Raw genomic sequence first — 72,089 nt, forward strand, 5'->3', positions numbered from 1 at the left:
TTATGTTCCGTACAGCATTTCCATCTACATTTGCTACCTGAGGTATAAGCCAGCACTAGTATTCAGCCAAAGACAAAAGTGCATAGTAGATTAAAAAAAAATTTGACAAGACATTTTAATGAAGTAAATGAAATCAGACCATCTTTTCTATTTCAGTGACTCCATCTGACAAGAGAACAAAGGTGAGCAGCAGAAAGCAGGTGAGTTGATGCAGTCAGGGGGAAGGATCAAATGAAGTGTGGTGATTACACACCCAGTATGGGAAAAGCAGGCAGGACAGAGGAATGTCTCTGAAATTAAGAAAGAAGTTTAGCCTCTCTCTATTAAGATTGACTGTAGGGTTGTCTAACGGGTTTTCAGACAAATTTATTTTATTTTGTTTTACAAACATTACTTAGGTCCATATTAATTAGCCAAGTCTCTGCTGCCATCAAAATTGAGGAAAATAACACTTTTTTAGCACTGCTTAAAAACAGAGGAGATAAAACTGAACTGTGAAGTCCCAATGAGCAAAGGAATTATGCCCTATCCACCTTCAATAAGTCACAAAGACCAAAATCTCCTTAGAGCATGTCATTTACTTTCAGCCTTGTACAGTGAGCCCTCCGCTCATCGTGGATCAAAAGATGCCTCACTAAATTACAAGAAAAATGGCTGCATTCTGTTTAGTTGCAATCCTGTTAGTCATAACAAATCTTGTGTGCCTCAGCTGAGCTCCAGGAAAATCACATGCAGCAGCAACATCCTCTTCAGAGGCTGTTCCTCTACCTTATCTAATAATTGCTCTGTGACTGCAGAAGACTTGTCCCCCCTCACACCTCTAGAAACAAACCAACTAATCTTCCAAATCCTCATTAAAATCCAGATCCCTCTGCCTCTTAAAACTCCTGCTTAACACCGTAGGGCTGTCTGCAGGACAAAGGTCCAGTCTTCCAGGCTGCTTTTCCTCCACAGAAACCCCTTACACGTATTAGACTGGTGCTCCTGAACAGCAAAACTTGTCAGGAGTGCCATTATACTTACAATTAGGGGAAAAATTCCTTCTGCTGTGTTAGGTTTGAAGCAGTTCAACCCATGGGAATTATTTTTTATTCATTCTCATGGAACATCCCTTCCCTTCAGAGCTCCAGTGTTACTGCGCAAAGCATTTCATGGAGAAATGGAGAAATTTCAGACAGAAATGATTGCTGTCCCAAAATAAGAGTCTGTGAGTAACTCCCAGTGTCCTTCATATCTTGAGAAAATTAAGGAGCAGTCGCTGTCGGGCTGTAAGGTACAAATTCAGTTCAGATGCAAATTTTTCATGGGTGATCTCCCTCCTCTAAGGAATAAGGGATGTTTAAAAGCAAATCTCTAAACTAAGCCTGGGATGCTCACCCAGCAGTTAAACACAGGGAGGCAGGCACTCTCCACTACCTATTTCATGTTAAGAAATTTCTAAACTGTGCCAAATTAAGAAATTAAACAGAGAGCAATATGACCATATTTTTATTAATTTAAAGGTACATAAGAACACAAAATATTTTCCATGAAGCTAGAGGATTTTTTTCTCCCTTATTTAGTGCCTGAGTAGGATTAGCAATTGGAAAAAAAAACACTGAAATTGTAGATGCATTTTGCCCCAGGATAGAAACAAAAGGTAATTATTTAAAAACTAGGGAAAAAATCCAATCAGAAACACAAAACATTATGGACTATGTATTATTTTCATCACCAAGAATTCCCCATATAAAAGGCATGAAGAAAACCATAATTCAGAGGTGGGAAACCAGAGGGGCTGTAAAAGTGAAATGGAGTTCTGACAAATGACAGTGTACAGAATATGGGTCCACAGACCAACAAAACAAAACATCCTAGCAGCAGCAACCTAGAGTATTGTATATTCCAGCTGAAGCATGGGTGTTTCTGCATATTCATCTTGTAAACTAGCACACTTACTTGCCAGGGCTGCTGAACTTCTTTCACATCTTAAACCACAAAATCTCCCAGTGGTTTCACAGGAAATCAAATGAAGACAGACCAAAAAATGTTATTTTCACAGTTCACAATAACATCAAGTCATGTGCCTAAGGCACACCACCTTAAAATATGACTAACAAGCCAGCAAGTATATAAACCTGATATTTGAAGAAGTGATGAAAGACAGGAAACTCAACCCCATGGTTAATACAAAACCCCATGATTAATATAACACAAATGCAGATGGTTAAGAACATATCCTGCCAGATTTAGGATATAATAAGCTTGCATTATTAAAGCAAAAATTATTTCTAACAAAAACTACGTTTCCCAGAATTGAATATCACTTAGGATGGCCACTTGTGAGCGCTACATAGTATTTCAGGAGGTCAATTGGCATTATTCTATTTTTCTAGATACAAGCAGGGAAGAAGTAAACTTCCTAATGATATGCAGTTCTATAACTTAATTAGAAACCTTTCATCTTTCAATATTTTAAATAAAAGCTGGAATTGAACCTGTTTTGACACCAACTATCCTTAGTAGGAACATTTCAGAGCACACAGTCTGAAAAGGTCAACTTGCCAGGCAATAATACATAAAAAAAAAATGAAAGTGGGGGCAAGGAAAATCATCTTCAGGTGAAACTGCTCTTCTGCAAAAATGAAGTTATCTTAAGAGTCATCCTGTGAACAACACATTCCTCAGCTATGAGAGAAAACACAATTCTTAAAATCTGTTCACTACATTAGGGATAGAAAATCGACTACAAGTCAGGTGTTAGCTTGTTCAGTAAAGACATCATAATTATTGCCTCAATATTAGCACAACAACCAAATAAACACATTCCAGATATGCGTTTTAATTCATTTATTGGTGCTGCCCATGCTATGCTTTGATTCTATCAATACATCCTGCTGCAAAAAGCTTAAATTGTGTTTTCAACATTGTGTTAAAATCAGCTCTTTGACTTACAGCTCAGCACAGACCTCTAAAACAGGAGGCAGAGTTCTATGCCAGTTTGCCTTTCAGAACTTCTCTCACATTTATTACCTTTCTGTGGGCAGCTTCAGAAAATGGGGGGAACACTACCAAGGAAATCACACAGCACTGTGGACTTTTTCCAGGCATGAAATTCTTAATGAATTATGTGAAATAAAGCAAATGCAATTCCTGTCCACCGAAAAGATTTTATTCCCATGATCTAAACTGTGAAATTACTACCTCCCCAAGGAGAAGATTTTTGGGATTTGCAACTCATCTCAAAACCTCAGTAAAACTAAACCAGCAGAATTTCCCTGAGATGACACTGTGTTCTATTCCCCTTCAAATACTTGCAAAAACAGATTTGCTTTCACTAGGACAACTGTTAACGAAAATCTGGGGTAAAACCTATTAAAAAATGGTAACGTGCAAAGAAGTTCCTTTCCACAGCAGGCACAATCAAATACTCCTTTGACTGGCCTAGAAGTTGAGCAGCACTCATTGGCACAGCTCCTTCTCCCACATACAGGAGAGTGACCAACAAGGCAGAGCCAGGCTTCTGAGAGATAGGCGAGGACAAGAGAGAACCGATGCCAAAAAGGGTTTGAAGTTGTGCCGAGGGAAGCTTACACTGGACATTAAGAACTTTTGCCCAGAAAGGGGCATTGGATATGGGAATAGTCTGCCCTGGGGAGAGGTGGTGGAGTCACCACTGTGGAAGGTGTTCAAGGGAAGCCTGGCCGTAGTGCTCAAGGCTCTGGTCTGCTTGCCAGGGTGGCCATGGGTCACAGGTTGGGCTCGATGATCTCACAGCTCTTCCAAGCCAGGGCATTCTGTGATTCTGCGACATCACAGCCTCTGGGGACAGCACAGTGGCTGGCAACTGTCCCCAGCCATCACCGTGCCCCAGAGCCTGAGCAGACTTCAGTGAGGAGTGGTGTCCAGAGCCCGCGTGGTGGTGCAGCAACTCTCACAGAGCGTCATGGCTGGCCAGAGCTCCTTTTTGTTCCAGTTTTACCTGCTGCTGCTCCTGGTCCAGCCCCTCGACCCTTTGAGTCAACCTGAGCGGGACATGGGCACCTCAGGTCTACTTCCTGAGGAGCTGGAGCTGCAGAACACGGACCCTGACCTGACGTCGTGGGTGGACATGATGCTGGTGTCCAGGACATGCTTGCTGGTGGTGCTGCTGATCGCAGCCCTTGTCCTGGGACGCCACTTTGGCAGAAAGCTCTGGAGATGGTGGAGAGAGGTGAGGAAAGGGGGCCAGGCAGGTGGGACGGGGCAGACCCCGAGGGTGCTGGGCCTCTTGGGCAGCCCCATGGCAGAGGGGGGCTGAGCCCCAGGGACAGCACCAGGCAGAGGCGGCCGGAGCTGCTGCAGCTTCTGCCCAGGGCAGGCCTGAGTCTGTCTCAGAGAGGCCAAAGGCAGCCCCAGAGCCCTGCTATGCCCCTTCCAGCGGGATGGAGCTCTGTGCTTTGCCTTGCAGAAGCGCCAGAGCCCCTCGGCCCGTGCAAGGCTGTGCTGCTCCAGGAGGCTGATCCAGCTGCTGAAGCACAACCGTGCCCTGCTGCACCTGTGCCTCTGCTACAGCCCTCAGCAGAGGCCCAGGGCCAAGAGAGCAGCCAAAGGGGCCGTCTGGAGGAGGAGGAGGAGGAGGAGGCTCCGAGTCTCCCCTCAGCGCTGACCTGCAGCTCCAGCATTGGATGAAACTGTATGAAACTGTATGAAACAGAAACTTTATGCTTAATGCTCTGCAATACATATGAGCTATTTATTTGCATATCCTTTGGCTGCTAAAGCTATAATTTGCATTTCTATTAGCAGATGGGCCTGATTCTTGCCTTCCCCTGATACAGATCAGCAATGTGGACCCTGACTTTCTGGATGGCTTATGCTTAATCAGTTAAAACTCTTGACTTTGCTCTCTGTAACACTGCCCTTCCTGATTCCAGCCTAAGGTACTAAGCAGTGACGCACCCCCTGAAGTCTGCATTATTGATATCTGCCTCTCATTAGAATGCCTTGCAAAAACAATTAGGATCAAATGTTGCTTGTGTCTGCTGCAAAGAAGAGCTCTCTGGGTTTTTACTCCTATTTTTAGAACATTCTGTTTCTAACGCCATGACAGCTGTGTACAAATATAGAGAAACACCTTGAAGCATTAATAAACAGAAGCAACAGAAAACAAAAGGTGTCGCATTTCCTGTGGCCATTTGAGGGTGAAATTGCATGTGTGAAAATATTGCAGTTATGTAATGCAGTGATATGTACATGTCCCAAAGTAAACACATTAAAAGCAGACTATGAAGTATATATTTGTTACCCATTTTCAGTTATTACTGGAAGCCAAAGAAAGATTTCTTTGATAGCCTCCCAGATTTATTGTCATCATTTACTATGGAGCAAATACTTTGCTTTAAATTTGTTTTTTCCCCCAACAGTTTAATCTACCTGGTCACCAAACTGATATAGGATAGAGTAGCACAAATAGTGCAAGGAACTGATTTTTAATTTCATTAATGGACTTCTCATGTGGCTATAGCTGATATTTCTGAGTCCTTTTAGACTGTGGTTAAGAGCAAATGTCCAATGTCCTGCCGTTCCACCACTTCCTTATGGTATTTGCAGCCTTTCCACAGAAATTATAACAATGCACTTTGATATCATGTGGCTGCTGGAAGTGCAACAATGCAGCCACCAATTTGTATTTGGTAGGTCAGGACTACCCACAAGTTTAAAACCTTACTGTTACAAGAGGGAAAGGCTCTCCAATCCTGCTGTAAACAAGAGTGTTTAAGGAACCCAACTCCTCCGACTTCAACTTGCTTCTGACTTTGTAGTATTTTTAGATAATAAAGGATTGTCTCTAGATTATTGTGGATTAAAATTAGAACCGCAGGCCTGCATATTGATCTCAAGTTTGATGGTATGAGGAAGTTTATGGTCTTCTTATCCATCCCTGGGATCATCATGATGCACTTCCTTGACTATCTCCAAAAGGTATTTTTCTTCAGCTTGGGTAAACTATTTTATAAAGTCAGTGACAGGGAGAATGGCTGCCTTCCATATGAATCAAGGTGGTTGAATTTTAAAGTGATTAGGTAGTTGTTTATTTTCTCTGTCATTCTTCAGACCTAAATATGTGTAGCCTCTGTGCAATACAGAAGCCTTTATGAAAGGCTCACTCAGAAGCTGTATATAAAACCCTCATTCCCTTACGCTGCAAAATTCCACCTGAGTAAATTCTCACTCACTTTAGAATGCAAGGCTATTTTAATTTATTTTAAATATTTTAATGGTGATGCCAGGGACAAGGTGAGGATGTACAGTACCAGAAAGAATTCTGCACTTAGAGTTGCTGAGTATCCAGCCAAGAGACAAAAATTCAGAATGGAACATGCTTCTAAAAACTGACAGTCTGTTTGGCTGAGGTAGGTTTCAATCAACAACTTCAATCCTCCAAAGGCAAAAGTAAGGAATGGTTCAGTCCTTTCTCCTCCCCAGCTCGTTTCTGGGTCCCCAGTTTGTGCAATGAGGGAAGTGTTTCTTACAGAACAAGGACATAGGAGCTTTTTTCCCTGTTGAAATTAATCAAAAACTGTGAAAGAAAAATACCTGCTCTGCATCTTGAGCAAATTTGCCATTTAAAACCACATTCTGAGTTTATCTATTCTCAGATACTTCCTAAATTTTATTTCTCGGATCAAAAAATGTTGCCACAAGTGAACTTCCCCCTGAACAATCTGTTAGAAAGGAAGAAACAGCAGTGTTCCCTATCTGCCACCAAATTTTACATCCTGTCCTATAAGCTTATTTACATAGGCTAAAGGATCCTTTGAGAAGGCTGAGGGGTCTACACTTGTGCATCCTAGCAGGATTCTGCACTGGTTAATAACCCAGTGTTCTTGGGCTAGTGGATCAAAATGACTATACTACTGAGGGTCTGCACTCATTCTTACTAAATGAAGGTAAACATATTTCCATTAGGTTAGAAATACCAATTAACAAATAGATTGTCCCATAGGCTTGTATTAGCGACTTTATTTTAGGAGCATTATCAGATTACATATGGCTGAAGATACTATATGGTATCTGTGTTATGAACACACCTCTATGCCCCTGGAATATAGTTTCTAGCAATAAAATATTTTGCATGCCATATGCAATGATGGCCAAAAAGAAACTTATTTATGTCATCAAAGCTAAGGCACCCTATCAGCATTTTAAGAGAAGCCTTATTAGGATAAAATTCTGTATTTCAGCTCATTGTGAAGTTATTTGACTTTGCCGTGTCACATCTAATACTACTGATCAATAACATGATACACTGTACACAGATTTCAGTGAGTGGAAAGATGGGTTTCTGTGCATCAGTTTTCTGCTGGAGTTATCATTATAAGAAATTCTGCTGTTAACCTGTCATTGGACTTATTCATCTGTTCTCTGCTTTTGATCAAATCTATGTTAATTTTTATAAGATAAACTAGAGAGGTTGGAAGAATAGCTCATCTGAATGCAAATGAGCTCTTTCTCCCCCCACATATCTCTCTAGGCTTATCTTTATATTACTCTCACAGAAAGCAGGACAGTCTGGTTAGAGCCAGGGGCTAAATCAGAAATGACTTGACAATCCACCGATAACATGGCATTTTTAGAATATATTCTCTACTCTAAGCTCCAGTGGCTAAGGATGAATCATAAAATTGTGCAAGTCGATCAGCTCTGGATCTGTTTTTTTACATGATGACTTATGAAAATTTAAGTGTACTTTATCACCTGAAACGAACTTTTATCTTGAACATCTACAACACACTACAGTCATAGGCCAGAAATACGACTGCAAGGGAATATAAATGAAAAAGACCTTTTGCCTACTAGATTTGGGGTTTTTGGGCTTGCTTTATTAATTTGAGCCCTGCTGTAGTGCCAGTGATGCAGTATTAATGGCTGGGTTTCCCAGGAGTCCTACGATGTTTATTTAGGTTCCCAAAGGAAATATAAGTGGAGAGTTAAATCAATATGTCACACATCATAAGGCTAGGGATGCACATAGGCACAAACACACTGGAGCCTTCCAAAGCACCAGCTTTCTGCCCCACCTCCAAACCCTAAAGGAACACCCAGACAGGGCACCAGAGGGAGCTGATGGTGGCAGGTCTTGTCTCTTTGAAGCCTACAATTCCACCTAGAATGCATTCTGCATCCACTGTTAACTGATAGCTGTTCACCTCTGGAGTTTTGCTGCTACAAAACAGTGCCCAGTGACAATTTTACTACAAAATGTACTGATGTTACAGTTAGCTTCAAAACAATATGTGGGCTTGCTTCTTGTCAAAGCCTGTCCAATTTTTAGTTAAAAATAGGAAAATAACCACTCTTCACATGTATCATTACTGTTAAGCCTTGTCTATATCTTCAACTTTTCTTATTTAACTTATAGGATAATGGAACATATTGAAATGGGATTTCAGGCGGGTGGTAGACAAGGAATGGGAAGGTGTGTATTGTCTGAGAATCCTCCACATTAGCAGACAATTTGCTGAAGCTGAAGGATTTTTTTCCAAGCAAAACAACCCCTTAGTGTTTTTATCTTCCCTGGTGGTGCCAGTGAGAACACTATTAGCTTTGTGAGTATAGAGTTACTGGCTATTTGAATATACATTTAGCAAACTATTTAAGTTTTAGGACACACTGCTGCAGCAGCATTTTAGTTTTTAAGATATTTTAACAAAATACTTGTTTTACGAAGGAAAAATTATTCAAATCACAATTTTGCCCTTCTTTATCCTTATTAAACAGTATTGATTTTCTAGTGTATGGGTAAATGGTTAAACTGTGGCACACACAGATTTGTTGGTGTTGCTGAATATATCTTCTGCTATACTTCCAATTATCAGAGAAAAAGAATCAAAAGATGTTGTTAAGAAAAATAAACATTATTCCTTCTTGACCCTTGAGTGCTAAGGTTACTCTTCATCTCTTCTATTATTCCTCAGCTTCAGAACAGAGCAGGCCTGCTCCTGTTACACCAAATCCAACTCCAAGTGCCATTTTTTTCCAATTAATTTTCAGAACCTACACCTCTTTCTAATTGTCAAGTTTTGTTTGTTTCCCTTCAGCCATAGGTAACAAATGTTACTTCATGTGAAATGTGAATCAGACAGATACAGTACATCAGCTATGGGGGCTTGGGGTTTCTCTTCCTTTTCTGGGTAGTTCTCATGGTTAACAGCATTTTCCTTACTTCTCCCACAAAAATAAAAAAACCAGCACAAGCTCCCCAAGATACAGTCTTGGAAAAGGCATGCATGTTGGATCATAATTACCTGCAGACCAGTGGAATTGCTTCACTAAAGGGGAAAATTAAAGGAGACTAACTAACCAATGGGTTAGCAAAAGATGAGCATTAATGGATCAATAGATCAATTGAAGTGCCAAGTGTCCAGAGTAGCTTTCAAGGGTGATGATGGCTTTTAGTACCACTGTAGGGACAGATTTTAATTGTGCACTTTAACAGTGCTGTTTCAGCCATTATATGACTGAATTATTGCTATTTCTGTAACAACTTGGATGTAAAACTTGACTCTGGGCTGAATTGTGTCACTTGAGGGAATTCAGGAGGAAATTGTTTTGCACATTCCAGGAAATTAAATGCATTTTGCATTCCTGATGTCACCAATTGCCAACCTTAAACAAATTCTGTGCCAAGCTGGTTGTACAAAACCCAAGCACTGGTATGACCTATGCTAGTATCTTCCAGACAAGGATAGAACTAGAAGGAAGCTCCAGAGTGTGTCCTAAGAGGTCTAGATGCATGTGTTCAGTAAGAGAGAGAGAGAGAACAAATGGATGAAGGAAATAAATAGGAAGAGAGAGCGATAGGCTGAAAAAAATACTTTTTGCATCATTTGAGTTATGCCTCCACAGATCCATATGCAGACATAGTTATTCTGTGAACAAATCCTAACTTCTCCCTGCCCCTCCCAAGTAAATTAGTAGATCTAAACTTCAGAACAAATAAAGACAGAAATCTCCCAAGGCTTAATGGCTTCATCTGTCATACAGTGACTATACCCGATACACGAAGTTCCTTAATCAATGTTTACTTCTCGTATTTCTGTTTTAAAATTAGAATGCAAGCACCATATCCATAATGCAATGTATCTGAAACCTAAGAGCTAAGACTCTCATCCCAATTAAAATGCAGCAAGCAGATTGGTTTTAACACTCCATGGTATTCTTTTTATGGACTCTTATTCCTTCATAGACCACAGAGTTATAAATAATCCATGCATAGAGCAATTAGGTCTTTTTTTTGTTTTATGTATTACAGACTCTATGCCTATGCAAGTGTCATGAAAGGTTCTAAAGCACTACAATGCAACAAAACACATTTAAATCCCTACTATAAGAGTAATTGTTTTGGTGTCTAATTGCTCTTCTTCTGTCATATGATAACAGTCTTTTGAGTGAATCACACAATTACTGAGTCCAGACCAAAGAATGACTGCTACTCAAAGTCATTTTAGAAAAGGGCATCTTTAGCACCTGCAAATGATTAAATGTAATGATGAAATAGGACACTGACAAAATTGAGAACCTGCAATTTTCAAACAAACAAATCAGAACCGAAACAATGGAAAGTGTCTTCCACGCTTTTTATGGAAGAGAAGCAATAGTTTTGACTTATTTTGAAAGACTGATCTCATGTGCTTATAGGATCCTGTGAATGACAAGGGAGACTTGGGTGACTGGGACCAGAGAGAAAACTCTGCTTCAATGGCCTCACATCAAGACTCTGGTTCTTCTGTTCTGTGCAGAACTTAGAATAAAACTGAGGCAGAGCGGAAGCCACCGAAGAGAGATGCACACTTAGCTTTGCCTTTATTATTTAAAGCTGAAATTTCTACTGTGCTTTCTCTGCTCTTGCAGAAATGCTGTTTATAACCTTTATACTTTAAGCATACAGTAGGTTAACACCAAATTATGTAGTATGTGTAGAGATGCTTTAGGAAACTTCGCAGCAACAACTGAAATCTTGGCCCTCTTCAAAGCAGAAAAGATTCACTATAGCCTGGGGAATTATATTCAAGGACAGAAATAGAGTGAGAAAATCTTTCTTAATAATTTTCCAAAATAAATTTAGACTATGAAAGACTGGGAAGAATATTAATCTGTTTGATTCATACACATTCTCTTTTAAGACAAATTAATTATGCAACAGAAGCATTTAGCATAAAAATACAAGCTTTGAAATATGAGTGCTAAGTGTAGTACAGGGAAATGAAACTGATAGGAGATTGAAAGAGGCTAATTAGAAAATGTCTGGAAGAGCATAACCATTTGACAAAAAGTACATAAGATAAAGCACTGTGGGCTTTAGCAGATTATTAATGGTTTGCAAGATTTAGTAGTATCCAATCACTTTTGAGATCAGCTTTTTTCCCCCACCCAATTGAGTCTCAACTACAAAAATGCAAAACAGCAGATGCAACTGTTGGTTATAATGAGGTCACAAGCTAATTGCGTTCTCATTTCAAATTTTAGAATAATAGCCCTAGGAATATAATGCCTTAAAATAAACACTCGCTCAACATGCTAAAACTATAAAGTGGAAAACTGTGACCACATTCTTATCTTTCTTGGTTTTTCACGAAAGTTGAGGATAAATCTTTGTCCTGTGCATCTCAATCCCACTGAAAGTATTAATGCTCTATGAGGAATTCCCTTTAGTAGGTCTAAGCAGATGCCATTACTGCAATGATTTTCTCCCCAAGGAAAAATAGAATAGATAATGTTTCACTTCAGCAGTCACTCATTTAGTCATGTGGTTGAGGCATATTCTCTCTGTGTGCAAGGTTCTGAAACCAGACCCATAAGAAGAGTGACTTGAGACCTTACTACCAACTCTCAGTGGAATTAATGTAATGGCAAAGCCTTTAGAAATTATGCAGCAATTTTATGTAAAACTAGAAGATTTAAAATCATGAGTTTCTCCGTCGAAAGGAAACAGTATTTTGAATATTTGGGGATAGATTAAAAAGATGAGTTCTGCATCCCCTGACCCCATGTTTTGCCTATTAATCAATTTTAATGAGCAGGAGGATGTTATTGACATTGCACATTAGAGCAAGGAGTCAAGTAGAAGTGGATGTAAATTACAGACCTATTGAATAAATCTACAGTGCTCTGCTACTCCTGTGAGCCCAGTCTTCTGATTTCCCTGAGAGCTTTACATTCCAGAAAATTAATAGAAGTGAGTTTTCTCAAATTTTCAAGCCCACTGGCTTATTGTTGATCACGACACAGCATTTGCTATTATTTCTTAATAATCACACTCTGGGCTTACCACAGAATTACAATAATCAAGCAAGAACACCGGATGCAGTTGGATACAATACACAGATGCATTTATGTGAATTATTCAGAAGTAAATAAAAAGCAAAGGGACTAGAGTTTTATGAAAGCCTGTGTTTTACATTATAAAACAGTGGCAGGGTGCTACTGGGAATATCAAAAGTAGGCATGTTTCTGGAACTACAGCTCTACATCTGTGAGGACTCTGAAGTGCATGGGTCTGATTTTTCTGTGGGAGTATCGACCATTCACAAAAGCCCACTTCAACAGAGCATTTATAGAAAGAGATTCTACGTAATAGTAATGTAATGTTCATTTGAGGAAATGCCTGAAACATTAAAGCACTTCATGAAATAACTAAGGGGAACACACAGCATCATTCAAGTAATTTTGCAAAGTGACTCAAAGGTTGTAGTTCCTTCATAAAATGACTGGTTTCAGGATATGACCAACATAAATATAATTTGTCCTGCTTGTTTCAAAAATCTACAGCAGCACAGCAGGGCATCAGACCCACACTGTGCCATGTCATAACCTTGAAAACAGAAACCAGGTACTGGAATTACTGGTCGTTTGTTGGTTGTGGACAGTGTTTACAATCATTTAAAGCACAAAGGGCTGCTAGGAAGAAGAATGGAAGGCAAGGACAATAAAACACAGGGGTGTTTCCTGTGAGAAGTCCAAGAGCTGTCTAATGCTCCTGCAGCAACCTCAAGTTAATCAAGTTCTACAAGTGCTGGTTTGTCTGGAAGACGGAGTGAATTAATGTCCAGCAATGCAAAATTTCCCAAGGAGTTCTTAATAAAACAATGAGGATTTTGTGCCAAAGTAAACAACAGAGTATACTATTTTAAGCTAAATATTGAACTAATTTTCAGACTGCTTTTCAAAAATTCAAGATTTGTTTTGATACAGAAAAGAAACTACTGATTTGTATGTGGCATTTACAATAAGTAGATAAAGTGGCAGCAACATTATGTGCACATTTGCTATTAAAAAAGGAAATGATGAAATTTTGTTTCAACCCTTCTCTGAGGTTATTTTTGCAGGGTTAGATCCCTAGTGCCTGCAATATTTGTGGGAGGGAGAGGGGGAAGTTGCAATATTCGTGAATGATTAGGATTCTTTTTTAAAATGTCGCCATCTGCGTTAATAAAATGTACATACTTTTATTTTGCTTAGAAACCCTGAAAATGGCATTCATGTGGGCATATTTCATGGCTGGGGCTCTGTAAGGTATAAAATAGTTTGCAAAATGCCCATCCTCGGTGCCATTCATCAAAGGATCCAAACATGCATTAGCTCTTCAAACTAATTGGTGTTGGGCATCTTTCTTAAAAATTCCCCAGCAACAGTTTCTATATATGAGGTCTGCCTGTGAAAAAGTTTGCAGAATCATATCCCTTGCTTTTCACAACTCAATAAAAGTCCTGCAGAGAGTCAGGTATGAATGCTCTTATGTTAATAGTCACATTCAGCTTTACCTTTGAGACCTTTGCACTGGAATTAAAAACTAATCTGTAAGTATATGTTGGGGAAAAAAATTACACATTACCTTCTTGATGTTTCCCACTGAAATGTACCTTTGTTCCTTAACTATTTAAATTTACTTCACTTAGGTTCTGGGTTTGGTGTTTTTGGTTTTTTTTTGGGGGGGGTGTTTTTGTTTTTGTTTTTGTTTTTGTTGGATTTAGTATGTTTTAATGGTTACAGGGCTATTAAATTGTGAAGTAGCTGTGGTCTCAGTTTTCCTTTTTTGATCTCATCCATGGAGATAACACAAGTCAGGTCAGGGCTACTAAAAGAACGTTGATCCTGCTGAGATCCTGAATCCAGGCTCTGCAGCTCCATCTTCTGGTACAAAAGTACCTAAGAAAACAGTTCTCCCACAGCTAATTTTACCAGCCATAACGTCTTGAATATATAACAGGATTCTAGCAAAACTGAGATTATTATTCATAATATATGAAAATATCTGGGTTGGTAGTTACTTTATTTAGAGACAGTAATTTATTTTCTCTCTCCAATTCTCACATATTTTCCCCTTTTCTTCTAATCCCCAATATATGATGCAATTAGTCTCAAAGATGCTTCAACCTACAGCAACTAGATAGAAATGAATTTGGAATTATATTCAAGATTGAAACAGACTCAAAATAAATCTTAAAATCTTCTGGGATTCACTTACTACAGATGTCATGTAATATGCACAAGAGTTTAAACAAATCATTCCAATCTGCACCAGAATAACAGAAGCAACTCAAAACATGATCCTTGACTCCTTAAAACTCAAAATTTCACAGGATTTCTATGGATTTAGCCATATAACTCACATTTCAATGAATACTAAGAATAAAACTCAAGAAACCTTATTCTTGTTTCTTCTGGTAAACTGCATATGTAAGTGCTGAATTTTCTGAATTATTCCAATGCTAAAACAACTCAGTGTTAAGCAAAATTAAAACATAGGAAAAGGCAAATCACGTTGCTAAATCTGGTTCAAACCCACCTTATTAAAGCAAAGTGTTACTTATGCTCTCTTTAAGATTAGGAAGTGCTTTAAGCTGCTGCTGTTCACACTAATCCTGCTTGAAGGACTTGAGCTCAAAAACAGCACAAAGGAGATTGCCCTCAATGCACAAACAGCTTCACTGTGTGTGGCTTTCTGACACAAAATCAAAGGAAATATTAATCCCCAGGTTTTTCAGGACCTGGAAATTTGAATCCTTAAAAATTGCGGTCTTGGAGGTTAACTTAGGAATTTAGACTTCTGCAAGTCATTTTAATTATTTATGATATTTAAAAGCACTTGTACTAGGCACCAGTATTGCAATATTCCACTATTGCTGCAGCTTCATTTAGTTCTGATAATTAAAACTACTCATACCAGACACCAGCATCACAATACTCCAGTACTGCTGCTACTGCAACTTAGTTTTAGCAAACTGGTTATGCTGTCAAAGCACTGAACTGTGTTGAATTAAACCATTTGGGTGAGAGTCTTCCAAGATGTACAGGGAGAAACATCTCAATGTTCACCCCATAGTCCCAGCTCTTCTGTTCCTGCCCAAATCATTGTCACATGAGCTACAGGAACAGCTGGTAGACTGAAAGAGAAAATGTGGGATTTTGAGTAAGAGGCTCTCTCACCTGCCTCACTAAAATGATTTGTGCTTTGAGGTTTTTGAATGAAGAACATCATTAAAGATCACAAAGAACAGTGATTTCTAGATTTGCCCAGGTAGATGTCTACATCTTCATGATGGAGGGCATTTTTCTGTAATAGGGAGTACAGAGTTCTGTAATTTTAAAACAGTATTTGACGGGGGGAAGGGAGAGGAGAGTTGGGAGTACTTTCTATTCAAATAAAGCCCCCATTATTTCTGAATTACAAAAAAAACTATCCTCTTTTTAGTTATGGGTTCTTACTGTGTTGCAATGGAAAAAGTTAGCACAGTAAACCTTTTTCAATCAAAAAAATGTAACAGGGAAAAATTACGGAGAGTAACAATAAAAGCACATTAAACAGTGGGTGAAGGCTCCAACAGAACTTAAAGGAAGATGACTTTTAAAAATTGTCTTCTAACATTTACTGTACAGTCATACCAAATATGAAGCTTTAAAGTCCTAGGAAGTTTCGTTGCTCCCTGCCTTCCTCTAGTTTACTGCACAGGGAATTATTTACATAAAACAGAATTTCTCCCATGGGAAAGGCTTGCATGGTACTTCAAAGCCTGAATAAATCAGGGACTTCAGCTTCAATCTATTAAAAAATAATAATAATAAAAGATCCTTTCCATCTCTGGATTATATTGCTTTATCATTCTACCTGTCCAGCTGATTTATTCATGTATCTGCACCAGGAGTGCTACACAATGTCTCTCTATGAAGATGTGATTTTTTTTTTCAAGTAAAAAAAAAAAAAAAAAAAAAAAAACCATTAAAAATTCCCAATTTGCCACAGATTAACTTTCCATATAAATTATGATGTGCTACACCCAAATCCTTGCTATAGCAGGATGCTCACTTCAGTCTGGAAGCCTTTGTGTTGCAACCTGCAGGAATCAGCTTATTTCCTGTAGAGGGTTGGAAAGCCTTAAAGAACTGGTTTTGGCTTCCTCCAGTGTACTTACTTGTGGACTTATCCAGGTCAGGGATCTTAGTTCCCTGTTCTTTGGGATTCAGTGTCCAACCACTGGTACTGCTGTAAGAAGATCAGAAAAAATATTTGCCTATGGCAAGGACTGCTCTGGTGGGCAAAGTCCAAATTCCATTCTTCAGGGAAAAAAAAAGTGAGGAATTAATATCTGTTCACAACTTCATCTTTGACTACTGAAAGCACTGAAAGTGTATATGTATGTTTAAAAATGGAATTGTCCTTATTAAAAAAAAAAAAATCGTTTGATTCCATAACCATTTTTCTTTGCCCAATTCTGAACTGGAGCTCTAAACAGCTGAGAAAACATGGAATAGTCTGGTGGGCTACATTAAAATGAGAGAAGCTCCTGTATCTTCCTAATGTAAGAATACATATCACATAGAAAGTCATTCTGAGAAAAAAAAGTTCTTGGAGGAACACAGGAGACCACAATTACTATCCAGCAAAGTGGGTAACATGCATTTGGCTATTTGTCAAAAAAATATACATGACTGTTTTGTACAAGATTTTAGTAATATATTAACTATCATATATTTTGCAAAACAAAAAAGACCATGGAAAAGTAAAATCCCAAATTTTTCCTCTATTTGAACAAGGATAGTATTTCTGAAATGGGAATCCAAAGCGTCACCAGATTAATATCATCACCTTTCTTCCTTTGCTTTGATCAGGGAATTTGCCATATCCACTTCTTCTAGTTTCATTCAATTGGAACTTCTGTTTGTACAGTGATTGCTCTTCAACAGTTTGGGATTTAAACCAGTCCCTGAAGAGATAGCTGACAAAAAAGTGATATTACTTTTTAGATGCTGTCTAATTATTTCTCTCCTCACTCAGTACCTGCAAACATCTGATCTCCTTCATGATGCTCCAGGCTCATTAAAATTGGAACATTAAATAAGAATATTCAAAATATTGTGTTTTGCATTGCTAAAGGCACCATTACAGGTACTTGACTCATCCTTCAGATTGTAAATAAATACATAAATTAAGTCTAGGACAGGTCAAATAAAGACAGTATGGTTTGTTGTTATCTTTTTTTAAGAAGACTTAGTAGACTTGGAACAGGCCTTTTATTAAGGAAGAGTTCCTAAGGGACTTGACTTACAGAAATTACTTAATACTTGGCAGTGCATCTAATTGACTGCAGTTCCTTTTTTACAAATATAACCCAACATTTTCACTACCACATCTGCTGGTTTGTAATGTTGAGACTGAAGAATACTGCAGGGCTATTTTCTCCTCCAGCCTCCATTATTTTTATGTAGCTCAGCACTTTCTCATCCTTACTGAGACTTGCTGCAAATTTAAAATACTCTAATAGAGCTGAGAGAGTATTGCAACAGTGTTTATCTACTGTATCATTAGGGGTCTTGTTACCGTAATTTCACAGTTCTGAGCAACAATTCTCATTTTATGGGCAGGTAATTGAGCTCTATGATACATTAATTGATTTGCAGGGGAAATGCATTAAAAGCTGGTTGGAAAAACGAGTTATTCAGGATCTTCACTCTGATTGCCTTTTAGAGCTATCTCTCTAGGACTACTGAAAGAGTTTGCTTTAGCTCATGTCAGTGAAGCTACAACTCAGTGTTTGTCCAAAACTGTTCACATTCTAAAATGAAAGAGCAGTTACTGTGGTTTCACTAGTTATAAAGGTATAATTAAAGATTACTGGTGATCCTTAGATCAGGATCACTTCTCAGCTCAAGGACTATTTAGTGGGAAGAGCTAAGGGAAAGGGCAAAATTCAAGAAAGTGCTGCTGATAAAGTGAGTTATGAGTTCTACATGAAAATATTAACAAGGGTGATCCAGTGGGAACTCATGTCTGCCTGTGATTCAATGCTGCAGCTGGTAACACCCAGAGCACCAGTGATCCAATCACTCCTGAGGAACAAGTTCTTTAAAGCAAGCACTGTTGTTTCAGGATCAGTGACAGACAGGACAGAGATGAAACTGATGGTACTCCCTCAGCGCAAACAGAACTTTCCCAGCAAGGAATTTGCCCCCATCTGGTCCTACTTTTAATATTCCTGTTTTAAAATTCCTATTTTTATCAGCTTCTCATAAAAGCCATTCTTACTCGAAGAAGTGCATGTTAGAAGTGTTCATTAGAATGAAACAAACAACTGAGCAACATCTTCCCTGAAGTGATTTTGTAAAAGTTGAGAGGGCTTTTTTTTTTCTTTCTGATCACATGGAAAAACAAAATCTGCTAAGGAAATGGAAAGGGTTGGCTGAAAGGAGCCAGCTGATGGTAACCTGCCAGTAGCCTCCTGCTGCAGCTTGCCCGCTGGAACTCCCAGGTAAGAGGACAAGTGCTTCATTTGCAGTCCAGTCCCTATAAATCACAAAAAAGACACAAGGATAAGCATGATTCATAAAGGCAGCAGTCTGTGGCCAAAAGCAGTGGAGTCAGCAGCCGGCGTTTCACTTCTGGTGCTAGCCCACTTGCAAAAGTTCCACTTGAGTACCTGCTGGAGGCAGAGGTTGTTCTTCATTTATGTGTCAAACCATAATAGCCACGCTTCTGTTGCTATTCAAAGAACAGGGATAAACTCTGGGGTTTGTTAGGTTTTAAATAGTTTCCAATTTCAGGCCTAATAGAAGGCAAAATGGAAAATATCACAGGTAATAGGACTTCAAAATAGAAACATAGAAGAACACGATGTTATACTCATGTTACCTATTGCTTTTTTCAGCAGAACGAAGTCTTTACAAACATATAACTACATATCTTTTTTCCCCCAATGAAAAAAGTATCTTATAACCTGTAAGAAAAGCCATAAAACCAAAGCAAACCTGATTCCTGTAAACAGAAAATGTTCTTTAAAAATTCAGTTTGGGGAACATAAATATTTAATTGCCTTGAGCATGTCATAGAAGCTCAGTTTTACTCAAAATAGTGTCAAGAGCAAAAATACCCTGCAAAACAATATCTTTTAGTAAGAAATATCTTGTGAAAAAGAAGTATTTTCTTATAATCTTTCGCTGTTTCACTTTATGTCTGAATCTTGTAACTCCAGCTCCTATAATAGCATCGGTGACAGAGAGAGACAATGAATACTCCTTTTGTTATTTGACTGACTGCAAGGTTTTGACATGTACAGTATTAATAAAAATAATTTATTCCCACAGAGTTTCATTAGAATAACAAGCTGGTAGCTTTGTATATGTTTAAAAAGCAAAAAGAAACATTTGAAATAGTAGGACAAAACCTTCATTAAAAAAGTATATACATACTGCTTAGTACCAGGTATACATATACATATATATGTATCTCCAGTTTCCCAATGTTTTACTCTAAGTATTAGACAACTGGCTACAAAAATTAGATTTCTTAGGTTACTTATTGACTATTAAGGGAATACTGATTGATAATTATTATCACTGGGGACTATTAGTTATTAAATAAACATTGCCCAATCTTTAATAAATCAACTTTAATGAGAACAATTTTAAATCTAAAATTAAAAACAACTTCTAGGACACTAATTTTAAGTAATTGCACTAATAAATAGTAAGATCTTATATACAGTTTAATAACTAGCAACTAACATATATAATCATTGTAACAGTAATATATATGTACTACAATTATAGATGTTATGACATCAAAAGTCTAATCATAATTTCCAAGCATTACTTCCTAAGTAGCACAAAATAATTTGGGTAATTCTTTGTTTAAGAAAATATGCATTGGCCATAACCAAGAGCTGAAATTGATGGCAAGTGTTAGCTTGGAAAGGTAGAAATTTACTGCTGACAAATAGAAAGACACACAAGATATTCCTGTAGCTAACACATGTTTGTATTATAGACATTATTTTCAATAAGTTTCAGATAAAAATTGACAAATGACAAATGTGGAATGTTCTGCTATATAGTTTATCCAAGTGACCATTGTTCTGTCTGACAACACAGACTAAAAACTGTTCTGCCTCAGAAATATTATTCTGTTTCTACTTGGGGTTTTAGAAAAACATAGGATAAAAACAAGGCTTCCATTGCATCTCAGCTTTTGTGGCTCTAAGTAATTGTTGCTATTATTATTAGTAATCTTTCTTTATTTATTTTAAGTTACCACCGTCTAATTTGGGTAAATTCCTGAAAAGAGCAAACCAACTTGAATATTTCAAATCTCTCATTTTAAAATGTGATATTCCAGATAGTTCTGCTCTGTGCAGCCCCTCAGGGTTAATTTTACTGTATATTTTGTGAGTTCAGAAGAAATTTGTAAACTGTTTTAGTTGGGTTAAATTACACATATGGGAACCATAGTCGCCCCTCAAAATCTGCACTCATATTCTCAGCAATGATAATTTGATTTTTCTGCCCAGGTTCTTTTCATTCTAGCAGCAGCAAGGCAGTTGAAATGGTGAATCACTTTGTGCTGCTCCCCAGGCACTGCTAATCATGGTAATCTAATCTGCTCAAATTAACCCTCCTGCTGCAGTTCCGCAGAAAATTAACCCTTGTATTGCAGTGGGTTGTGCAAATCAAATGTCAGCCCATCACCACTCCTAACTGCTCATAACTATTCTTTCCCATGATTGCTCCTGAGATTTGAACCATATCTGGGTAAAATTTTGAGGGAAACAGACACCCCCAAGTCCATCCATCATGTCAATACATCCCAATGTCCTTTCCAGTCTGCTCCATAGGTGTGCCAGGGAGTGCAAATAGTGCATAGGTGTGCAAATCAGTTTCCTGATTTGCAAGGACAGGCTGGGATGTTTTCCTAGAGCAGTGTAACACGGCTGAGGACAAAATCCTCTCCCCACAGCTACTTTAGCAGTGTCTTTGACATTGCTTGTGCTTCATGGCCTATTAGGTGGCACTTCAGAAAACATATTAGAATTGACCACGAGACAAACTGTTAAATTTCTTGACAATTAGTTTGACTTTCTCAGGGCTTACTTGACTAAAAATTCACTGCCCTGTGTCTACTACTCATGTCTTTGTCCAAGACAGTATGAAAGAGGAGAAAAGTAGATTTCTTCCAGGTCAAAGTTTGTGCCATATTTGGGTGTCCCAGATCCCTGGTTTAGAGAAGGATCTAAATTGTATTTGTTTACAGAAATATCTCAACTGAAAAACAATAGGTAATAATATTCCCTTATGCCTGTGTTTTGTGCTCTGGTGAATTTTCCTGACACTGAGCCAAGCTTGCAGAGTCATAAGAAAGAGAATTTCCCAGAAAAGAGATAACAGAGCTAATAGAGGGCAGAACAAGACACCAAAGAAAAGAAGGCTCTGGACAAAGGTATAAAAGACACATTTGATGATACATAGTGAAATGATTATTTATCATCCTTGGTGGTCAAGAGACATCCTGATGAGCTGAATTACAGATGGCCATAGAGCATCCAGGCCAAGGGATGGGATGTGGGAATCTCCTCGAGTATCTGTGTGATGCTCAGGTATTGATTTATCACACAAGTAGATACAAAGCTGACAGTAGCTATACACAGTTTGAGATTTTATGACAGATACATGAACCCAGAGACACATTTGAGACAGTGGGCTGCTTACAAGTAGCTCACAAGAAATAACTCCAAAATTAGCTTCCACAAATTCTGTGGCAAAAATCCTTTAACTCACATTCTTCCATGCATTAGACAGAAATTATCTCTTCTGAACTAGTCCGATTTAAAAACTGAATTTCTTTGATGTTAAAAGGATATTTTGCAGGGTAAAATCTGCTTCTTGGTTAAATTAGCAAGGCTCATGGAATCAGTGTTTCAAACCTCTTAGATGTTGTTTACAGATAATAATCATCTAAGCACAGACTAAGTTCATTTAAACTCTTGAAGGGTACTCACGTAACTTTCTTGCACTACACTGCATTGACAACGTTTTCATTCAGTTCAAGATACAGAGGTACAGAATAAATATAGACCAAGCCCTCATTCAGCAGCAATGGGGAATTTAGGAAGCAGTGGTTGTTAGAAGCCCATGGAGGAGCCCCTTTCATTACAGCTTAGAGGAGCTGTGATGCTCTACTCTAAGGCATATATAGAAATGGAGGGGAAAAACACCAATTACATTTCAACAACCATTTCCTGTGTTGCACTTTCATAAGCCAACACAATGATTAGCTCTGCCACGTCTCGAGTGACTTCAGTCGTCATTAATTGACAGTAAATAACCAGAATACTGCTTAAAATACAAAATAGCTATCAACATATCCCAAATGGTTTTAAGGTAAGAGATTATTGGAAGATCACAGGATAATGGCTGAGTCCCTTGATGATTTTTTTCCATCTGACAGTGCAGCCCCATGCTTTGTGGTCTGACACATAACTCAGCTTCATGCTGCATTATCAACGCTTTTGGGGCAACAAAGATATTAAACCAGTCTGAAAGCACTGATGTGCAGGTTCCTGCCTCATAGTCCATTCAGTCATTCCTTTAAATTAGAAGCATTCGCCATTCTGCCATATACAGGGGGCAGTTTATGTTGTCTTGCTGGGAGGTTTAAGAAATCTCCCTCTGCAGGGAACAATGGACTGCAAATAGACATACAGAAAAGCTCAGATGGTTGAGAAAATCAGAAAGTTTGGTTGTCTCACTGCATTTAGCCTGAGACAGAGATGATAAGGCCAAATTCTCTTGCAATTACCAAGCTAAAAGGAAAAGGTAATGGGACAAGAAACAGAACCAATGCAACAGCATTTTAACCTATTCTAAGTGTTGTCACTTTTCCATCACATTATTCTGTGTTAAACTTGAGTATTAAGCTGACCTGTTGGATACCAAAGGATAAAAATGCATTAGAACTTCTTGTCTTTCAATCACGAAGACACATCCAGTAACTTGTCTTTTATCAGGGACAGTTCCTTAAGCCTTATGTGGAAAATTTTCCTGCTAAACCCTAACACCACACTTTTCCCTTCAATCCTGTTATTTGTTCTCCCCAAAGACCTGAGAGCCGGGATCAAATGAAGCTTTTCTAATGCTCTTTGCTGCACAGCTCATGACTTAGAAAGGATAACAGTGGAGCTTACATGACATTAACCTTAACTGGAATTTACACGGGAGGAATTACATCCCAACAATAGGGTTTGGTTTTCTAAATCTGATCTAGCAGAGCAAGTGCTGCAGTTACTGTCTTCAGTCATCAAGCTCAAAGCACAACAATCACGAGTATCTGGAGCAATAACTCACAGTCCATGGGTCTGGGAAAAAAAAGAGCAAAGCTATGTAGCAGTGCCAACACAGAGAAACTGCACAGTTTTCAGGAAGACCTTTAAGAGCCCTCAGATTGCAATAAGACTCCCCCACACACTCCAAGAAATCTGTGGATGCAAAGTGTTCTGCATACTGCATGTAAAGACCAATCTTCATTTGTGAGGAGGTATTTGTGTAACATTTGAGTCCCAAATAAGCTACAGTTATGGCATAAGGTATTGATTTCTTCATGGCATTAAATTAAGAACTTCTTTGTCTTGGAAATGTTCTAAACTAATTCCATATTTAAATGTGGAATGGTAAAACCAGATCTGGACTGGAGGACACTAAATATCCACAGGGATATGCACAAATCTTACAGGCAGGTGTCCAGTACCAGTGCAGCTGTATCCCCAGGAATCCTCCTAACATAGCTGGAGTTCTTCACCTTGCCTGTTTTGCTATGGAGATTACTTTAGTCTGTTCCCAGTTCTGGACTCTGCTGTAAAAACCCACAAAAATTAAATTTAGTCACCACCGCAGAGTTTGCAGTCTGAAATTAAAGCCAAGAATTAATTAAGCATTAGGAAATAGAACAAAACAATAAGACAGCTGTGATCTCAATGTTGGGATGCAGTCTCTAAGCAAATTGAGCAATGAGATGGCTTCTTTTGGGCATAACACCAGTGAGGAGTCACAGGGAAAGATTTGAAGGAGGGTGATTAAATCAGTTTGCAGAGACTGAGAAAACTAATGGTGAAAAGAACTTTTTTGCAGCAGCAGCAGCAATTAATAAGTGGATGATAAAGTATGGTATCACAGGTCTGTTGGAGATGGCACATTTTAATGACAACTGAAGTAAAGCTAAGCAACAAAAGTACCCAAGAAGAGTGGACAAGACTCTTTTTAGTTCGTGAGACCACAAGGAGGCAAATTTAAGAGAGCAAGGAGGAAAATGTGATTAACTATGATCCCTAGGAGAAAATCAGAAAAGCAGTAGAGAGGAGGCTATGCCCCCTGACACTGACTGGGCAGAATAAGCAACTGGAAAACTTGACCTATACTCTCCCCACAGATGTAGGAAAGATTACATGAGGAATTTTGTCCTTGCAGAAAACATGATCTTGTGCTTATTTATGCGTAACTTTTCATTCATATTGGAATTGGTCAATTAACATTAAAAACGTAAAAGAAAGGGCTATAAAATCTGCCTCTGGGATCATTCATTTTTAATCTTTTTTTTTTTTTTTTTTTTTTTTTTTTTAATGGCCAAACAAAAGCAAAAAACAAACTCTCTCACACTCCTCACTTTGAGGTGTGGAGCTGAATAAAAGCAGTTACTTTTTGGAGTCAGAAACACAAATATAAATAGAGAATCCTGTAGAGAAACGAAGCAAAATCTCATAGAGGCTGACCCTGCAGGTCTTGTTTTTAATTCTGAAACCAGTGAGTGTGTGCAGACATCAAGGTATTCCTCTCCACAACTAAGTTCATCACAAAAATAGAGGCATTGATTAAAGCTGAGACTTCAGAATGGTCTTATGGGAGGTGGTCCTTTAAAATCACTTCTGACTTCTTGCTAGAATGTCTTCAGAAATAAAAAGCAACTCCAGCTTTTATTATTTCTGTGACTACTAATTTCAAAAACATCATTACTGGCTTTTTGTCCAGGCTCCACATCATTATAAGACATTCAGCAGCTAGATTGCATTGTTATCTAAATGTGTTATGGTTCTTTATATCAGTAAAGACTGGAAACTAGGAAAAAGTTTTTCACCAAAAGGGTTGTCTAGGCATTTCCTGTTGAAGAAAGTTTAAGTGCAATTAAAAGCATTTCTTAAAGCAGTGAAGTTATCTGTGATGAGCTATCCAAATTTTATCCAGGTGCAAAAGATTTGAAGTAAGATTTAGGAGTAAGTAACTCTAAACCTCCTTAGCACCCAAGCTCACAAAGTTCATTCTATTTATCAGACAGTCTCAAGAAAACACTCTGGTAGTGTCCGAGTAAAAAATTTGCTCTCTGAAACTTGAGGAAAAAAAGTATTAATAATTCAGCAAGTTTTCTCCTTTCTATTTCTTGAACCTCATTATTTTCATTTTGGGTTAAATGACAAGCTCCCTCATTTTTTAAAAAATCTTTTTAAAAGTGCTTCAAAGGAGATCTAAATTTTCTGAATAATCAAAATAAAATAACATAAAAAATTATTATTTATTTTCTCTTTGTGAATCAATCTAAAAAACACCTGATGTAAACAGAGGTTTTATCACTGCATATTATGAAAACTCCTGTATATTTACCATTAGAAATTAATTGCAATAATCAATGTCTAAGAACAGCTGTTACTGTAAAAGAAAAAGTATAATTTTTTTTCTCCAAATAGAAGTTTAGTGGCTGTTCTCCAATTTGATTTTCACTGACCACAGATGCAGAACAAACCAATGCAGCAGGATAAATAATTGTGGCTGTTTCTCTATGGACATATAAAGACTCATGATCATTAACAGTAAACAATAACTGCCAACAATAAACATTTAATGATACTCCTAAAAATAATTGGCCATTGTGAAGCTCAACAAATTTAAGACAATTTCGCATTAAATTGGTGGTTGTGCAAATAAGAAGACAGTAGTTCACTGAAGGACAGCGAGTGATAAAACAGCCACTATCTCCTGATTCTGGCTGCTTAAAAAGACATTTTCTGAAACTGAGCATTCTGGTTTTTTTCCTCATGCATATTCTCCAAGGGATGACCTTGCCTTGCTGAAAAATTTAATGGGAGCTGCACTGGCAGAAACATTGTGCAAATAAAGCAAAACAGTGTATTTTATAATTGCCAGCTTTGCAGCCAGGCAAAACTACAACTAATGCTCTGTTCAGGGAGCAATTTTGCCCACTTTTCACCAGTAAGTGTGATCCTCAATGCAAGAAATTACTTTTCTCCTTTCAATCCGCAAAATACAGGGACCAGATGGGTGGAAGCCGATTGTTTTCCTCAGAACATGTTTGTAGTGAACAGTTATTAAAATGGCTCTGTGTACATCACAATCAGACCAAGATTCAGATTCAGGACAGGGCTTAATCATTTGCCATCTGAATGTCCCACAGTCACCATAACATTCACAGAAACATACTTTTTAAAGGAAAAATGGGAAGGCGTGAATTGTTAACCTTAATATTTTTAAAGCCATGAGATGCAAGAGCAATAAAAGAATTAGGCACATCCAGCCCACAATACAGTCAGCCACTGGATCATATATAAATTGATTTAAGATTGCAAATCATGACAATGTTGGGTTTAAGTCTGTGGTTATTTGTACCAACTGCTAAAAATCATCATTCAAAGAGCGCTTTCAAAAAAGACATCTTAAACTATCTTGGCTTACTTTTCTGAAATCCACTGGATATAACTGAATTTAAAAGGCAGAATACAATTTTGTCCCAGGTACAAAGCTGTGAAATTCTTTGGAGTTTTGTGGCCATTAATTAAATATAAAAAATTAAAAAAAAAAATAGAAGCTTACATGCAAACGTAGAGAAAAAAATGAAATGTTACTTAAATGGAAGCACTGATTTCAGTCATAACAGTTTTTAGATAAATGATAACTGGAACTGGAGAAGGAAAGTAAGGAAAAAATGTTGCTTGCATTTCGTTTCAGTTTAAGGACACCTGAAATGACAGTTAATTACAATATAAAAAACACTCTCATGTTGGAAGTCTCAACTCAAATGAAGTGCTAGAAATTAAAGTATCTAAAATCCCTGCAATTTTAACATCTTTTCATTTGACTGCTGCAGTATTGCTCTTGAAAGTAATCAGCATCTCTTAATCTTTGTGATCATTATTACTTTAAGCTTCTGCGATCATGTTATCAAGGTCTTGAAGCATTTTTGAGCTTTATTGATCATTACTTGGCACATCAAAAGTCAGATCCTGTGGATATTTAAGTTTAAGTGTACTCAGGAGAGAACTCTGGTAGTTGACATCTGCATTTGTCCACAAGAGGAGCCTGCTCACCAGACTCTGCTGCATAGAAAACAAATTTTGTTCTGACAAATTAGGCTACCTTGAAAGAAGAGCATGACAAAATATAAGTATACTGTCACAAAAACCAGACTGATAATTCAGCTGAACTTAAGCGATGAAATCCCAAAAGCGATTTCTACATCCCAAAAGCAAAATAAAAATAACTGCATTTAAAAAAAATCTTCTTTTCTCTTGGTCCAACACTCTAAAGATCTTTATGTTCCAGAAGAATCTAGTGTAAAGAACAGAAAATTTCAGGTTACAGAACTAAGGTGAGATTGGTTGATAGGCTTCCTTTCCTATGTGGACTCAGCAGGCTAATTTGTCAAGGACTTTCTCAGGGTGGTAATAGTGTTTGGCAGTAATATGTATCTGTAAAATTCCAGCAGAGCAAATAGCTGGAATAAGTGTCAAGAAAACTCAGTTATCTGCTCTACTAATAACCACAAGGCTGTACACACCATGCTGAGAAAACCTCCAGAAGGAACAATGTCATTACCTTAAAATTTCAGGTTGGCTTGATGAGCTGTTTATTCCAATTAACACAGAAGGAAATTGCTGGGTAACTACCACCCTCATTTAGGAAGTCTGTCTAATGTTCACACTATGATGAGTTCTGAAACATACTTTTTTTTGAGGATCACTACATTTAAAGCAACGTTAAATCACGTATGGCAACTACAAATTTAATCTCCTCATCCTGTAATCATAGACAGAAATAAATTTCTAAGGAGTGTTCACATATCCAACAGAAAAAGTAAAATACCTGAAACTGCCTCTGATCAGAGCATAAGTTAAATTTTCATTTTACAAAAGGCTGCCAAAATGCTGTTTCAGTGTTTAAAGTCTATATCCCTGGTCATTATGCAGTTAAGGGAATGAGAAAAACAATAGAAAATTGTGTCTTGTGAAAACCATTAAATGGTCACTTCTGTCCTTTTCAATATTTGTTTTTCTAAGGATTAACAAAATTGGTGGTACATACTGTGTATAGCATTCTCTGTGAATCAGCATTTATAACTATATATATATATAGTTTTTATAAATTAGTATAATTTTGTGTGTACAAAGACAGACATTTCACAGGATATTGGATTAAGAAAGCTAATTCTCATTTTCAATTGGTTTGCGCTTCCAATAGGTATCAGAAGAAGTGGAAGTCAACAGCAAGGGGTGGCGTAATTGGATGAAAATAACAGTATTATTGGCACATAAGAAATTAATGAAATATTGATTATCTAAAAGGTCTAAAATATGCATCTTACCTAACTTCCATACAACTTCCATACTGAGGCTTTGAAACAGACACTCCGTGATGTATAACTTCTGATTTTTAAGTCATGTAGATATGAAATCCTCAGCCTCCCTCTCCACAGTAATCAGCTGAGACATACTTACTATTAAGGTTTTATACCATGGCCTTATTGTTTACAATGCTTCTTGCCAGCAAATATACTGGTTGCATGAATACCTAAACTCGATGTATCCCCCACCACTTGTAAACTGTTACAAAGAGAAACTGGTTTTTTTCTGTGCTTATTGTTGACATTATATGTTACCAGGAGTAGAGTGAGTATGGAGTAAGATTTTACACAGCAAAATAAAGAATGCACAGAGACACTAAACCCTGGATCTCAGCCCTGAAATCCAATTTTCTACTCATTTCTTTGGCTTTGGGAAGACATTATGGCAGCCTGTGGCTTACCAGAAATAAAACATTGACACTGACAATCCTAGTTTAAGCAGCTGTTCTGCAGATGCAAAAGAAGATTTAGAATGTTTCCTGGACAAGCAGCCTGAAAATTACTCTCTCACAGATGAATAAGTATCCATACAAAACACACTGTTACAAACCTTGTATTTCTATATAAAAGATAATGAAAAACCATCTGTCCATTGTGGTTATTTGCCAAGCAGCCAGCCCAGCATACCATTTTACTTCCTGTATTTAAGATATCCTATTAATAAACAACATTTCTTAGTGGTTTTCATTCTGTCTGCATAGGCTGATTAAAAACTTCATAATTTAACCCACCTCTTTCAAGGTCAGTCATGTACACAACAAGGAGATGAATTCCTGAAAGTATAACTGTGTCCCTCTTTTGAATTTGGAGGAAAAAAAAAAGGGAGCTTTAAATTAGTGAAAATTAGTGCTAAAATTTTATTCTGCAGTAATTTCTCAAGTTAAGCATTATATTTCTATGGACTTCTAATGATCAATATCCTGTGCTCTCAGTATCCAATTCCAGTCCTAGCTGTATTTTAGATGTCAGAAGCCAGTGGGTATTAAGAGCTAAATTGTACTCAGCACTACTTTAGTCCAACAAATAACATGGAGAATATGTTTGCAATTAAAATTCACACAATGGCGTATTTCAAGTGAACACATTTTAGTATCAGTAGCAGCACATGTTGATGATGAAAAACACACAGTGGCATGATACTCAGCGCTGTATTATGCAAATGGATGCAGCAAAGGTCAAAGCTTATGTCAATCTCATAATAATGTAGTCTGCAGAGAATAATTAATTTACAGTGTGCTTTCTTATATTGTGTACCAAAACACTAAAAGCCATTTTATTTGGGAATTTTCTTTTTTCATGTTGCAGAGAGAAATAATATCAAAGGTTTTCAATTTTCTCTTTGGGGATGAAGGGGGAAGTGAAGGCACAGTTCTTTGTTTTCTATAGCAACACCAAGCTAAAATTAAGCACTAAAAAATCTGTCTTTTAATTGCTAAAATGCTGCTAAATTTTGGTGTTTAGGAATGAGACTTCTGCATCCAACAGCTGCCTTACATTATGAGAGCAGCAGTGTTTGAACAATTTCTATGAGGCAAGCACTACTATGAGGATTCAGTTACATTACACAGTTCCCTATAGAGGATAAAAGTTTAGATGTATTATATATTTGTAAATGATTGCTGGGGATGGCAAGTGTCATCCAGAGCAGAGAGGTTATGATGTTGGAAGCATGAAAAGCTAGGATGGCTAACCTGTGTCTGAGATGCTGGTGGGAAACTCATGTTCCATAAATTCTGGTTCTGTCACTGTGAACCCCATCTTCTCCACACACTGGTCTAGCTCTATTTTCCTTTGTCTCCCAAAAAGAGCTATTTCTTGGCTTTGTAAGAAAAATACCTTTCAAGAGCTGACGTTCAGAGCAGCCCATGCTGTGTTGTGCAAACACTTTTCCACAGCAATTTTAAAATACACATCACACATACAGAGTTTTAAAGAGTGGTCCTCTGACATAAACCTCAAGAGAGCAGATCTCTAAGCAATAGGATGAGATGTTTGTGTTCTTTCAAATCTGAGGGATCTTATTCCTTACTCTCAAATATTTGTACTGTCGTGTCATTTTGAGCTGCAAGCTAAATATAGCTGCCTGGCAATCAGATGGGGTCACACTGCAGAGATGACAAGAGACTTACCATGACCAAGAAGTAATGATTCTGTTAGAAGAAGCCGTGTTTTACACAACTGGTTTACACAATTAACTGAGGGGGAATTGCTCCCACAAGAAGTCTATCATTCATCAGGAATTTTAACTCCCCAATTCCAGCTTCAGTTTCTTTAGCTTATTTTTCCTTGTATTTTCTAGGAAGATGCATGCTTGTGGTTGTTTCAAGGGAACTTGAACAACATAATCTTTATGTGATCTAGTGGTATCTAAAGTTCATTCCTTGCTGTTTGCACAGGTCAGAACAGCTCTTGTGTGGTCTTTATCTCCTTTATGTGAGAAATTTGCACAGAGGCAAGCACCTTTCTCCAACCCTAGAAGTCATCTGTTACTATAACCTCGAGTGTTCATCACCAGATGCAGAACTAGACCAGTGGCAATGCTATCCTCTCTAACACAGATCCAGTTGTCCTTATGTGAGTTACCTTTACACACTCCAACTCCAACACCAGCAATTTCCAGGGAAGGTGAAAATGCTGCAGAGTAGTTAATGTTGACAGTAGTTGCTAAAAGGTCATTTGGAGACATTCATTAGTTGTTTGCTGTAGCAGACAGTCATTATTATTGGCAGCAGGAATTGGCAGAAAGCACTGTTATTGTCAGAAAGCATTAAAAGAGTGTCATTTGTCAATATGTGCTCTTCTGCAGAGGGCAGGCTAAGAGAACTCCATCTTTCAATTTAAATGGGAAAAAACCCCAGCATATATACCCTGACATGCTTTTATCTGCATCTTCTGATACCAGCATTGAAGATTCTTTCAGAACTTGGTATCAGCCCACCATCCTATCTAGGAGCAGAAAAGAAGAAAACATACAGAAGGATTTTATCCTAAATTTCAGTTTCTAGGATTCTGCTATGAATTTTTCCAGAAGAAAGAATCTCTGTGACTATCCACCTGTCAGTCAGGCACATTTAGCACTAGCTCTATTTCTAAGCACAGATACTTAGAAATTACTTACTTTACTTGCTATTCAAATGAACCCAGATCTGTTTGCCGTTTATGGGTAAGGGGAAAAAATATATTAAGATTCAAGATCCATCTCTTTTTTACTCCATATATTTGAGCAAATGCAACCATCATACTTTAAAGACCTGGAAGGTGGAAGTAAAATATAAATCCAAATTGCATCTCTTTATAATTTTCAATTACAGCAGTCCAATAATAGAATTAATGAAACTTTCATTTTAATGCTGTCAAGTTCCATTAAAAAGCATTATTTAGCCCTCTCCAAGCCTACACTCTAATAAATGTCAAGTTTCCAATTATTAGGTATTTAAATATTTGTACAAAGAGCCTTTAATAATGAGAATGCACACTGCAGATATGTGTGCTGTTGTACTATTAAACGGAGATAAATAACCTGGGACAATTATTCCCAGTCTTAATAAAGCTGATTTCCTAATCAAATGTCAATAAAATGACTTGTTTTAATATGGACACAATTGCACTAATAACTTAGAGTTATTAAATAATAACTTTCAGAATGAACACAGAAGCACTTAAAATTTTTATGACACCCTTCATTCTCCTACTGGCTCCTTTGACCTCAAGCACTCAGAATCCTTTCATTCAGTAAAGCAGTCAGAGGCTGGCACTTCACTTTCATTTCCATCTTTGTCCCTGTCAGAGGAGAAGTGACAAGCAAGAAGATGAGAGAGATAACAGAAGAAAGGGATTAGTTTACAGGACAGCACCTTTGGTTTGCAGTGCATTTCATTGCTTACCAGCCAGGTCTCCGTTTTCAACTAGATTGTCTCAACATTTTTCTGTGAGAAAGAAGATGAGCAAATTCCTGTAGTACACTTTCACTGGCTCAGTCCTTCATTTGATTGTCTGCTGGATGTATTCAGTTTTCTAGGAGAAGTGCAAAAACTGAAAGCCAATGTAATAGCATGGGACAGGAATTACAAAGCAACTAAATGGAAACTGGCAATAGCAAAAATGTCAATGCAAATCTTACGTCTTCATGGCTGCTGACAGTTTTGAGTACTAATTTTGACCTTGGCCATAATTCTTCTCTTAATTCAAGAGCTTTCCTTTTTATTTTATTCATTAACAATGAAATTGAATTTTTAAATGAATTTACGTAGTGAAAGAGGGCAACATGTTTTCACTTCAAAGATTTACATATATTTAAGGGACTTGTTCATGTACCCTGTCGGTGAATAATCAAGGAAAAGATGGTTACTGTGTTACAAAAGCAATAAAACATGCAATTTACTAAAACACTATCTGAAAATATTATCCATGGAAGAATGAGTCTGATTAGCTAACAACAACAGATAGGTTTATGATTGCAAGTTTTATGACTATTTGATAACATAAAGCACTCTTTTTTTCTCAAAAGGAAGTTGCAGCACTTAATCATTTGCTGAGCTTAGTGTTGTCAGCACTATAAATCACTCAACAAGTTGCACTTCTCAGAACTGAAGTCTGCACTGTATGGTTAGAAATTTACAGTGTGCTAATAAATTACTTGAGAGATAACTTCTGATTTTCAATATCTAGTCCGAAGTAACTTATTAAAAGTAACTTTATTACTTAAAGTAACTTATTCCTACAGTCAAAGGCATTTATTGCTTATAAAAATATAAATAATAACACCAGTTACTTATATTTAATAATGACCATAACTGACCTGGAGCAAGTTGTTCCTTAGATTTAAAATCAGCAAAAGATGATAACCTCTGATGATGGGTTTCAATTACACTTGCAAGATGCAGTAAGACAATATAACTAGACAATACACTTGGCTGACAGTGTTTTGCAACATTTCCCGGGTTGGAAATAATAAAAAAGTAAAAAGTAATGTTTTCTAGTCTTTTCTCAGCTCTGGGGCAGACCAAATTAGTCAGTTGCTTCAATGTATCCACAAATCACATTTTCTCAGTGTTTGGTTCAAGCTCTGTTGTGTTGATTCTATCACAAATATTAATGGAGTGCCACAATCCCACTTGCACAGAAAGGAAGCCTTGAGGCACTACATCCTGGCACTGTCATTACAGTTCCCAAGGGCAAGTGAGTCCTTGATTTCAGGAATAATATTTGTTATTACTCTATTATTGTATTTAAAAGACTGATTTTTTTAAGGACCAATAATTATTATTTTAGTGCGACGTCAAAGAACTTACTGACAAGAGAGTGTTTGACACTAGAATGAACTTAAAAGAAATTAAAATTAGTGCAGCATCATCTCTAAAAGTACCTGTTCAACTTGATCTTGTATGAAGGAAAAATTAGGCAGAACACAGCTGAATAGGTGCTGGCGGACTAGAATTACCCAAGCACTAAAGAAAAGCAATGAAGAAAAAAAAAAAAAAAACCAACCCAGCAGCCAATTTAGTAGAAATGACAGGATAACCTTTTCTAAGTGTGTGGTCTGAAGTTTCATTAAGGCAGAAGCTCCCAGACTATTTTCAGTGGAGATGCAGGTATTGAGACTGCAGATGTTCCACAGACAGCTCATTAGTCACACAGTGATTCCATTCACCAGGCTTCTTCCAGCTGAGAAACTCAAAAGACATACAGAAAAAAAAAAAAATTAAAGTGTGTTAATGATGTCAGATTTGTCTATGAGCAATCTTCATTATTACAGAGAGGCCTCTATGTCAAAGGATGTCCTCAGAGAGACAATAAGTCTTCCCAAACAATCTCTATTAAGAATAGGGCTCATCCTGCAGAAATCTTCAGCATCCTCACCTCCAGCTGCTCCATTTGCCTCACAGAAAGCTCTCACTTCAGCCATATGGAAACATCCGTTCACTCAATCTGCTTCCCTCCCATCTCGCCTGCATTAACATTAACTGCTCATCTCCTAACTCAGAGATCAGCCCTCTCCCGTTCACTTAGCACCAGCCTAACAAATGCAAACAACAGCAGCAACCTCACTCTTGAAACTCTGACACTCCAAGGCTCATGCAGTGCACTATGAATGACTTTTTAATGTTTTAAAATCTTGAAGAAGCACAGTAAGATATGCCAATGAAGACTGTAGAACTTCAGAGTGCCTGATGTTGGAATGATGAGCAACAAACATCTGAAGGAGTTTAACAAGATTCTTTTTTTAGTTTGCATCATGTTTGGTAAAGTATTAAAAAAAAATAAACAGATTCTTTTCAATTTCATCACAGTTTGACCTTACAACGCTCTGGTCTGTCTGACACACAGATCTGTATATTAATTAGTCCTCTGAAAGAGCTACATGGACATATGATTTATGTCTAAATAAAGATCCCTTCCAAGCCGTTTTTGCTGCTTCTGTGGCCCAAGAAAGCACCCGTTAAACTCGAAACAACAGATAATTAGTCCATAACTGCAGCTGCTTGCACGTTGTCTGGTCTATTTACAGATCCTTGAAACTATTATGCCTAATTAGTAGTTTGGATAATTTCTTCTTTCTAACAGTGAGGAGGGAATAATCTCTTCAAAAATGTCATCTCTCTTCGGCTTTTCACTGAGTATGCCACCCAGCCACCCTTGGGCCACTGCTATAAGGTAAAAAGCTGTCCCTTAATAAACCAGTTGCTGTTTTTTCCTGTACCTAGTACTCTGTACTGGGTGCATGTATTCCACTGTACAGATACTGCCAGTTGAGTACACTCCATAGTTAACAACCTGAAAGCAACTCTGATTTAAATGACTCAAATATTATATGCATGTTCTCCCTGAAGAAATGTAGAATACTTGTGAAATACTGCTTTTAAGAATCTTGGTTTAGCCACTGAAAAACCTATACATCTAAAAGAAAAAAAAATCTATTACAGCTTGTACAATTTTATGTTTTACTATGCGGCTACAGTAAAACAAAATTAATTACCTTGGTGTCAGATTGAATATTTTAACAGGAACATTTGAAGTAAGTATTATCTTGAATAGTACTATTACATCAAAATACTTGGTGCCATGGAGGAGTTGCCTTTTCCTCATAGCATACAGACAAAGACTACAGATACTACATTAATACTGAGATGTATGTCCTCCTCCGGCCAGTTTTATTTATCAGCTATACATAATTCCAATGTTTTAATTCCTCCTGGAATCATGACTGCCTACAGTTCTCTCCCAAGCAACGAAGACATATACTAAACACAGAACCCAGAGAGTGCTGCCATCCAGGATTGCCAGTGCAACCCTCAGAGAGACAGCTGGCCAAGGAGCTGTTCCTCCCAAAGTGCTGGAGGGAAGTCTGGAGCTGGCAGAGGCCAAGATATCTTACAGCCTATCTTGTGGGGCAGTTCTTCAACAGGAATTAAGAAATGTATCCGTAGTAGACTCTTCTGTGTATCTGGGAAGGAGTTTAGCATCCTTCTTCACAGAATCACAGAATCACAGAATGTGTAGGTGGAGAGAGACCTTCAAGACCATCAAGTCCAACCCAGCCCTAACACCTCAACTAGATCATGGCACCAGTGCCACATCTAGTCTCTTTTTAAAGGCATCCAGGGATGGTGACTCCACCACCTCCCTGGGCAGGCTATTCCAGTATTTAATCACGCTTTCCATGAAAAGCTTCTTCCTAATATCCAACCTGTGTTTCCCTTGATGCAGCTTAAGACTGTGTCCTCTCGTTCTGTCAGTTGCTGCCTGGAGAAAGAGACCAACCCCCAGCTGTCTACAGCCACCCTTCAGGAAGTTATAGAGAGTGATAAGGTCACCTCTGAGTCTCGTTTTCTCCAGGCTGAACAACCCCATCTCCCTCAGTCATTCCTCATGTGGCTTGTTTTCCAAGCCCTTCACCAGCTTTGTTGCCTCCTCTGGACAATGTTCAAACATCTCAATGTCCTCTCTAAACTGAGGGGCCAGAACTGGACACAGCACTCGAGGTGTGGCCTGACCAGTGCTGAATCCAGGGGCAGAATGGCCTCCCTGCTCCTGCTGGCCACACCATTCCTGATCCAGGCCAGGTGCCATTGGCCCTCTTGGCCACCTGGGCACACTGCTGGCTCATGTCCAGCCGGCTGCTGACCAGAACCCCCAGGTCCCTTTCCTCCTGGGCACTGTCCCCAGCCTAGAGCCCTGCAGGGGGTTATTGTAGCCAAAATGCAGGATTTGGAACTTGGACTTATTAAACTTCATCTTGTTAGACTCTGACCATCCATCCAACGGTTCCAGATCTCTCTGCAGAGCCATCCTACCTTCCAACAGGTCAACACACACTCCCAGCTTAGTGTCATCCACAAATTTACTAATGAAAGACTCCATATGCATGTCATCAGTGAAAATATTGAACAGAGCTGGCCCCAGCACAGACCCCTGAGGTGTACAGACCACTGGTGACTGTCCCCAGCTGGATGCAGCACTGTTCCCCACCACTCCCTGGGCCCAGCCGTGCAGCCAGTTCTGAACTCAGCCAAGAGTGCTCCTGTCCAGACCGTGGGCTGCCAGCTTCTCCAGGAGTGTGCTGTGGGAGACAGTGTCCAAAGCCTTGCTGAAGTTCAAACAGACAACATCCACAGCCCTTCCTGCACCCACCATGCAGGTCACCTGGTCATAAAAGGAGATCTCAGGTTGGTCAAACACGACCTACCTCTCCTAAACCCGTGCTGGCTGGGCCTGAGACCCTGGCCCTCCTGTAGGTGCTGTGTGATGACACTCAGTATAAACTGTTCCATTATCTTGCCAGGTACTGAGGTCAGACTGACTGGTCTGTAGTTACTGGGATCCTCCTTCCCACCCTTTTTGTGAATGGCTGTCACACTGGCCAGTTTCCAATCATCTGGAACCTCACCAGTGAGCCATGATAGATTGTAAATGATGGAGAATGGCTTTGAAAGCTCATCTGCCAGCTCCCTCATCACCCTGGGATGGATCCCATTGGGGCCCAGAGATTTATGAGTATCCAAGACTCTCAGTAGTTCTCTGACTGCCTCTTCTTGGATAATGGGGGGACCATTCTGTTCCCTGACACCATCAATGAAGCCAGGAGGATAGCTGTCCTGAAGGCAAGTTGTCTTCCCACTGAAAACTGAGGCAAAGAAGGCATTAAGCACTTCTGCCTTCTCCTCATTTGCAGTTACTAAGTTCCCTCCCATATCCAATAGAGAGAAAAGGTTGGCCTTACCTTTCCTTTTACCATTAATATATTTGTAGAAACATTTTTATTATCCTTTACAGAAGTTGCCATTTTAAGTTCAAACTGAGTTTGGCCTCTCTAATTTTTTTCCTACATGCTCTAGCAGCCCCCTTAAACACTTCCTGAGGGACCTGACCCTCCTTCCACAAATCCTCTTTTTATTCCTGAGTTCCTCCTTGCCTATCTAGGCTGAGTGTTTGCCTCATTGACTCCTCTTTCGGCACACAGGGACAGTCTGTTCCTGTGCCCTCTAAATCTCTGTTTTGAAGAACATCCAGCTTTCCTGAATTCCTTTGTTTTTAAGGGCTGCTTCCCAAGGAACTCTCTGAATAAGTCCCCTAAATAGGCCAAAGTCTGCCTTCTGGAAGTTCAGTGTAAGGATCTTATTGATGTTCTTCCTGATTTCGCCAATTATCGAGAACTCTATAATTTCATGATCACTCTGCCCCAGTCATCCTCCAACCACCACATCTCCCACCAGCCCATCTCTATTTGCAAACAACAGATCTAACATAGTCCCTCCCCTGGTGGGCTCACTTACCAGCTGCGACAAAAAGTTGTCCTCTGTGCACTCTAGAAATTTCCTGGACTGCCTCTTTTCTGCTGTATTAAGTTCCCAACAGATGTCTGGCAGGTTGAAGTCACCAACAAGAACAAGGGCTGATGATCCTGAAACATTCTCCAGCTGCTTATAAAATAAGTTGTCCACTTCTTCCTCCTGGTTGGGTGGATGATAACAGACTCCCAGTGGGATGTCAGCCTTGTTGGCTTTCCCCTTAATCCTTACCCACAGGCCTTCAACTCCATTTTCATTAGTTTCAATACCTATGGCATCAAAAGCCTTCTTAATATAAAGGGCCATCCTTCCACCTCTTCTCCCTTTCCTGGCATTTCTTACCTGTGCTTACCAGACTGCTCCAGAAGTGTATTCTCCCCATCTGTTCTCCTCCTTCAGGTGATGTTACTGCTCATCTCTGAATCTAAATTCCCATTGCTAGGGCAATGTCACGTTAGTTGCCTAGTAGCAGGTCTTTGGGATCCTCTGTTGTGTGACTTCTTTACAAAAGAAGGTGTAAAGTCACCACTTGAATCCCCTGCCAAAATCACCTCTGGAATGACCAGCAGCTTTAGAAGCGGAGATTCTTCACTCTTCAGAAACCAGGATCTGCCTTGCATTGAGGACACGTTATCATGCTGCTGTCAGCCCAGCAGCTTAAGGAAAACATTATGACTGGAGTCTCACATTGCTTGCTCCCCTTCGGCCTCGATATTCAGGCTGACTGGTTGCCACTTGTGCTGCTACTTCGACTGGCCTCAGGTTACTCAGGTCTTGGCAGTGAATCTACCTGCAACATTCCTGAAAAAAATCAGCATCCCCAAAACACTTTAACAGCTCTAGAGGAAGGCTCTATTAAAGTAAAAAATGTCTTTTGAGAACAGAGAAACATTGGTGGATTTGTCAATGACTACAACTGTGATAGACTGAATTTGCATTTATAATTTTATCCTGTCTTACTTGTATTTTACCTTTTTCAGAGGAATGCGGTTTTCTCAAATACCTACCGTTAATGCAGCATACAAACTTGGCTGCCATTACCTGTACCAAAGACCACTTTGTTAATCTCCAGCCCAGCATTTGTGAACAAAATTCACTTAGAGAACTTTTGCTTACATTGGGATGTTCATCAATTTGTGTCATCTTCTAATGCCCTGTTTTAAAAGTGAATTCGTTTATTGTACATTTTTGAAAAAGCTCCTGCTGCACGAGAATCACCAAAATTTTACACAAGGTCAAAATCAATATAAATCTTGGTCGTCTATAAATAAGATGGAATGACAGATCATTTGCTCTCTGGCATTTCTGCCTGAAAAGCAGCTCAGGAAACACAGGTAATTACACCGGGGAAGAAAAGGAATCCGCCCATTGTTACAAGTACCAAAAGAGCAGAAGGGCAAACCAGGTCAGTGTTGACATTATGTAACATCCTCAAACAATGGTAACAGTGTGCTGTCTACCTTAAAAACAGGACCCTTACAAAAAGGGTTATGTACCACTCCTGCAGCTTAAAACTTTTGGTTTAGGAAATTCTAGTCTAAATTCCAACTAAAGAGCCTATTTTTGGTACTGGCTGCACCACATCTCCATGCCTCATTTAAACAATTATGCCATTAAGTGTTTGGATTAGGCACTTTTGTAGTGCATCTGCACAATCAAATACCAGTGGCTTTATGGTGGGAAACCTCTTGCTACAGTGAATGCAGCAGCCCATCTCATTGACATGCAAGCCAGCCATGCTCTTACTCCCTGCATCACGCATAAAAAGAAAAACTATTTTAATACAACCCCAAATGCACATGACAGCACAAATAAAGTGCTTTCAGCTTTACAGTATCCATTACAATTAATTATCCAAAAGTCCTTGGCATAAACTGTGGAAAGCCCTTTCTTTTCTGAATAGATGGACTCCATCAAAATTCTACAGGCACCTGAACTGACTGCAAATGAACACAAAACTCACTGGCATTTTGTTAAAAACAGAGGCCTTTTCTCTATGAAATGCTCTGACACAGGATTTTACTGCCCTGGATTTCTAGTATAACAGAGAGCCTAACACTGCTGCTAGCAGAGAAAGCTGAGAATGTGTGGTTTATGATATTTCAAGAGATAAGGCCAATAACAGGAGAAAATGTTAATGTTTTATGTAAATTTTTTGCCTTCACAAATTGAGTAGAGCTATTTTACCACTACTCAGTTTATCCAGTGTCACTTAGACTGCTTATTATACTATCATAAATCAAGTAACAAATCAAAACCTCTGATAATATACAATTAGAACATCCAAGTAACTACAGGTTAGACATTTGTAAGTGGAAAGGACAAACTAAATTAGTGAGTAAAACTTACCTAAGCACTAAAGTTCTGTTTAGTTAGAAGGCTACTGAGTTGACAAAAGCTCAGAACTTAGTAATGAATTCCTTCTCTCTTCAGGACTGGAATAGCAGAAAAGAAAATCAGCATTTTACCATTTCAATTCTGTGTTAAATCCTGTCTTTCTGACACCCCATTTGTCAAGGCTAATATTTGCCTTTCATTGTCCCTAAATACATTCTGCTTATTATAGTTCCTAAAGTTACCTGGCATTTTATAGTAGAGTCAGCATTTGCTCTGTTATGAACTCTGCATTGGAGGTATTTTAAACTCTCTCTTTCCTCTGGGTGAAATTATTTCTGTAACAATGGCTATCCTAGGTGTCTATTTTGGGATGGACCTATATTAAAGCTACTGAAAAGAGGTTGTCATTAAAATACAAATGCAGAAGAACTATGCTCCTCAGATTGCTTCATCCTTGTTCCACAGCACTTACATTTGTATTGATTTTATAATGAATGCACATGAGATGGGGGAAGTGCTGACTTTTTCTTGCTCTGCCATGTCCATTGCTGCTTTTCTTGTCTACGTGGGGTGCAGTATCCCACTGAACTATTAAAAAACAAAGACTAACAATAGGGGAATGGGTTTCTCTTACAGCATAACCATTATAGAGCTTCTCTCCTAAGGCATTAGGTGTAACTAGCTCAGTGCATTAAAAAAAAAGTGACAGCTGTGATTTAGTGTTTTCTAGAATACGCAGCTTGAAAGAAATGGCAGTTTGGAACACCAGTAAAACATTGACTAAAGCACCACTAGTAACATGCTCCTACCCCTTCACCCTCAGCATACAGACACTCCATGAGTTGTCTAAGATACTCCAAGTGATGATAGTAATGGGTTAGGCTGAAATTAGGTACTAAAACACTGCCAGTCAGGTTTGAGAAGTTTTCCTAGGACATAAGTCCCATTTTCTTACCTGTGAAACCTCTTGAAGATGTCGTTTAGAGATAATATCTAAACCACTAGCTGGCACAAGGAAGATAGAGATGGTAATTCAGTGCCAGGGTAAGTACAGCTTAGAATGGCAAATGAGAGCAATGCTGAATTCACACTTCGACATTGACCTTAAATAGATAAATCCTGTCAATAAAATACTTTCCCAAAGGCAATGCACAAGGCAAATGATCATAATTGTCTTGTTTCTCGACAATTAGTTCACCTAATGTGTTCAATATTACTAGAAATACCATTTGCCACAAGACAATTAATACCAAGTGACAGACAGAATGTCAAAGCTTATTCCCAGGTACTCTGCTTCAGAGACAGTTTCCTATTTGCTTAGCAGGCCATTTCAGAGCACATTACAGGCTGACAAGGGACAATACGTTCACACTGAAATGTGTGAAATATGCAGGTAAAAAACCCTGAAATATTAAACTTCAGCTCTTGAAATGTTTATCTGTACAGTACATCAAATGAGAAGAAAGTTTGGCAAATGTGCACTCTATGCAAAAGAAAAAAATTCGTATTACCTGAAAATGTGTTGTTATGCTAGAAGGATTTACAAGTAAAACAAAAAACCTCCCACCTTTTGTGCTTGACATACTTGACACATGAACAGTTATGAATTTTCCATGAGGAGTAGGTCTGTTCTGAGAGACTGCAGAGGTGAAAGAATTAATGAGTTAACAATATTTACTTACTTAATCCAGGCCCCAAAACTGTTTAGAGACGCTGCTAAAGAAAATGATGACAAAGAAAGCCAGGCCACAACATCATGTATGCCAAGGGCATATGCCTAGGGCTTCTTATAATTAGAAGTCTGCTTAACATTAAACCAAGCAGGAAGTTTGAACCTATCCATGGATAGAGGGTTTTTTTTTGTAAGGATGCGACTGTAGCATTTTTTCTGCCACCAGTTCAGCAGTATTCTAAAACTTCGTGGGGAGGAAGAAGTAGTGTAGCTGCATGAAGTCTGCATTGACAAATGAAAAAGTTTCATGCTTCTGTTGCCCATTCAAGTACTTCACTGTTATCAGTTCCAGATGAAACTTCTTTAGGAATTACCTGTGGCTTAGTTTTGAATTATATACCTTGGGTATAGATAGCAGCAGAGTTGGGTCAAAATGTACTTGGTGCCCTATTATTTGATCTATCCCTCTACCTGGATTTTTAATACCTTCAGCACACTAGTTTAGATCACAAAGACAAGGCTAATTGGACTTCACAGAAGGCAGAGAAAAGTTTCTGAAAATAACTCTCAAAGGCTTTTAATTTCAAAGAGGCTTTCCTCCTTATCAAGAGAAGCAGTCTCCTGCCAGCTTTCTCCTAAGAACAGGCCTGTTTCAGTATGTCACAAAAGCAGTAACAAAGGCTGCTCCCTTACACCAGTGATCCCAGTGGTTACACACTTGGGGTTGGTTACTGGCCAGAGCCCCAAGCTGGGAAACAGGAAGCCTTATAGAGGGTGCTGAAATGCTGTGTAGTGACCTTGGAATAGATCCACAGCTGAGAGTGAGCTAGAACTACAAGACACGCTGAAAAGCCTAGAAAATCTATGGCAACAGTTGCTGCAGTGATTTTAAATTTGGTTAGGTGCCACCTCTCTGTTGTAAGCAGGGACAAGCAGGCCCAATGGCACATAATGCTGTGATTCCCTGCTCAAAAATTAATTGTTCTCTAGTAATCTTCCATGATTTTCTGGATAAATATGGTCCCTCAGCACTATTGTGACAAGAAAGAAGCTTACATCTAAACTTGTACTTTCAGTACAGCTTTAGACAAGTTCTCAGGAAGTCTTTTTTCAACTGCTGTTACACAGAGAAGGAAAGAGAACAGATCATTACAAGCTTCTGCAGGTTCCAGACTAAGGAGATTTCACAACTAAAATACTATTCAAGCAAATTATATCCTTCTTTCAGCTTACTTGAAAACAGCTTCCAAGATAGCCTATTTCATAGATAAAAATTGTTGCAGTAAAACTGATTAAAATGTATTACATTATTTATAGTTCAAAGTTATCTCTGCTTCAGGCAAGGTATTTATACCTTTCATCAGGATTAACTATTTTTACTAAGTATTTTTTAAATGTATGTCACTCAATTTTAATTCAATCCATTACACCTGTAAGTCTATTTTGGAGAGATTTCTGAGGATTTATTTCACAATAGATGAGCTTAATGTGTATTTCAGTGGGAGACAGGATGGGTGCTAGGAGAGATATGGAGAGATGATCCATGTATTAGTCTTCTAACAGAAGAATTTAGTATTAAATGGGAGAGACATGTACACACTGGCTGGTATTTAAAGCTTGTTTCAATCCATCTTCTCTTTCATACCTGAAAAATACGCTGAAGCCACTGATAACATTTCCTTTGGGAGCACATATTATTAGTGGCTATTAACACATAGCCTGGTGTGTTTGTCAACTGATAATTTCACAGTGGTGCAGTTACATCAAGAAGGCAATTTCTGTACTGGTTTCCTGAATTTGAACAAAAGGCTCCTATCTGTTGCACACAGACCATCAGACACTTCTCTATTTACTCTCTGTTAGCTGCCAAGGGGATCTCCTGTATCAAAACTAGAAGTCTTGAAGAACTTCAGGCAAATTCTAGGTTTTGATTACATATTGATAAAGCCTGTTACAGACATCCTCCATTTTTCAGGTCATTCCTAGAAAGTGTGAAATTCTGCTCTTATAACCAGTATATCATTCTTTTTCTTTTCCTCATATGTAAAAGGTACAGATGCATTACATTTCCCTGTGCTGCAACATCTGCATGTTGACTCCATTTGAAAATGTTTAGGTATTTGTTCAGCAACTTCCTACACACTGAAGGATTTTTTTTTTCCCCCAAAGCAAAATAAAGCCCCAAACTAATCTCTCCTTGGGCACAAATGGAAGTGTCTGATAGTAAAAAAATAGCCAGTCTAATACTTTTCAGTTGCATTTCTAAAAACGCCAACAGAAGAAATGTCTTTCACTCCAAGCCTTCTGAAGTAAATTGATTTGGTTTGGTAAGCAGTACCCAGCTGCCTCGGTGTCATCTGGAATAAGTAGATACATCCTTTGCTTTTTAAGATCCATGCTCACAAATTACTGTGCATCATACCTGCCTCAACATTTCCCTGAGCAGCTTAATGAGATCCTTGTTGACTTCAATCTTACTAGGTGTAAACCTGAAGCTGCTGTTGCAAGCTCCTGGCATTTGTTCAATGTTTACTTGGCACATTGTACACTTAATATTTCAGTTGAGAAATGACTGGCGCTGTGTTTTGCACAACATTCTCAGACAGCTTAAAAGGACAGTGGGGCTAAACACAGTCCTTATGCTTATTCTGTTGTTTTGGGGGAGACGTTTTCCACCTCCCTGCCATACATTTCTGCTTTATGCAGCAGCATTTGTTTACATTTGCAAGACACATCAAACACACTAAAAGCTCTTTGTCATATGTTATCAATGTTCCCCAGATCATGTCCTGCTTCCACACTGACAAGTTGGACAAAGAAATTCTTGTTGGAAAGCGAATTACCAAACTCACAAAACTTCAAATTCTTGCAGGTTGATTGTAGTCTGCTTTTCGCTTAAAGGACAACATGCACATAAAAAAAATGAAAACATATTTTTCTCTCAAGAAACAACTCAAGCTATTTAGCAAGTATTAAGCAAAAAACCAGAGTCTATTCATTATTTTTTAATCCTTCCACTCAGAAAACAATCCATAATGTCTTGCTTCATGGGTGAAGGGTTTAGATAAGATTCAAATACAGAGATGAGATTTAAGTAAAAAAAAAAAAAGACACTTATTGACAATGGAAAGCTAAAGAATACTACTTCTACCAAAAACACTGCTGTGAAAGACTTTTTTGGGGGGAATAAGAGCTACATTTGTGTCATTCTTTCAGGGACAGAATGACAGTCACTGACAGCAAATGCCATTGTGTTACTCATCCCATTATTCAGCTTTCAGACAGACTCACACACCAGATTCCCTGCACCATGTTACAGACTGTACCCCCCATGGGAGAGGTAACACATCCACCTCACTATGTAGAATGAAGTGATGAAGGTACCATGACCTATCATCAAAATTAAATTCCTGTTATTTTCTGGTAAGCTGATTGAATTTCACATAACGTGGATTTTTTTTTTTCAAGAATAATTACAGGTTCCTGTGAAAAGCTGTAACTTATCTCCAAAAGCCTGCTAGAAACTATTTAATTAGACACTGAATATTCCATCAAAATTCACTTAACAGGTGACACCAACTGCAATTTTTTTACTGCATATTTCTGATCCTTATCTTAATATCTTATCTATTTCCACTAAATTCTTTGGCAATAGAGTTACTTCTTGGTCTCTCTTAGTCTTTTGAAGTTGTGGGTATTACCTTTAGAACCATGATTTGCTTACAAATTTCAGGATAGAAAAAGCAAATGCAGCTGATTTTATATTGGTCTCAGCTTGATAAAGTACTTGCTAAAGTTTAACAGTGTTTCCTACAAGATTTTGGAGTTGTATATCCTTCCTTTCAAAATCACCTTCTCTAGTTCAAACATCGTACAAGGAACTTCTTGATGTCATTCCACAGATTCTTTTTTAATTGTTCTTACACAACAAGGAATTTTTTTTTAGTTTTAGTACTACAAAGCTATAGGTCTTTTTTTAAAAACGGTGTTAAATTCTCCAGTCTCAAACTTGAATTTCTTATTCCAATAAGAAAGTCATCTTTATCTCTAAGCAATGTTGTCAATGTATTCTCAAGGTTAAAAACTGAAAACAGTCACAAAATGAAAGCAGCAAGACCTGTACTTTGTCAATAACCTTTTCACTGATAGCAAAAATAAGAGAAGTGATACCATGGAAATTCTTGCATTAATAAGAATAGTAATAAAATACAGTTGGGATTAGCATTTGAGAAACTAAGGCTTGTGGACCAAAATGCCTGCTGAAAGTTATGCCTGACCAATTGCTTCTTCACAAAAATTTTTAAATAATGAGAACCGAATCTGACATTTAAAGAAAAGAACATTTGTCTACTTAATTATGTTAAGCTTGAAAGCATTTCAGTTCTCTGCTTTTCCTTTCATTATGGCATATAAGCAGCATTAGAACAAGAAAATACTATGTACTATACTATTATATGTAATTCTACTTCCTAAAAAAAACCCTTCACACTATGTTAGAGGCCAAACAAAGCATTTCCTTAATTTACAATTCCATTGCTTTGACTTACTGATGAATATATAGATGGAGGCTGTTTTCTTGGTTTTGTTTTTTTTTTTTTAATTTGTCCTTTGACTTTATGCCTCAGGATAATTACAGAGGGATAGTGCCTGTTGCTACTATAGATTTCATAACACTTCACTGGAACACCTCCTTAGGCCTGCCTCATTAATTACACCATTCATGCCAGAGAGAAACCACAGACATTGTCATCAGAAGGCTGAGACCTTAATTACTTTTTTTTCTTACCTTAGGAGAAAAATCCCAAGGCTGGAATGGTTTCTGCAATATTCCCTACTCTTTACAGTAATGGAACAATTTCACTCTGCAGATCTGACTTTTACACCAAAACCACTAATACCAAAAAGCTTAATGAAGCAAGAGACAGGTGTTCTTTTTTATAAACATTTTGGGAAGGAAGTCTTTTGTGAGAGATCCAGAACAGGAATAAGATGGTAATATCCATATATGCTGATATAGATATATAGATATATAGATATATGGGAGATGGTGGTAAACATCAAATGCAGGATTTTAATACAAAAATATTAACCCAGTCTTGGCTAAAATAGGAAAACTGGCATCACTTTTTCTCTTCACTTTGGTAATTGCTATTACAAATACTTTCACACTGGAAGTCAGAGTAGCAGAACCCAAGTTTAATTTATTTTTGTTTCCTATAAAAAATATATACCTTTCTGAAATAAGAAACATTTTCCAAATTAGAGTATTGTGAAGAAGAAACTGGAACAAAAACAGACTGTCATCCTACTTGGTAAGGTGGCACAAGGAGGGGGGGCGGCGGGGGGGGGGAACCCACAGTTTTGCAGGCATAAATATTTTTTCTCAAAGCAAAATCACCTAAATTTTACCAACAGAATGCTCCAAACAAATTTCTTGACTGAAATCACCATCTGGGTAGGCTGAAGTATAAAAACTCTCAAAGCAAGGATTTTGCAGAGTCATTTCCCTGCAGGAAAAACTGGCTGTTTTGATTCCACCATCTGGCTGAATCATATTCCACCTCGTGAAGTTGTTGCACAGCTAGTAAAATAGATGGTATAAATACTACAAAAGTAGTATTTTCTGTGCCATTATCATGATGATAGTTTCCTCAATGCTGTTTTCCAAAAAGCACATGGAATAACTCTGATGTTTAACAGCTTGTTGTTAGATAAAGCTGCACCCTGGTTTGGAATGTCTTGTCAACAGGGCAACAATTGCTCATGAATTACTGCACATAAAAACTGAAGGTTCTTTACCCTCACAGAACCCAACAAACCCAAATGAATATATTTTCAAAGGTTGCTGTATTTTGGGAAAGAAACACCAATATGACAGCAAGAAATTAAACTACCTATTGGTCAAAAAATGAGTAGCCCTCCAAAACTACACTTTCTCATTAAATAAATAAAAACCACAAGCCCCAGCCTTTCACTGTAAAACAACAGTGACATACATCCACTATTTTTTAGTAAGCAAAACCAGGTTGGCTACAAAAATAGACCTCCATGATTTAATGGAGAAGAAAACTTTTCTAAAGTAAGTAATTGCAAAATATCTGAGGAACTCAAGCTTATCTGTTAATTATTCATGTTTCTGTTTTCATTTCTAGCTACTTTGGAGCTGCTGATGCTGGCACTCTCTACTAGGTTTAAGCATCCTTTCAGCTCAACTCTGCCAAATTAAACTGTCACTTTCTATTAAAAAATCTATAGAGGGAGGTTTTTAATCTTCTGATTTATATTTTGTAATAGGAAGTCAAAGTTTAAATTAGGACAGTATCAGCTTATGAAATAAAGCCTAAGCAGAGCAGTGACAACCCCAGTGAAGAAAAACCTCCTGCTTACATTAAAGTGCACAGCAGAGCAGTTTTTCTTTCTATCTTTTGGAAGGTTTTATTTTACACGGCTCAAGTCAGTCTCACACTCTTATTTAAAATAGCAGTGCCCATGGATTCAGTCAGGACACACCTGAGAGGAGATGTCACTTGCCATCAAGTGTCTGAACTGTCCCTGGCTTTACTGACCTGCTACACCCCCACCCTCTCTACCTTTCAGGTGTATTAAGCAGGCATTGCACAACTCAGTTGAATTAACATTTCCTTATGTCAGCTGCTCCTCCTGAAATTTTCTTAAGGTGTTATGGGCTCCACAATTCACTGTGCTTAAAATTAAATCAAGACAACTTTAGTAGCTCAACAGCTCTATAAATATTATTATCTCCTTTTCTTTTTTTTTTTTTTTTCATTTTGCATAATTCTTAAAAACAGAGTGTAATTGTATAGTAATAGTCCTATTTATTTCCCTTCAATACTACCTCTTTTTCAGATCTGTTTCCTCCTAAGCATTTGCACTCCATCTTCTCCAATGGCATCACTCCTGTATCTTCCATCACTTCACAGCTGAAGAAAACTTAGTCACAAGATAAGGTTACAGACAGGGCGAAAGTGACCTCAATGTGGGAGAAAAAGAATTTATTAGGGTTACTATCACACAACTGCTCATAAAATGATTATTTACTGCAATTACTAGCACTCTCTCCAGCATGTCATGTCTCATGAACTTTGAGATCATTTTTAAAGAAGTTTAAATCGCCTACAAGCATAATTTTATTATGACATCTTTACCTTGTGACATGAAATTTTAGTCCCATTATCTTTTTTTTTTTTTTTTTCCTCAGGGATCTCTAGCTCACTCCTGCTATTAATAAACATTACCCTCTTTTCTGGCTCAGCATGTTCTTCTGTGCTGGATTTCACTGGAGCCAACAGCTGCAGCTGTGGCCCAGCCAGAACTGACACCTTCTTTGCCCAGACTGAGCAAGGGGAGACATCAGCGAGGAGAATACTGAAGCTGACCATAATACACTCAGCACCCAATGCTGCAAGGTCACGAGAAGAGAATTAAACATGGTACAAAGACCCATCTAGACAATGATTCCTTGAAAGGATTGTATTGCTAATCATATTCTATCAGAGTTTGAGAGACTGAATACTTGGATAAATTAGAGTTTAAAAGTTTAAATATTTTAACTTTTATATACTTGTCATAACATTCAAATTTAATTTGGGCTTTAGCAGCCAGGTTTCTGGATATCTATTTAGTAATAATATGTAGTAACATCTTTTCACATATATAGAATTTTTAAGATAAAGAGCCCAAGTCTCTTCTCTCCACCAGCCAGATCTTATGCACAGTGAGGAGATCTCAGAACATAATGATGTGATGTTGTGATGTTCACTTTCCCCTCTCCCACATCTAGGGTGTCCAAGAGCTCCTAGAGAAGGCAGTACCAACAGGCCCCTTCTGCTGAATAACAATGAAACTTTCCAAAGTGTATTACTGTACCCAAGCTGAAAACTCAAACGTCCCCTTTAAGTGACAAGGCAACCGCAGCATACTGCAACTGCTGCTTCCTGTACTTGGTTTATACTTACTGATCTGTTGTGCTGCCCCACAGCTGCTTTTGGTATCTATTCTTTGGACTAAAAGCCTCATACTCCAAAGTGGGACACTACTACCTTACTCAGAAGAAGTAACTTGCATTTCAAATCTCCATCACTCAGATTTCATGGGGATTTATCTCAAGATTCCATTGCAAGGTACAAATGCCACTTGCAGTACAAAATTCCATTCTATTGTTGTTACAGAGATAAACTACAGTGTGTGAAGTGTCCCTTGTTTCAAGCCCAGGACCTGCTGCTTCATATGAGGCCCTCCAGCTACCACACCACTGAGTTCATAATTTCTTCTACCCTTCTGCCCTCTTTGCCTTCCACCCAGTTCTTGCATTTCCTGACTGAAGAGATTGCCAAGCAGCTGTATGCTCACAGGGAGGCAATTCCACAGTTCTGATAGCCACAAGATCTTATACTTGCTTTTATCAATCTTTGGTGATCTTCTTCCCACCACATTAAAAATAGGAATAGCCTACTTTCAGGGATGACCACAGCTGCCAGTTAGTGGTTTAGAAAGCAGAAAAGTCCAGAACTGTCCATAAGGAGACAGGAGTGAAAAGCTGGTTCTCATCACCATTGCCACAAGCAGTGTATGACTCTTGCACCACAGATCCTCCTCTCCCCTGCCTACTTATGCCTCATCCACTTTGCTTACATGGAAATGTGAAATATCCAACCATGTAACAGAAATTAGACTGACAGAGAACATCAGAAATGAAACACTGTGATAACTGTTTCCCGCTATGTTTTCTGCATTGGAGCTGCACAAATGGGGCAGAAAGTCACCATATGAAAACTACACATTATTGACTTTAGTTACTCAACAATTAGAGGAAGGTTTTCCACACAAGGCTTGAAGAATGCCTTTCTCCTACACAGCCATTTTTCAAGGAGGAGGCAGTTTGAGATACAGCTTTTTACACAGCATGCTCCATTGGCTAAATTCAACAATTCTCTGCTCACATGTGAGCAAGTTAGATTTTAATCACCCCTTGCATTTTGTGTAAAGAGTCTATAAACTCAACAACATTCACTGAAACTGGAATTTTTTGAGAAAAAAAATCAGTACTGTAATTTAGACAACTCCTAAGCCTAAACTCCACCAAATAAATGTGATAGAATCTCTAATTGAATACACAAAAGCTGTAATTCCTTGAGAGGAATTATTTCCACTCAAGAAAACAGTTTAAATCATCCCATCCCTGCAAAGGAAAGTAAAGATTCGCTTCTGTGTAGACCAAAGCTTTCCTGAAAAAAGCATGGCCACTCCAGGCTAGAAATAAGTTTTGTAGTTGCCTTCCTGGTGCCCTCAGAAAAGTTACTCTGTCACTTCCATCTTCACTGGGAGCTAAGCATTCAGAGGGTCAGTACACACACTCTTTTTTTTAAAGGGGACAGTATATTTACATCAGTGATTTAATGTACAAACACTTAGAATGCAGAGGTTTCTTTAAGGTTGCTTCTTGATTGGAAAGCTGGAAACCAGAGGAGTACCTCTGGATTAGATATTCCTACCCTGATGCAGTTTGTCCTGATATTTGATTAATTGCCACCATGAAAATAATTTTCTTCACGCTCTGCTAACTATTCTAAAGGAGTCTTTGTCTGGTGATAACCTCAAATGCCAACTGCTGTGACAGACTCCTCTCCTTTGAATTGTTGGGACCTCTGATGAAGACATAGCACATTTATCTTTGCTGAAATCTAAGGTGATAGCCCCTGAAGCTCTCCAGCATGCTTCTGCCTCCATAAGGTACATGTGATATTCTATATTTTCTAGGAAAAGATACAATAAATGTCTTAATTTAATGATGAGACTGAAAAGTATAAACCCCATATTTTAAAAAGACAGGAAGACTAGGATCTACACATGTGATGATATACCTCAGGGTCTCTCTATATATATATATATCAAGTATATTAAGTTGCAGTTATTTACATACACCCTTTATTAAAGGCTTTTTACTCTATATTGGTCCACAAGGCACTGCTCAGTAACCTGTGCTTTTGTTCTGAGGATTACAAGGCTAAAAGTGAACTGCAGGGGAAAATGTGAGCTCCAGCAAACCTGTAGTTCTGCCACCTGTGTCTTTCTCATTCCAGATTTTAAAGAGTTAACAATGCCTTCTGTGAAAGCACAACAAAATTGCTCCCTGCTTCACTCACCAAGCAATTTCAATAAGTTACCTTCAATAAAGTAACAGAAATAGGAACTTTAAATATCATGGAAAAATCAACCATAATATCAAGTAGATTTAATCAGATGATGAAAAAGTTTTTCTAATTCAATATCTGCCTCATACACCTTCTCAAATTCACAGATTTAATACCTGTACCCTTTAAAGGAACTCTAGAAGGATTCTTCCATCTGGAAGAAGACTAGATAGTTTTAAATTTTTTGTCTTCGAATTATGTTACAACTCAGTGCAGATCCATATAAGTTTCCTGAAAAATCTTAAAGCCTTTTCTTGTTTGGCCACCACCTTGAAGCCTCTTGTAATCACTGTGATCAAATTCAGCAGCGTTAGCATTAAGTGAATCAGATCTTAAGCTTCTAGCTGTGAAAGATCTGCCTTACATTTCTCAATAGAGAAATCCATTAAATAAAAGCCATCTGCTTAGATTCTCATTGATTTATTATGGGATTGTTCAGGACATGTTATTTCTTTCCTTATCTGAAGTTCTGAACGGTGGATAAGTTATTCCAGAAGTTCACAAGAGGTAAAACTACAAAGCAGCTGAGGTGTTTAGGTCAATAATGAGAACAAGAAGCAAAAGCAAAACAAAAATTTCAAAGATGAAGTATTTTTTCCTAACATAGCTGAGAAATTTGACTTCTCAACTTCTAATAAAAATGTAGTATAGTGAAAGCGGGAAGGAATTATTTCATTTCCTTGAAACAAACATTACCATTTCTACCTTTCAGATCAGTATATGCAGCTTTGGTGCCTTCCTTTGAAGTTGCAAATTGATTTTTTTCTTATTATTAAAAGTGTCTCACACAGCATGAATGCCCTCTGTTTTTCTAGTTTAATAGTTTAGGGGGTTTTGCCAATAACAATAATAAAATCCTCTCTTTAGTAGGTCATCTCAAGAAATACCAGTGTACAAATACTGTGGGTGAAGTGACATCTTTTATGTTTACCATAACTAACAGAAGCAGATTTAACTTAATTGCTCAGTTAAAAATTACAGAATGTATACCAAATCTTTTATTTAAATATCTCTGGGGTCTGAATAAGGCAATAACATCCAAACCTGCAGTTGAGGCCATGCATATGACAGAAGCTGAATTATGCAAGTGAAGGATCTCAACAACAGTCTTCTAAAACAGTAAAGCTACTACCTGAATACTGGGAAAACAAAGATTTTTCATGTTCCATTTTACTGAAACATAACAAAAAAAAAGATAATGAGTTCTAACACAGAGTCAGATGTGCCATTAAAACTGGCTAAAAATAAAAGATATAAACCCTTCTTCTTAAGTTTTAAGCCTCCAATACCGTAATTTCTTACCATCAGGTGACAGCATTGTGTAAAACTTCCCATTCCCTGATTCAGTTGGAAGTAGAGGGACATGTGCAACATTGTACAATCGTATAAGACAATGTACTGTAAGCCAGAACTTATCAGAAAAATATCAGGACTGTTTTTAATGCACAGCTGGAGTAGAAATGCACATAACCAAGTAGAGAGAGAGAGAAAGCAAGCATGCATTCCTTAGTAAACAAGAATTCATCTTACACTTCCTTCTTATTAAAATTTTAAAAGAATTTGATTCTCTGGATATTTATATACACTTGTGTGTTGCCCAAAGGTTGCTCCATTTGATCAAAATACCGTTTATTCCAAGGAATCAATTTAGTGCATCTTAATATTTACACTTTAAGATGTAGCTTACAAAGAAACCCCATTATGCCTCTTTCACAATTTTGAGTATTTAGCTATCTGTACACGTCATAGCCATACACATGCCCTCTAATCAGACAAACTAATGGCTCAGTGCATCAAATTCATTTTTCTCCTTGAGGACTCAGCTGCCTGACCAAAACTTGGGCTAAAAGCAGGGAATCACTGAGGCAAGTATCAGAATACCTGTCGTTTCTGTGAAGGCACAGAGCCTCTGAGGCAGTGTGAGTGTTTCTGCCTGTTCCACCAGGCAAAATAGTACCGGGCAAAACTTTAGAGTGCAGGGTGTCCAGGCTACCGCCTGCGCTGGAGAAACCCTACAGCTGCCCTGGCACAATACTGTGCCTGCTCTCCGTGCCCTTCTTGGGTCAGGAACAGCTCTGCCGTCTCCGAGGCGCTGCTTTACGATGCCGTTTGTATTCTCTCCATCTCCCTCTACAGGTTTTCAGTCAGCTCATTCACTGCCGTGATCACAACGACAACCTATTCACTGGTGACTCACAGACCTGCAGCCAGCTCTGACACATTTTCCTATATTCCATTCAGGGTATCAACAGCTTTTTCTGACATCTCCCCAGGGATGTGTCTGTCAGCTGAGATTTCAAAGGGGTGCAATGCCCACGGAATTGCAATAGGATTTCAGTTCCTCACTGTGAGAACATTAAAGATGGGCAACTCAGAACACTTCTGACTTGTCTTTTCCCTGCAAATTAGCACACACCAACCCACGAATGGTAAATGCAGAATCTAACAAGGCACTGGACTCAGGAAACTATCCTTCTGTAAGTACATGCCAGTTCTAAACTATCACAGAGCTGGCTCTGAAAGAGTACTATCAGAATATGTGCTATGATATTGACCAAATTAGTTACTTTTTCCTCTTGAAGGCAAGGGCCGTATCTAAATTTAAAGGGGAGAAGAAAAATAATAGGAGAAAAATTGATTTTTACTGTCTTATATTTGTTTGCTTGTGGGAATATTGTCTTTAAATTTGAAAACCTGCCTCTTCACGTAGTCATAATCTTCCATTTCATGACCCAACCTTGACAGTAACCCTCACTGATGATTTACCTATTTTGGCTGCTACAGTACAAAGCACTACATAAGATTACTACCTGGCTTACTGAAAACCAGATGAGTTTATAGGCTGGGAATCTCCAGATTCCAGGAATCTCTGGAATTTATAGGAATGTATCAAGGAACTCTTGGTATAACTGGTCTAACTGCATTTCCATATCCGCTTTAATCATGGAACTTCAAAATGGTTTGTGTTGGGAGGGACCTTAAAGACCATCTAGTTCCAACACTCTTGTCATAGTCCTTGTTTTTTAATCCTAAATATTTTTTCAGCAATAACATAAGTGCTTTGTTGGTGCTGTTGATGGAAATACACAAATAAAGAATTGTTTAAGTGCCACCATATGTTCAGCTGTAGCACTGCCTTGTGCAGAGGTACAGCAGAAATTTTGCTAACAATTACACCTTCAAGTTTATGATTTAAACCCCCATGAAACGGATATTAATATCTACTGTGGATGTTCTTCCAACTCAAGTGTAAAGATGATATCAATCAAGATATAACTTTTCATGGGATTAAGCCTTTGCATAAATATTAATCCTTTTACTCTGTCTAGAGCTGTGAAGAACTTCATAATATAGGCCACTTCCTATTTTACATTTTAGGAGCGTGAACTGCTTATAGTGCGTTTTTGTAATGAAATGTGCACAGCTAATGTGTTGGTTTTTTTTCTTTTGCACAACACTTTAAAAATATTAGCTTCAATTTTTGAGCTAATTATTAAAATCTGCTTTCAGTGAGAGAAAATGCTCAAAAGCGCCATCTGTTTTCATAGAAATAACTGTCTATTTTAAATAGGAACTATTCTTTTGTTGTTGTTGTTGAAAACTGAATGGTGGTGCTACACAATAAGTTATATTATGTGGTATGCATAAATTATTTTTTTTACCATTTCATTACATCTCTATGCGGTTTTCTGAGGCAAATGCCATTCATAAGCAATGAATGTTTGAATCGAGTAATTACTCAGAAAACTTCCAGTATTATCCTGAACTATATAAGAAGAGTCGTCTTTTTAGTACTGGCATGTCAGCAAAACAGCTCATCACCCATTAACTGCCTCATTCCATTGTGTTTCATAGCCATGCTCAATCTGTATAAACTGAAGAAAGGCAATCTCAGCATGGGAGCCTTGACTACAAAAAGAAGCCCAGATCTTCTCTTCAGTTTCTGCGGCTCCTAACGTTGAATTTCCTGTACAGCACTCACTGTGTGGTTGGCAATTTGCAAAAGGTGCACTAGTCCAAAAATATGCACAGCTTCAGAATAAGTTTGATTACTGTTCAGAAAAACAACTGCCAATTAGCTGATTACAAAAAGCATTAATCTTAAAAACAATGTCTCTCACTGTGCTGAAACTCTATAAATATCTAAAATTTGCTTGGATGCCAACTTCACCATCCATACGGCTTGTGTCACATAATAACCAGTTCCTGCTTCAGAGTAACTGAAGAAATGGCACTCTTAATTTTAGATAAATATACTGATTGTCATGGGGCTGTAAATCTGTTGGGAGACAAAGTTTTCTTGCTGCAGAGAACAGTAAATAACACCTGTGTTTCCAATTACACTTGTCTGCCCAGGGAAGGTGGGATTTTTTCACTCCCTCCAAGGCTACTCCTTTAGGAGAAACAATAAAAAAGAAGTTATGACTGTGACACTGAGCCTACCAAGCAGGATTACACTGAATTTAAGGACTAACACCTAAAAAAAAAAATTATAGTCTTTTGTCTCACCCTCAAACGTTTGTGGTGGGTTGACCTTGTCCAGATGTGATGACCCCCCACCCAGCCAGCTGCTCTCACTCTCTCCACAACAGAACAGGGTGATAAAACAAGATGAAAAAAGGTCATGGGTCAAGATAAAGACAGGGTGATTATTTTCCACTTATTATCACAGGCAAAATAGATCTAAGGATAAATTAGTTTGATGTAACGCCTATTAAAAATAAAGATGAGTGATGAGGGGAAAAAAAAAAAAAAAGCTAAAATAACTTCTCCCACCATCATCCCTTCTTTCCAGGCCAAACATCAATCCTTCATTCCATATTCCTTTACCTCCTCCTCCCACAGTCAAGTGGCACAGAGGGCATGAGGAATGGAGGGTTGTGACTAATCAGAAAAGTGTCTTTTCTGTTTCTCCTTCATCATATTTTTCCTTTGCTTCAGCATGGTCCTCCCCATGGGCTCCAGCCCCTCGGGATAAACCAGGAATTGGTCCCTCCAAAGGCTGATCTGATATTCCACGTCTGACAGACAGGATTTCAGATGTGTTTAAGGCATGCACTTGTCTCAACCCATTTCATTCATTTTATCTCATCCTGGAAAGGGTACACAAGCTTATTACATTCAAGTTTAGTTCCTCAAATCTGCAAGACCTAGACAACATTGGATTGGAAGCAGAAATAATGTACTAATTATTTTGGCACGTGCTTCCTGAAAGACACTTCTGCAAAGTAGCTCACCATCTTGAAAACCATCCAAAACCTCAGTTATCCCCAGACTGAATTAAAATAGAGCTATGAGGCAGCCAAATTCTGGCAATTACTGTAAGTAGTCTGTGTCAAGACAGGGCTTGTGATAAAAACTCGAGATGAATTAGAGACAGAGAAAATGTGATGTGACAAAAATCTCATTGCTCCATTCCTGTCTATCTTAATATTTCTCCAAGCAAGCTCTTACCTGTCTATATAATTAAATCACCAGTGATGTTACAAGCTCAGGACCCAAGGACTTAATTTGCAGGTGTCAACCATTTTCAAAGAGCCCTGTTCATAGGTGGAAAAGCCACAAAATGAACAATCACATGTCTTTGACAGTGCTGGCAATGACAGCAGCTCTTTCCCATCTTTCAGAGAGAAACAAAGCCACATTTTCTCTACTTAGAAATAATCAACATCTTGAGTCTAGGTTGAGTTTATCTCAATAGGTCATCTGATGCAATTATATGGGTCTTGCCAAGGGTAGCCCAAATTTGCTGCTAACACACTGCACATTACAGTTATAATGCAGGCTTCGTATGAAAATAATTGATTTTTCTCAAGATGAAGTACACTGCTTCTAGAAACATATGAAATGTGCATTGTATCAGCTTTTACCTATCCAGTTTTACAGATGAAAGTCACTGAAAAATCTTCTGGGGTGTTTCTACAATGCATTTCTCACACTTTAACCGTAAAATTAAAAAAAAAAATCCTTGAAAGAAACACAGGTTTCACAAAATACAAATTCTGAATGATGCAGTAACATGAAGATATGAAGTTCATTTTAACACAGCTTGGCTTCTTTTCTTAAACCTCCTGACAAGATGCCGTCCAAAGCATTCCCTAATGTAAAAGAAACACACAAAAAACTTCATTTTCCACACAATATAAACCATAGCTAAAATTTCAGCAAATATTCAGAATCAAAACATGTCTGGAATGTAAAATGATAGAAGGAGACCAATGAGAAGACTCAGATCTCTGTTCTGTGAAGGAGGTGGGAATTTATCTTCAAATCCTTTAGCTTATCAGAAGATGCATAGGGCTTGCTACACTGGCAGTCTGCTGTTCAAAAGTCATCTCTGCTAGAATATTCATCCCTTTTTTTGCACTTCAAACTCCTTATTAAGGAGCAAAACCTCGTAACTTCAGCTACAGGAAAACATAACTCCTCTCTGTAGGTGAAAGGGCAGTACATTTTTAACTTTTCATCTCCAAAGAAACTTATACCTCTGCACGTAATTCCCCATGTCAGAGGAGACTGACAAGCACAGAAATCTACAGTTGTAAGGATTTCAAGGCTCAGGAGACCCAGCAAGCAGAATAACTTCTGGTGAAGGAGATACATTCATGGTGTGTGGGTAGTGTCCTCTGGTCCTGAGGCACCAGCTGGCTCTGAAGGCAACAACTCTATCCCTCAATACTGGGATTTGCTTTAGTAGAAGAGAGGTTAAAACTCACGTAAATTATATTTACCGTGGTAATAAAAAGTGGTTTATGAAACAGGGGCTATAATACAATACATTATCTTACTCGCACGAATAACTAGACAATAAAAGATCAATTTCTCCTACCCTTCTTGCCTTCAGGGGTTTTTAAAGCAATTGTCTTCTACAAGAGACTTATTTTTGTTCTAAGAAAACATGGATTAGATTCCAGGACTTTAATGCTGATCAACTGATAGGCTAAGAGGCCATGCTAAGAAATGGCCAACAAAACTCTTCCCTGTTTTTGTCCCTGTCAGAAGACACAACTCTCACAGCTACAAAGGTAGAACATTAAAAATGCACTGTTAAACTACATGGATAATTTAGCGATTAATGATGGCACCTCAAATATTTAAAACGCATGATGCCATGCTACTGAATTTTTTTACTAGCCTAATCTGCTACAAAACAATTCTACTAGGAAAAATATGTTTCTCTTTTCTTTTTTATCATAAGCGGGTAAGTATTGGAGAAGATAAAGCTTTGGAGTTTAGGGCCTGCAAAGTGATCCACGCAACCATGACTATTTCTAACAAACTTCAGTCACAACTATGACAAGCAACTTTAAAACTTGGGGGTTTCCACAGTAATCATCATGCAAAGGAAACAGGAGCTTGAGAAGAATTGAACCATAAAATTTCTGCAATATTTTCCATAAAGGACAAGTTTATGCCATGAAATGTATAATTCAATGCCAGCTTCCTTCATTATTCACGGGTACAATTGAAGATGGTACAAAAAATCAGCAGAACATGTACCTTATGGTTTTGGGGATTCAGGATCTGTTGGTAGCTGTGGTGACCTTATTCAAGATCAAAACTTCCCACACTCAATCACCACTTTTCTCTTACTCCCTGCTGTATCAAAAGCCAGCATCAGAGCAGAGAAAGTCCTTAAATCCTAAGAAAAACAAAGGAAAGGGAACAAATTCCTTCTTCCTCCTAACTCAAGGCATTCAGCAGTTGGTCAGAGCTCACCACCACAGGGGTAGCTTAGAAACAATAATCCAGCCCCACTCTTCCTTTCCATTTGCCTGTATATCAGAAAGGAAAAGATACAAAACACACTTCTTTCCGTCCAGTCAGCCAGAGGTGGTTATTGAATCGATGGCAGCAGACATCAGCCATCAAATTAAAAAGGCTTATGTTATTAAATTACTAAATATAAGCAGGGTGACAAGGTGCAAAATCCCTCTCCCTGTGCTTTTCTTCCAAGTAACATGTCAACAAAATGGGAATAAATGGCAATGTCCCTTTTTGTTCATTCATCATAAAAGGAACTACTTTGATAGTATTTAAGAAGGCCACTCTGCTACTATATCCACTATTTCTGACACCAATGACCTGCAAAAATATTTGAAATTATTTAGGATATATTATATTAAATAATTACATGAAAAAGCAAATCAATTTATCTCTTTTTTCTCAGATGGCAAAACCAACTCATTAGACAAATAATCAAAAAAACCCATTCAGTTTCCACCAGAAACTTTGATACTTAAATACTGAATCCTTTTTTATATATACAATTTCTATAGAGCTAGGCCTATTCTTTTTGCACTTATCCAAGAAGAAGTATGAAAAATTTAATACATTTTCATTTAAATAAATGGAACAAGCTCAGCTTAAACTGGGAGAAGCTAGAAAACACAAAGGAAACTAATTTTTGGGGAAAACAAATCAACTTTTCTCCAAAATTGTAAACTACAAAAAAAAAGAGTACTTTTTGTCTTGATATGGCAATGGCACAAATGACAATGGAACAAAGTCACAGGGACTACAGTAAATATTCAGTAACTGCATCATCAGTGTGACTGCAATTGTACACGTTGGCCCCTAAAATCTAAAACTGAAAATCTAAAACTGTACACAAGCTCTGTAATTGAAGTTGCATGAATAACCAAACCACACTGACTATAGTCATGAAGAGCAGAAATTTTATCTGCCATTTAAACTGAGATTAGAAAGAGGCAAAACACACCCAACACACTAACCCAGGAGACCAGTTAAGACATCAGTCTTAACTAGATTTATATTTAATTTAGATTTAAATTTAACTATATGGAATTCTTACACTTGATACAGCCTTTGCAAGCTTATTTCCACCAGTCCCTGACAAATCAGTGATGTTTAAATCCAGGCTTTTCCCTTTCAGACTGGCTTCAAGAAGGCACCATGTCCTCCACATCATGTGAAGCAAATCCACTTTAAGAGGAAATCTGTGTTAAGAGCTACAATTTGGCTCAGCATAACAATTACTTGTTTCAACACACTTTGGAAGGAATACAAGCAAGTAGAGTATTTATAAAATGGTACTTCCTTGAGAGGGAGCACGATTGCTCCACTGATTGTACTGATTTGTTGACAGCCTTCAAGTATCCTCAAACTAACACCATTTATGATTTTTTGTAACCTTTCCCAGTCCCCTCAAGTATTGCACTTTATTATAGTGAAAGATGTAGACTTCCATGCAGTACAAAGGAAAAACACCTCAATGAATTTTTATAGAAATGCAAATGGGTACATGCAGGAAACAAATTCTGGGGAAAATTATTTGCCACTGAAAACAAATATTTCAAAATTGCACACACACCCAGGAAAGTTCAGCAGTCTTTCTGTCAGAAAAGGGGGGAGTAGTTTATGTGTGCAAAGACACAAACACTGAACAAAATCAGGTTCCATTTGCCCAAATATTTCCTATTCTGTGATTTTAGAGTTAATTGAAATAATACCAACAGTTTAAGCTGCATTTGGCTCCTTCAGCTACCTAAAGTCTTCTGGATTCAAGGTTGGAAATCTTACCAAGTAACACAGACAACTTTTCAAGCTGTTAATGTAAGACAGTAGAGAGCAAACAGCTGTAGCTTTAGTGTCATGAAAGCTAAATTACACGTTTTATATTAGTGAATTGGAATTATGCTTAACACAAAAGTTACCAGATGTCTTTTTTTCTATTTTTATATGATTACAATCCAAAATAAAGTTTAATATTGAGTACGGTTATATTCAACCATTCTTATTTTGCCATGACCAGTTTCCTGGTCCTGAAGGGAACACCTGAATGGATTTCTTATGAAGTGGATATACTCCTCCTGTCAAGCAAGGTGTCTGGTCACACAGAGCTCTAGACAGGATAATTGTCTACTGTGGTAAATTATTCATTCTTTGTTTGATAGTTACTTCTAGAAAAGCTTTTAGTACTTTGTGCATTGGTGAAAGACTCCTGGCTGAAAGTCCTGGAGAATAAAATTAAGAAGTGCAAATGCACCAACATGGCTTTATCATAGTGAAGGACAGCACTAAAATAGGAAAAAAAAATCTTACTTGGCTTTTTTACAACTCTGTCAACAGAGAGGCTAATTAGTACTAATTCTAACAACTGCTTTACAGCATACATTCAAACAGACACTGTTCTCTCCTTGACAGTATTTATCAGGGTTGTCCCTGTAACAGCAACTAAATGCTATTAACAAGATGTCAGCTTTTCTCTCTATTATGTGGCCACACACTAAAAGGAGACCTTTACCTCTGACATAATGCTATGGACTAACACAAGTTACAAAACCATGTTTGAGGAAAAGAAAAACAGAAGTGGACTTGATTTAAATTAGAATTCCTCATATTAAGGTTAAGAGTCAAATATTTTCTGGGCCAGGAAATGCTGAAGCGTCTTGTCACTTTTCCAAGCACCTGGTAAAAGTCAAGCATCTGTTAAGTCAGAACTCCTAACTTTTGTAGTGAGCAGCAAACCTCAACCTCATTATGTTGCTTTCTCTGTTGATGCAAGCCTTCGAAGATGCAAAGCAGAACAGTATTTTTGCTGCTGTAATATAAACTACAGATGAGCATAGATCTACTCCTAAGTTTCATAAGGAATATGATTCCTGGTTTGCCTGGCTCATCATCCCAATGAAACTGAGAAGCTGAACAAGCTCATTAAGACAGTGTGATACCTGCAGCTGGATCACTCTGGGGAAATATTTCCAAAGGTTTCAGTTCCTGTCACTGACTTGCTACCACACAGGGGAAGTCAACACACCTCAAAGCTCAGAGGCACCACCACACTGCAGTCACATAAGCTTGCTGTCCTTGGTGCTCCTTTACACGGCTATCCAGCAGCAATTCAGAGAGATGGCATTGCATCTGGTCACTGGGATGGACTATGAAAACACAGCTGACCTAATTTTTTTCCCTTCCTCTCCCAAAAGCTAGGCCACCAGTGCCTAGAGAGCAACTGCAACCAGGTCATATGAGAAAATACAGCCTTGGAGAGGAAGAAGGTTTGTGTACAACAGAAGAGAATAATGCTAAGTGACTCCCAAAATGGAATTAGAGGATGACTTAGTGATCTGCATAAAAATGATTTGTTGCACACTACCAAGTCTCTCTCATTCTAAGGCGGCTCTTGTCATTTTACTCATGTTCATGCTCATGTGAGCACTCAGATCTTGACGTGTTATGACTTGATGCTTGGCTGAAGCAGCTTAGTTCATGACATTGTCAGAATACAAATCCTGCTCTTCCACCCACAGAAAATGAGATGCCAAAGAAAAGGATTTGTGATGGGCACTCAAAGACATGCCTCAGTCCAGCAACAGGAAAAGCTGGAGAGTGATGAACAACTGAATGCCTGTACCCCTTGGGAATTTGGGAATCCCAGTCATTGAGAAGATCACTGCTGCCTGGACAAAGTGCTACTTGTTTTCTTGTGCACAAACACTGACTGACTTGCTTTCTGTTTAATAAACAAGAGATTTATTCAAATTTTCTAAAGCTCTTACAGCACTTTGCTGGAGAACATGAACACCTGGCTTGATCTCCCTCTGGTCCTTCCCCAGCTGAGACTTGTAGTCCTGGGAGAGAGAGCACAGGTGCCAGTTTCTGTTCAGCAAGATGGGGACTTCTGTGGTAAAAGATTTCAGCCTTCTACAGTATGCATTTGATTTACACCTATTCTCTGTAACCATGAGTATTCCACAGCTCACAGCCACAGAAGACAAAAAAAAATAAAATCTCAAAGTGAAGAGAAGGAGCAAACAAAGCACTAGGCACCTTAATGCACTTTGAGCCACCAGAAAGGAAACTAATTGACTGCTTTTTTCATAGGTATTTAAAACATTTACTTTGGTTGGGTTTTCTATAGAGTATCTACAAGAAAGACTATGGTGGTCTCTGCTGAGGGAAAAGAAAGACAAGAAGGCCATGCTTTCTAAATGCACAACACACAAATTTAGTATGTGCAGCAGAGCTGTAAATCTCCCATGTTCCCATTTAATTTTTGAACCTGATGTTATGCGCTACTTTGCAGTTCATGCATGTGGAAATTCAAAGAAGGTTTTCATCTTCTCATTGTAACACTAATCTCAGATCAAAATCTCTCAAAATTTCACAGAAATGCTGGTTTTAGGATTTTTGTATTGTATTAACCTCTGTAGAAAAAAACCCACCTACCTTTTTTGGTGAAGACTTCATCCTTTGTCTTGTGTTGGAGAAGCCACCTGTCATCTGTGAAGCCAAAAAAGGACTTTGTTAACAGGCATTTTGTTGCACTCAAAAAGGGAGTGTATGTTTGAGACCTTGGTAAGGAGAGGAGTTGGCAGTTCGTCATCTCAAATCCTTGCCACCAAAACCTCCTCCCAAACCTATAGAATTTTAATATTTTTGCTAATTCATCCTTGGAATTTGACAACTTATCTATACCATTATCCACAAGTGACATCTACTCACTTGGTTATACTACACAATTTACTTGCAAGTCAGGCAAAAAAAACCCCACTGCAGTAAGGGTTGAGGGTTTTTTAAATCAAGCATGTAAGAGCAATGCTCATAAACCACTGATGAGTAAGTACTGTCAGGCTTGTCAGACAGCTTCTCTGAATAGTATTTAGCAGTTTCACACTAATAAGCTTAGGTTTGAATGCCATGTGTGGAGTCAACATCTGAATACCAACAGTTTCAAACCTACAAGGAATAGAGAATTAGAAATCCGCAGCAGAGGGCAAAACAAAACAAATTGCGAGGAGGAGAGGTCCCTAGGTTTATGACCAAAGCAATGTGTCCAGCTTTCATCTTTCAAGAGTGTCCCTCAACAACAAATTTATCAGAGGAAAACACGTAGATAAGCATTAGGAACCAAAACACTGGGATTTTGCCCCTGTCATCCTTCAAGCAAGCTTGTTCTTGAGCCAAGAGCAGACACTTGGTAATGTGTCCATCCTTTCATTTACTTTGACACAGATAGAAAAGCAGAGCTCTCAGGAAGGACCAGTAGCCTATTCTGACCTCACTCTAGCAAAAACTTCATTATCTTAAGATTATTCCTATAACCATCTTGGGATCACTCAAGTAATAATTAAAAAAATTAATGAGTCTGCTCCTGAGAATTTACAGTGAATCCTTCAGCATTTTGATGCATGTTCAGCCTTTAGAATAAATAATTGATTATTATTAAACTAGACTATCAGATTGAGGAACACACATAACATACTAAAGCCTACCCTTAGTCTTTCCTACTCTCAGATATATTAAAATCCCAAAATGGTAGATTTGTTGAGCTCTGTTAGCAAAACAACATGCCTATACCCCTCCTAACCAAAATATTTGCTCAAATGCTAGATATTAACTAAGTTCCCTCCTTAATAATTAAGAAAATTTCTTGTGTAATATTTTAACAAGTTAACTGCTAGGGACAGTAATCACTTCTTAATGACTTACACAAGTAGAATTGTCAATGCAAAAATTCAAATGGTTCAATCAAGTAGATTAAAATGCCAAGATACACCCATCCCATTAATTTATTGGAATTGTCTCAAGTTTTGAAGTTAGAGAGCTGTCATTTAAAATAATGGTGAAAACACAATAATTTAATTGCTTACACTTAACTGAACCTGAGTCTCTTCAGAGCAGTAAGCTGACTTCCCCTAACTCTAAAATAAATTCTTACAAGCTGCTTTCCTTTCCTTCTAAGCAATATTCTACTGAAGTCAGCATTCATGGAGATTCTCTTCCGGTTTCAGCTAAATACTACCCCTGAAAATACAGATTTCTCCTTTCAGAGAAAACAGACAGTGCTTACTAGTCTGTGTAAATCAAAGACAGAAGTTTATCTCTAAGTCAAAAGAAGGAATCTTTGGCCAAATACTTCACTGTTATGGGCAATACTCAAGGATTAATCATGGCATGTCATTGACGCAGGTTCATTTTCATACACTCCTCTTGTTACATTCTTTAGACAATAACCCTAACTCTAACCCTAGCCCTATCAGTAACGCTAAACCCAAACCCTACCCTGTAACCCCTAATCCTAATCTTAACCGTAACCCCCAACCTTAACTCTAACCTTTACCCTAACCTTAACCCTAACCCACTATCCCTAGCACTAACCCTTAAACTAACCCTAACCCAAAACCTAAACCCTAACCTTAACCAGAAATCTCTAACCCTAACCCTTAACCCTTACCCTAAACCCTAATCCTAACTCTAACCCTAAACCCTACCCCCAACCCTAACCCTATCCCTAATCTTAACACTAATCCCAAACTCTAACCCTTACCTTTACCCTAACCCTAACCCTAACCCTAACCCTAGCCCTAACCCTAACACTAACCCAAACCCTTACGGTAACCCTAACCCTAACTCTAACCCCTAACCGTAACCCTAACACCTAAGCCTAACACTAACCCTAACCCTAATTTGAGGGCAGAATTCTTTTCCTCCCCATTCCCACCCACCCTTCCCCTGGAACTCATCAGGAAGATGAAGAGTTCCCAGTAAAGCCATTCAAGAAAGGCAGCTAAGTGCCATCAGGGTGGTTGCATAATCCATGTAGTATTGGGTCACACAGCAGTATAAAAACAATCAAGATCAGATGCAAGAGGAGGATTACATTTCCCTGAAACCTCCCAGGACAAGTGACAGAGTTTATGCCAACTTTATGCCACTTTTATGACAGCCACGGGAGGACATATGGTTCACAGTCCAGAATAAAATAAGGAGGGGTTGGGCAGATGCTACCCTGATGAAAACTCTGGATGAAGAAACCTAGTGCATTAAAAACACTGCAACATTTTGGGTCCCACTCCAGTGAGAGTTTATCTTGAAACAACTTTTGACTTCATTTCTTATCTGATTCTGAGTCTTAAGGCCAGATTTACTGTATGACTTGCTCTGGGGCCGCATGCAGAGAGATCTTACCAGACTGAATGCATAAATATCCAAGCCTATTTCCTTTCATTCAACACCAGTGACTTTCATGTCAGTAAGCATGAGAAATTTAGCACACAGGTTTATTCATCAAAGGCTCACAGAATAAATCAGCTGTGAAGGGACCTCTAAAAGGCATTTAGTCCAATGCCAACCCTCAAAGAAATACTACCTAATTCAGAATGCTGAGGGCCTCTCCAACCCAGGTCTGATCTCCAAGGATTGAGGATTTGAGTTGCTTGCCAGTGTCTGCTTTCCCTCAGATGGAAAAAGTTCTGCCTTACATTCTCCCACATTACAACTTCCAGAATTTTCTGTTCTGGATTTGGTTGTAATTAGCCAGTAATTTCAAATAAATTCAGCACAGAGTGACAGAAACTGATTGCTGGTGAGATTTCACAATTTAAATTTCTGCAGGAAACCAAGGGAAAAAAGTGATAAAAAAACCCAAATGATCCCTTATTTTAATGAAAAGAAAACCCAAACAAATGATCCCTTTATTCTCCCCAAGAAAAAAAACTCCAAACACTCGATATTATTAGAACCAGTGGTATGGAAATGTATCCAAAAAACTGCAAAAAATATTTCTACAAGGAGCCAATTTCGTATCTACTACAGATGCAAGTCATACAACCATCTGGCTCTAAAAAAGATTATGCCTCTCTATAGGCAGCTATGAACATGCTAAAGCATTAAGCTGTGAATATTACCAATTATCATCTTAAATCTAAACAGGAAAAACAACAGGAAAAGCAAGGAAATTTTTCTGTTCCAAACATGAGCAAATCTTTAGAAAAAATTCTGATCACCTAGTAAAATCAGAGGCAGTTTTAAATCAGAAGAAATCAACACTAAAAAAGTGGTATCAACTCCACAGTAAACAGTTTTTGAGCAGTACTGTGCTTTTTTTTAATCTGATTAACAACAGCACAGTTAATGCTCTGAAAAGAGATAAAAGCAGATCTTCAATTTATGGAGATGATTCTAAATCCATGAGTGTAACAGACTTTGGAGGTATGCCTTATGAGAAACATAGGAGGTTAAAAGTATATCTGAGTGGCTCAACAGGACACCCTGAATCTGAAATTATTGACTGCCCTCTAACTTAATTATTTCCAGAAGAATGGAGCGTTTATGATTATCCTGTTGGATTGAGACTCCAGGATGAGAATTAGCACTGCAGTTCTAATTCTTCATTATCCACCAACTATGCAGTTCTCTGGAAGGAGGACAAGCATATTTGGTTTCTCATCTGGAAAGCTGTAATTCTTTTCTTTCTCCCAGTATTTGCCAGTCTTCAGCACTTCCACTCTACAACCCAACATGGCAGTAATTTTTTAATACACTGTGAAAAGTGACAACAAATAACATTCCTTAGGAGAAAGATCCAGTGAGCTTCTAAATCTCAACTCAAAAATATTCCTACACATTCTCCAAAGAAACTCATGGCATTCTGTGAATTTCCAGCTCCTGCATGTTTCCAAACTGAGTACTAACACCAATGAAAAATTCCTTTAACAGACTCAGAATTAAGTTTTCTTGCCTTGAGTTACTGTGATCTCAAAGGTTTAAACAAAGACAGAATGCTGGAAAAGGGTACAGCACTCTGTTTTCACCTATAGTGTCAGCACTTTTTGTTCTTTAGAGAGCAGCTGTCCTCCTTTGGATCCTTTTCCCCTGAGCCAGATATTCAGCATCTCAGGCTTGCTTGGCAAGCCTGACTTAGCAGTCTGAGTGAAAACAGCTTTTAAAGATCTACCTTAACAACAAAAAAAATCATCTTGCTGTGTGTGATGCTACAATCCTTGTGACATGCTGGTAGGATTTCAGGTTACTTTCAAAGTAAAAATTGTCCAGGTGGATTCTATTCAGCTGTCATTCAGCTACCTGACTGAAAGGGTTCCTATCAAAATACCAGGAAGCTGTAATTTTGCATGTTAGGCGGCTTTGAAGTCTGAAAACACATGCACTGCTTTTTTTGAATATTAACTTCAAAAGATGGGTGGAAAACATGATTTGTTTTGTAGCCATGCTGCAATTAGTCTTCTTTTAATTTCTGTTAATCACCTCAAAAAAAGTAGTGTAGTACTTAGTAGGATAGATTTTGATGCAAGCAGCACAAAGGGAGAAAAATAATTTGAATAGATCAGCATGCAGATCCAGGAAAGACCTGCAAAACTGACTCTGATAATGTAATTCTCTAACACAGTATTCTTGAAGCTAATTATATTTGGCCCTTAGGATGTAGGTGAGGGCAAACACAGATTTTTCTTAAACAGTTGCAATTCTTCCTAATTCTGTCATTCCAGCAGCTTCTTACTGGTAGCAACAAGTGAGGTGCAGAATGTTACTTCATGTGACAATTCTTCAGCTGAACAAAATATTGAGGCTAAGCTGACCATCCAAAACAGAAACAGGACATAACATAAGCCATTTCAGGGAAACAACCACATCAGAAATCAACTCTGGCACAGCTACAGCAACTAGAAACGGTGACAAGCAGAGAACAGCAGAGCTTTGCTCACATACACAATGGCACTTACATGAAAATAGTATTCATAGTTGCTAGAAAATAATAGCTTTAACAGTATGCTTTGGAGAGATAATTAATTACATTTAAAACCAAGCAGTAGTAATTGTTACTCAAAGACTCAGCAAACCTTGGGCTGTGTATTTAAGGTACTCAGAAGGATGACATACATGATTATGAAGAGCAGCAGGTGACTGTAAATCAAAAAGATTTTTAAGAAGCGTAGAAATCAGAACCATCTTCTTACCTTGCCATATTTTGTCAAGAGCTGGATGTTGAGGCCTCCACAGACTCATCTCTTCCCTCCTCTGCTGACCTGAATTCCTGACACAAAACAGAGGTCCTTGCAAACCAGCGCCCAAATTGCTAAACATCTCTTTTTATCACCTCAGACTTCATTTATTTAATTTCCAAAATATTGGCAAATAATCTGTACCAGCTCTAAGGTATGATCTGAAAGCCACAATATTCTCTTTTTGTTAAAAGACTTGCTATGGATACAGTGAAGGGGGGAATATACAAGGAGAACTTATGTATTATGAATGTTCCATAAGAGCAAGTTCTAATCATTAATACATCCTGCTACAAGTAAGTGTATTACTTTGTAATTATGTGCCTTTAGATAACAGTTTATTATTTTATGTATAGGTGGCATGTCTCTTCCAAGTTTTCCCCCACAGTTCTACAGACACTAAAATAAACCAGGGCATGGTTTTGATTGAGCTTGCCATCAGCTTACAGTGTCTTGGTCTGCTTAGAAATAGTCACTGGCAGTACCTCAAAAAGCACCAGATGCACCATTTACATAAGCAGGGCGTTATATGTGAGCTCCTTCCTTTTCTTTTTCCATGGCTGCAGATTCACGGTAGTAAATGGGTTTGTTCACAGATGGACAAGAAATTGCTGAGAACCTCCTAAATATCAGCGAGCTCACCAAGTAAGCAGGAGCACATCCAGCACTATTGGACAGGCTGTGAGAGAGTCATAGTGCAAAGTATTTCATGTAGTAAGTTGCAATGTCATTCTTTTGATTCATTAATTTCAATATATTATTCAGTAACAGATGATGTTCAAAAAGTCTCTGTTAAATTTTCACACATTTTCTTCAGTCCCCAAAATTATAAAATAACTAAAGACAATTTTGCAAAGAGAAAGAGATCTTCCTTTTCAACAAAAGCTTAAAAAGGTGCCAAACTTAGGGATTTCCTCAACAGAAAGAAATATTTTTAGAATTTGAAAATAAAGTTGGGAATAAAAAGAGGGAATTTCCATTAATGCAGTAATAGGGGACTCTACAAAAAATTAACCAGGAACAGATTAACAAAAACTAATATTTCAATTGCGTATTTCAGAAAAGCTTTCAGTAATTACTAATATAACCAACAGGTCTCCTATAGGAAGCTGATTTACCCATAACATTGAGTAAAAATAAAAACAGAAAAGAAAAGGAATTTAGTACCTCAATTCCCTTTTGCAAAGTAGTCATAGTGATGAAAAGCCCAAGCCATAACTTTACAGTGGGTAGTTGAAGAACACTGCAATTACAGGAAAATTTGCTTTGTATCAGGCTCATTAAAAACATAAGGATGAAAATTACTTTTCACTTGGTAGTAATTGCATTTTGTTGACATCTGATTAGCCATGC

General features: G+C 38.1%; 1 long non-coding RNA gene across 1 annotated transcript; it reads right to left on the reverse strand.

Moving 5' to 3' along the window:
• Positions 1-31,625: 31,625 nt before the first annotated feature.
• LOC136359988 (uncharacterized) lies at positions 31,626-33,914 on the reverse strand. The gene is made up of 3 exons (XR_010743399.1): positions 33,762-33,914; positions 32,848-32,889; positions 31,626-31,909 (listed from the first exon to the last, which is right to left on the reverse strand). It is a non-coding gene; the product is annotated as an uncharacterized lncRNA (long non-coding RNA).
• Between the last annotated feature and the right edge of the window lie 38,175 nt (positions 33,915-72,089).

The sequence above is a fragment of the Sylvia atricapilla genome, chromosome 4, assembly GCF_009819655.1.
Source record: "Sylvia atricapilla isolate bSylAtr1 chromosome 4, bSylAtr1.pri, whole genome shotgun sequence".
Lineage (NCBI taxonomy): Eukaryota > Metazoa > Chordata > Aves > Passeriformes > Sylviidae > Sylvia > Sylvia atricapilla.